The sequence below is a fragment of the Myodes glareolus genome, chromosome 25 (genome assembly GCF_982192425.1).
Source record: "Myodes glareolus chromosome 25, mMyoGla1.1, whole genome shotgun sequence".
Classification (NCBI taxonomy): Eukaryota; Metazoa; Chordata; class Mammalia; order Rodentia; family Cricetidae; genus Myodes; species Myodes glareolus.
This window is the reverse complement of record NC_142050.1, coordinates 29,606,953-29,679,041: the sequence shown is the minus strand read 5'-3', so window position 1 is coordinate 29,679,041 and position 72,089 is coordinate 29,606,953. Positions and strand designations below refer to the sequence as shown.

Here is a 72,089-nt window from a genome sequence, read left to right as displayed (position 1 = left end):
CCTCTAGACGGCTCACCTGTAACTTCTTTGTCCTCTACACTCTGTTCTGCTTCTAGTCTTCCCCCAACCCTGACCATTGTCCCCACCTACTCGCCAGCCTTGCTGTCACTCACAAGGCCTGCTGTCACTCACAAGGCCTGCTGTCACTCACAAGGCCTGGCTTTACCAAAGTCCACCCCGGAAATCCATGGCTTGTTTTGTTCTTTGACACAAATCCTGCGGTACCAGAAACTTCCACGGGTGGCGCTCTGGCTTATGGTCTAGGAGTTAGGAGGCACAGGATTTGTAATTAGGTCGATTTTCACCTGTTTCATTTTTGTGACGACATTGAGCTCCTTGCTTTATAATTAACAATGCAGAATTACCTACTAGGCTTAGAGCAAAGTTGAAAGACTTATACGTCAAGATACATGTGATTTGCATCATAAACAATCTTGAGGGAAGCAATCACAGCTTACCCTTCCTCTGGCTCCTTTTGAAATATGCATTAGCCTTGGTAAATGCCAGGCTTCCCCATTCGATCTGCTGTCCAAAGTGCCTGTGTAAGGCCGCCACCAGCAGTAGCTCCTCCGCTTGCAGGATCACCAGGACTCACTGGAAGATGCCATCAACACTGGGAATCACTGGCTTCCTGTAATTATCTTAGCATTTCTCTCCATTCCTGCTTGGAAGCCTGTCTTTATCAACTGTACAGAAAGGGCCATGTCACGAATCCCAGACTGCCCAGGAATCGGCTGCCCACCCTACTCTGTTCTCCAGCCTCCCCTTTGCCAACTTCCAGTTGCCTCCCAGCTTTGCAGTCTCTCACCCCTGGAGCTCCAGCAGCAAACTTAACTTGTTCATCACTGCTTGGTGCAATTTGTTTGGAAATCCCGGTCCTAGACCATAGGCTCGTATCAACACAATTGTCCACCTGACCTAGATGCAGTCCTTCGGGATGCTAAGGCCCTAGAGACAGTCCGGGGAATGGGGATCGCTACCTTACCATTGCTGCATTGTGTCCCAGGCTCCTTTGCCATTTCCTGGGGCTCTTCACTGATGCTAGGGATTTCATATTATGTAAACATTTTTAAAGATGCCCTTAGGATATTATCCAGGCTCACAAAGGAAGGAAATTCCTAACCACAGTACAGAGTAGATGAACCTTGGGAACATACGGAGTGAAAACAGAAAGACAGATGCTGCATGATTTCACTTCCACGAGGCCCTTAGCATCTCCATAGAGACGGCGTGGAGTGATGGTCACCAGAGGCTGCGGAGGGAGAAGGGAAGAGTTGTTTAATGGGCGTAGTTTCTGTTTTATAATGTGAAGAGGTTCTCAAGATTTGAGGATGGCTGCACAGCAACGTGAATGCAGCTAATGCCTCTGAACTGTTCGATTAAAAGAGGTTATGATGCTAAGTTTTTATGTAATGTATATTTTACCATGTTTTTATACTCCATTTCTTTTGTAGATGCCAGGCAGTGCTCCAGGTCCCCGAGACATTTTCACCTGTCGTTTCATTCCTATAGGATTCCCACACGATTATTTCATTCCTTCTTCACCATGAACTTGTGAGCTATGCATTTTCTAAACCCAATGACTAGGTAAGGCACAGCAGCATCGCAGATCTTGACCACGGCAAACTGGAAGTATATTAGGGAGGACTTGGGTCTTCAACACCAGGTGAGTTGTGTGTCCATGATTGTCACCTGCATTTATTGATCATCTTTGGGATCCAGAATCAATCCTGTAGGCTCATATGCAGAGCCAATGCTCCAGGAGTCTCTATAAGAACAAAACAGAGCCTCAAGAATGATCGGTGTAGGGTATATGGTCTGTCTGTCTGTCTGTCTGTCTGTCTGTCTCTCTCTCTCTCTCTCTCTCTCTCTGTGTGTGTGTGTGTGTGTGTGTGTGTGTGGTGAGAGAGAGAATATTGCTAGAAAAAAAACATATCACTTTTTGTTGTGAAGGGAGCGAAACCTATAAACTATCAAGCAACATATAGTAGTTTATGCCTTAAACTCTGTTGATGGAGATGTAAATTAGTACAGCCACTATGGAAAACAGCAGGGAGATTCCCCCAAAACCAAAAATAGAATTGCCCATGATCTAGCAATGCAATATCTGGGTATATATATATTCAAAGGAAATGAAATTGGGATCCAATTGTGGTGTCTGTTCGTTGCAATACTATTCATAATAGATAAGATATGAAATCAATCCAAATGTCCATCAAGGGATGAATAATCAGCCAAACCATGGTACAGGAAATTCACACAATTCACCCTTTAAAATAGAAGGAAATCCTGTCATTTGTGAAAACGTGGCTAAAACGCTAAGACATTATGCTAAATAAAATAAGCCAGACACAGAAAGACAAACCGTGCCTGGGCTCCTTCATGCGTGGAATCTAAAATAGTCGAAGGCACAGAGGCAAGAGTTGGAAGGTCGCTGGCAGAGTCCGGAGGGGAAGGGAAGGAAGCTGAGGTGCTTGTGGAAGGGCACAAATCTTCATTGTGCAGGATGGGCAATTTCTGGAGACCTAATGAATAGGATGGTGACTCCAGTTAACACACGACATTGTGACTTGAAATTCTCTAGGAAGATAGATCTTAATTGTTACACACACACACACACACACACACACACAGAAACACACACAGAGGCTATCTAAATATGATGATGTATATATGGTGGGGATTATTTTAGTATGTGTGTGTGCATGCCTGTGTGTGTGCACCAAAGTATTGTGTTGTGTATTTTAAACATAAACATTTTTATTTTTATGTGTCAGTTATACCTCAAGCTGGGGAGAAAGGTGGGGGCAAAGAAAGCCCCAGTAGTTTTCAAACACAGGTAACCAAGCCAGAGGCAGAACTGTCCTTGAAACTGGTTGCCATAGGCAACACAACTCAATCTAGTCCCCAAGTCCTTGGCCTGTGTGTGGTTTGCTATCCTTGGGCTTCCCAGCCTGAGGCATCCGAGCAAGGACCACAGGCATACAGCAGAGGACAATCTGTTCTCAAAGAGGCTCTCATCCAGCACTGCTAGCTCCAGGACGGGGTGCTCTGGGGCAGAGTCCTTCTCAGAGAAAAGGGAGGGCAGAGTCTGGAAGGCAAAAAGACACTGTAGATGTGAGCCATGCTAGAACTGGGGTAAGGGGCTTTGAAGGAATTCTGATAGCAAGTCAAACTTCTGTTGCTGTAGATCTCTGCCTGGGCCACCACTTGTCCACCTACCCTCTATATAAAGATACGTGGTGGTTGGTGTGAAATTCTGATGGCTACAGTTGATGTTCTTCCTTTTAATAACTTAGTTTTCTATAAATACAGACCAGCACATTCCTGTACCCAGTGCTCTCAGCCTCTTAATCTGCTTTCTTGACCTCTGAACCCTAAGAGAGAACAGGAGGGAGGTGTGTGTGTGTGTGTGTGTGTGTGTGTGTGTGTGTGAGAGAGAGAGAGAGAGAGAGAGAGAGAGAGAGAGAGAGAGAGAGAGAGAGAAAGGTCCCCCATCCCCTACCGCAGTATCACACAGGGAAAGAACCCACCCTGTCTCTTACCCCTAGGTCTTCTCCTGGGCTGTTCTGAGTGGTCCTGGGATGGGCAAGGCACGGCTTCCAAATTTCTAGCTCACCTGCTTTCACATCTCAAAGTATGTCCACTTACGTCTCACTCAACAGCTCAACGTAAAAGTAGAAAAGTTAGGAGATAGTAACTCGAGACTATTCAGACAACTTGCAAATATTCTGCCATCCTTACTAGCTTCTTCCACGAAGTATCACCGAGCTAGAGGAGGGGTGAGGGCAAGACGGACACACAGGAAATAGGTTATCCTGCTAACCAACCATATCAGTAGGGAGCTGCCTCAAGCCAGCCAGCAGCCTCAGGTGGGGTACTTCACCTTTCTGACAAAACTAGGGAGAAGGGGAAGAAGTAACACCACCCCTCCTTCCCAGGGCCTCGTGAGAGCAAAACTCTCTGCAAATCCTGTGGAAGAGGGCATAGGAGGAGTCGGCCCTTGCTTCCCAAGCACCATGCCCTCAGTATCCCACATCATCCTCTCCAGGATGTGTGTATCACAGTTTCCAGGGCCCGATCTATTGGATGGGGCTAGGTCAGGGGCAGAGGGAAAGAAGGAGCCAACGCTAAGGAGTTCTGCACAGATGTGTGGGGTATCATCCTCAAATGCCAGCTTCCGTTGCTGCCTGCATTTGGGGTCTGTTTCCCTCCACTTTTGTGGTGCCCATTGGATAATAACATATGCTGCCTTTGAAGCCAGTTAGAATGTGCCTCATGCCTCAGGGATGCCAGGAGAGGGTGGCTCTGACAAGGGCCAGAAGAAGTCTATGGCAGGCAAGCCTGGGGGCTATAGCTTAGGCCCTGAGGTTCACTGCATTTTATGAAGGGGACTGCCATTGAGCCCTCAAAAGTGGCCTTTGAACTGCTGTTACTTTCTCCAGAGTCCTTGTGCTGTGTCCTAAAGAGTCACCTTCAGCCACACCACACTGCCTGCCATGTGGCAGGGAAGTCTACAGCGAGGTTCACAGGGGCTCATTGTGATTCAGGTCAGCCACGCAGGTTGTTTCTGTCCATCTGTCAGATAAGATTCTCCAGCAAGCCCATGTGACAGAGTCTGTCTCCTTTGCTAGACTAGGATACATCAAAAGTAACCCCACCACCGCTTCGGGACAAAAGGAGGCTCCCCAAGTAACTTAGCCACCCTTCTCCCTGCACCCTCGGCTCTATGCCTGATGGCATCCTTTTCTCCTAGAGAAGCAGGTTCTAGTCTGTGCCAGGAGTGACTCCATTTCCTTTCCTTTCCTGTAATGATGGCAGCAGCAGGCACTCACGGAGCCTCTGGGCTGGGCCATGCTGCTTTCTGACAATTTTTCTGTCCCGTGTTAACTACTTCATCTTTATCCAGACTTCATGAATGTTCTTAAGGCAGAGGTCAGTGTGCAGCCAAGGACTATTTATATTTCACACCAGTGGATCTATGATAAAAACCCATAGTATTCGAGGGTTTCTGCTAGGCACATAGGCTGGTCCATGGAACAAGAACTAGATAGCATGTCAGGGAGAGGCTCCTCCTGAGACCCCCAAGTATAGTACGGCCAGAGTTGGCCATATCCATCATTTCCATACTGCTGCTGTGATGGTGAACTAATCCTGTAGATTGAAACAGTCCTTTGGGGGAAAGGTTAGGTGATCAACCAGCCCTACAGGACTGCTTCTTAAACTTTTGGGGCTATTGCAGAATTCCTTCCACTGGGTTTGTTTAAATGTCCCCTGTCTATCTTCTGTACAATTCAGAAGGTTTGGAGTAGCGCCCACCTGGGCATCCACAGGCTTCTAGACATTACAGGTGACTTCGCTGAAGACAACCCAGGGAGCTCACTTTGAAAGACAGGGCTTGGATGATGGGGGGAGTTCCTTTCTTCCCCCAAGGTGGTGTGGTCCATACATATCTGCATCATCAGTACAGAAGCACAAACCTTTTAGCACTTTTGAATACATGAGCTTGGTTCAACAGCACCTCCAGGTGACTCCTATGCTAACTGAAAGTTGGGAGGTATAGTTTGTTCTCAAAGTGGCATGAATGAACAGCACATGGAGGGCTGCTGAGATGTGTGTACTTGGCGCCCCTCCAGCCTTAGGGTTGAGGTCAGAGATGAGGCAGGAGGTTGGTCAATGCTAAATTCCCAGGGGCTATTGGTTTTGATACTCAGGAACCCACATTGAGAATCACCCCTATTAGTTGAGAGGTTTCTCACAGCCCTGCTGTCCACTGTCACTATCTAAGAATTTTTTTTTACATTTATTTATTATGTGGGTACCAAGCCTCAAATGAAAAGGTCAGAGGACTCATTACATGAGCCAGTTCTCTCCTTCCACCATGCAAATCCCAGGGATCAAACTCACCTTTACCCACTGAGCCATCTCACCAGCCGCATCCAGGGGATGTTTGAAATTACTAATGCGTGAGTTCCTTCTTCAAGATCTGGTCTGGGTGGATCCTAAATGCACATCTTGATTGGGATCTAGAAACTCCCTGGGTAAGTTTAATGTACAGATAAGATTGAAGATCATTTTTTCTAGAACCAACAACTGATGTAGATTCCAGCTGGTGACCTGAGAAAGGTCACTTCACCTCTTCAAGTTTAAATTCCATGAAGTGAATAGTGAATGAAAATTCCTAATTAATTAATGATACAATGAGAGTAAAACACATATCCGATTCTTGTTCCCCTACCATGCCTGAACATTGTGTTCATTGAATGCTCCCAATTCCTTCCTGACTCCAGATTGCCTGCTCTACTTCTCTCTCTCTCTCTCTCTCTCTCTCTCTCTCTCTCTCTCTCTCTTTCTCTCTCTTTCTCCATAGCCTCATGTGTCCTTGCATCTAACTCTATATAATTAAGACAGACCTTGGACTTCCAATCATCTCCTCCAACTCCCATATGAGGGATGGTGTGGACCATCACACACAGTTTTATGTAGTTCTGGGGATGGAATCCAGAACTGCACACTCCGGAGGCTGCAACCCTCCACAGTTGTTGCTTATTTGGGTTGCTGCATTCCTGGACCTCTTCCAGATATTGAGGGTACAAAGGTGGGAAACTAGCCCTGGTCCTTCCAGTCCTTAAGCTGAGCAAGAAGCTTAAACCAAACAAGAAAAGCCGGGACAAAATAGTTAGAATTAAAGTTTTAAATGTGAAAAGTTCTAGGAAAGAAGCAAGAAGCCAAAATCTAGTGACATCGAAGATAATGCATTCAATGTGTATGGCCTCATTAATGAAGGCCTTTCTTTGACCTGAAAGAGGGGGTTCTTATCATCCCGGTGGCACCTCTGAGGGCAGGCCTTCTTAGTGAAGGACACAGGTTATACCCAAGGCTGCATCCTCCAAACTGGCTGCAGGTAAGTGTCCCATTTGGTGAGTGTAGAAGAGGTGAGTGGGAAACTATGACTCCATAAGGCACTGGCATGGGCTGCAAACCTGAACCAGACCAGAATGGGGAAATCCGCTGAATGCACTGTCCCAAGGCACCTCACATGGCCCTCAGCACAGCCACATTAGGGCACAGGGTTGTGGTGGTTTAAATAAAAATGCCCCCTACAGGCTCAGATCTTTGACTGTTTAGTTATCAGGAGTGACAGTGCTTGAGTAGGATTAGGAAGTGTTGTTGACAGAGGTTTCTGTCCTGCCTGGTACCACCGTTCAGTCCCAAAGAAACACATAGAGGTCTACACTAATTATAAACTAGTTGGCCTATTAGCTCAGGTTTATCAACTAATTCTTGCACCTTAAATGAACCCATAATTCTTGTCTGTATTAGCCACGTGGCTTGGTACCTTTTGTCAATGAAGCATTCTCTCTTTTTCTGTTGTTGTTTTGTTTTATTTTTTTTTTTCGAGACAGGGTTTCTCTGTAGCTTTGGAGCCTGTCCTGGAAACTAGCTCTTGTAGACCAGGCTGACCTCTAACAAGACTGAGCCTTCCCTCTTCCCAGAATTCTCCTGTTCTGGTCACCCCGCCTATACTTCCTGCCTGTCTACTGGCCAATCAGCATTTTATTAAACCAATAAAAGTGACAAATTTTTACAGGGTACAAGAGCATTATTCTGCAGCATTTTTCCTTTTTATTTTTTCTTTTCAAAACAAGAACTCTGAATAGAATCTCCTTTGTTGAGCTTTCTTCCTGACTATTATCCATAATAACTTGTAACCAACACTCTAAACAAAGACAAACATCCATAATTTGGTTTGTTTTTTGGAATGTGGGCGTAGTTTTCTAGGCTGCTTTCTGCTGATTGTGGCACTGATAATCTTATAGTGACCTAAAGAAAATTTAGGATTATAGTCAAGTCCTGACTGGAGTATTCTGTGAGTCTTGATTGTTTTAGCCAACAGTCTTGAAGCTGTTCTGGATGTAGAACTCAGAGGAAACTCCAACAGAGGTACTCTGAAATTCTGGATCATCTGGACCATCCACTCCTATTGGAGATTTTTTTCAGGGGGGTTTTCCTTGATCAAACCTGATTTTTCTTAACACAAAATGAATCCACAGTCCCTCATTTCCTGTGGAAACAAAAGAAAAGCCTCTTCTCCAAAGTAACTTATCTTTTGACTTAAATTTTAAAGTCAGGGCATTTTTAAAATATATATGTTGGATTAATCCAGTAGCATTTATAATCAAATGTCTTTTAGCAGTTGTTGCTCCTTCCTCAGCCATCAAACAATTCAAAGACAACACAACAACAAAAAGTATCCAGATTCGCTGTGTATTTTCCATCTTTACTTGGCTTTATTTTAAATTCTATTTCTTTTATTTTTATTTTTAATTTTTGTGGGTTTTTTTTTGAGACAGGGTTTCTCTGTGTATCTTTGGCTGTCCTTGAGCTCACTCTGTAGGCCAGGCTGTTCTTAAACTCACAGAGGTCTGTCTGCCTTTGCCTCCCAAGTGCTGGAATTAAAGGTGTGTGCCACCACACCCAACTACTCTCTTTCTTATTTTTTTAAAGGACTTTATCCTTTTTCTTTGCTCTCCCAAGCCTACACATATTTTTAAACACACTGTAAACTAGAGGTTTGGGTTGGTTTTTTTTTGTCTGAATCTATCTTTACTATATATATCTATCTTTTTCTGACCACATGAGTCTTTAATTTGCTAAGTGATATGACTAGGATTAAAGCCGTGGCTTTGATGGCTGGATCCACCCCATTTCTTAGCTTTCTGAGAGCCTAACTTCATGGCAGAGGTACTGGCAGGAGACATTTTTATTGTCAAAACTCTATGGAATTTCAAGGTCCCTGCCACCATCAAAAAGCATGTTGGCTACTCATAAATATCACTTAAATGTTTCATGATAGGGGCTCTTAAAAGAGATGCAAGGTTTTTGGAGTTAAAGCTCAGTCAGTAAGCACAGAGGATGCCCTGCAGGACGTGCCGGATCAGGTACAGCAGGTGGAGAAGCTGGTGGAGGCTCTTGGGGGCTGCTCAGACAGGGCTCTGACCATCAGCGATTCCAGTTCTGCCAATGGTATCCACCAGCCAGACAAGGCTCAGTAGCAGGAAGTGATCGAGCCCAGTGACCTTTCTGAGGAGAAGATTCGGATGAAGGAGACTGTGGAGGGCCTGCAGGACACACTAAACAAGAGAGACATAGAGGTGACAGCCTTGACATCCCAGATGGACATGCTCAGAGCCCAAGTAAATGCCAAGGAGAAGAGTGCGAATCAGGAGAGAAGAAGATGGACTCAGTCCCAAAGGAAGAATTGGAGGCCATGTCTCAGAAGACCCATGATGCCTCGGGCCATCTGGTACTCGATAACCAAGAATTGCTACAGAATGAGCAGAGGCTGAGGGTGTTGCTGTTAGGAACCAATCGTCGCTCCCCAGGGCCCGAGAGAGACCCGTGAGTCGTGAGGTGCACAAGGCAGAATGGCAGATAAAGGAACAAAAAACTGAAGGATGACATTCGGGGCCTACATGAAAAGCTGACAGGGCTAGACAAGGAGAAGTCCCTGTCAGAGAAAAGACGCTACTCCCTCATTGACGCAGAGCTGCCCCAACTGCAGCGCCAAGGTGTGGTCTTGTTGGAGGCAGTGCATCAATGGGGGCGAAAGCTCTGAGGTTTCAAAAGTCCAAGGCTGTCCCAGTGTCTTTCTCTTGCTGTCTGCAGATCTGGATGTAGAACTCTCAGCTCTTTTCTTCAGCACCATGTCTGCCTGCATGCCACCAAGCTCCCCACCATGATGATGATGGACTAAACCTCTGAAACTGAAAGCAAGCCCCAGTTAAATGCTTCCTCTTATAAAAAGCATTTAATTGGTCATGGTGTCTCTTCACAGCAACAGAACAGTGACTAAGGCAACACAGGCTAAGAACATAGCAAGGAGCGTGTAGGGAGTAAGTCACCCTATTCAAGGCCTGAGAGTGAGCAGCGAGCTGAGAGGAAGGGGGAGGTAAAAGAAAGAGTCAAAGTCTTGCTTCTCCAACTTGACATCAGCCACGTCCAGGTCAGCTCGATCCTGACGCTTGGTTCTGTATCCATCCGCCTATCCTATTTCAACATATCTATCCTAAGCTTCAAGTCCAATAATGGCCAGACACTGTGAAACAAAGACCCAGGACCCAGAAAGGAGACACTATGTGATCTACAGAAATTTTTTAGAGGCCCAAGAACTTGGAACATTGAGAAGATAAATAGCAAACTCTATCAATAAACAAAAATGCAAGGGTAAAAGCAAACATTGCATCCTGCCTGCCTGAAACCTCCACGCGCATCCAGAAACCCCTCTCCCTGGAGTCCCGAGCCCCCCAAAAGCAGAGCCTGTTGAGCAGGGGAGGAACCCAACACGTTGAACAACTTGGCAGAAGCTTCCCTCAATTGTGTTGAAGCCCCTTAAGCCGTTGTGTTCTTCCCAACACCTGCTGAGGGCGGAGCACCCAAGCCCATGCTCTAGGGCACGCCTACTTTCCCCAGCCGCTCTAGAAGACATCTTCTGTTCATCCCTCCACCTACTTAGCTGGATGGGAGCCTCATCTGTCCATGAATTGTGGCTATGGAGATGGTGTGTAAATGGAATGCGCTCTACTGACTCCACAGAGTCAGCAGGCTAGCCTTTCCTGGGGTCAGTTTCTTGCAGCTCTGCTGCCCTGCTTTCTACGTGTTTCTCCACCTGCCTGTCCACCACATCCTAATTCTATGTACTAAGATAAGAGAAGTGGTTGGTTTGAGCGTCCCTCACCTGCCAAGTGTCTTAAATAGACCATCTCATTTAATCAAACCATTGCAATGTTATAGGGTAGATATAAATATGCCAGTTTCCCCAGTGAAGAAACTGAGGCATGGAGGGGCCAAGGGAGTCACCCAAGCTAGTCCATCTGGAAGCAAAGTCAGCATTTGAGCTTCAGAGACACACTCAAGTTGTCACTGGACCTGCCACACGCCCTCCCCTCCAGAGCCGTCCTGCCAATCCCCACCTCAAGCCTTCTGCAGCACATTGGGCCAGGGTCATCCCAAGAACACCTCCCACCCTTTCAGGTGAGCGTGATCTTTTGAGGTCTCTCCATCCTGCTTGAGACACAAATTGACTCAGCACCATTCTTGACCCTGAGATGTAGCCACAGATTCAAATAAGGCTACATTTCCTGATGGTTCCAGATAAACTTTTGTCAAGGCATCATCAGAACAAAGCTGTCCTGCTAAGCCCTCCGCGAAGGTGCAAATTGCTAACCTGATTTGAATACGTCTCCAGTTTGCTTGGGTCCCATCAAAAGGGTTTTGATACAAGAGCTGAAGAATAATGAATAACAGATTCTGAGATGAGCTCTACTCATATTTGAGCTTGAAATGAATTCCGAGTTGTCTGTTGTGGGAGCCAATTTCAGTGTTTTCAAATGGAGTTGGCAAGCAAGACAAGGGCAAGACAGAAATGAACTAATAAAATCAAGAGCAGATTAATTAAGGTCCCAGAGTTTGCTGCAGAAAGCGACAAAGGGGGATGGAAACAGTGCTTTCTCCAAGAAGGACAAGTTGGGGTATTTTTATATAAGTTCCTAGAAAAATAATTTAATTTTGACATCATCTCTACAAATCAAGTAGGCTTATCTTTCTCCCTTGGAGAGTTAAGATTGCCCTTTTTCTGGCCAGAGGGGAATCTCATTTCCCCTCTCCTTATCATTTATTAGAAATCAAAATATTGTTTCAAATGGATGTGTTTAATATTTCAGCCTCGGTAATGTGTCCAGCATAAAAGGGCAACCATGGGAAGCAGAGAACAGAGGTTAGAGGGATGAGAAATGGCCAAAGACTTTTTCCAATCCACAACTCCTGTCCTCTGAGGCCTGGCTGGTTGGCTTGTCACTCAGTTTTGAATTTGATCCACTCTAAGAATGAGGAAAATAAACTGAGACTCCTTTCTCTGCTCAAAGGGTAGACACACCCAATAATACCAACTCTAACATCCGCCACACAGTAAGGTGGATGGGAAAAAAAAATACTAGTTGGTTCATATTAATTAACAATGTGGCCCAAATTAATAACTTATTTTTCCTTTGGGGTATTTTTGTCTTTATTTTGTGTGTACGTATTTGCACGTGTGGCTGTGTGAGGGTGCACAAGCGTGTATATATGTGTGAAAGCCGGATGTCAACATCAAGTCTTCCCCGCCATGTTTCTTTGAGACAGGGTCTCTCACTGAATCTGGAATTCACCAACTGGCTTGAATAGCTGGTCAGCAAGCCTGAAGGACCTCCTCCCCGTCTCCCACTTCTCCAGCGGTAGGACTGACAGCTAGAACCACTGTGCTCAGCTGTTTATGTGGGCTTCAGGGTCCTGAACTCCCACCATCTTCTCCACCGTTCCTCGTGACATTTCTCTCTCGGGGTTCCCTTCACCAACCAGCTTGTCCCTTCTCTCTCCTCCTCTCAGACGCACACCTCAAGTGTTCCTTGGCTGTTTAAAAATGCCTGGCAGAGCCACCCCTGCCACACTATGCCTCAAAAAGATCTATTCTCTATATGGAATAGCTGATGAAAAATCCAAGCCCCATGCACCCTCTACTCTAGGCTGCAGTGGGACAAGAAGATGAAATTCCCCCGCTGTATCAATTTGGCAAGTTTGAAATTCAGAGTGTCAAGTTTACCTATAATGAGAGACACCTCTACTGACCCAGATGACAGGATCAGCCTGAGGGATGGTGACAATACAGCTAACTCAATTACCGAGTGTTTGGGACGTGTGAAGCGCGGCGCGAATGCTAAGCAATAACATTATGGCTTCGTCTGAAAGGTGTGCGCACCGCCCAGGAGCACCAGTAAGTCGGGAACATAATTTGCAATAAGTCATCATTAATTAACGCTAAATTACTGGGCCCTTCCTGGGGAAGCGGCGTATTAAACTGACACCAGTACGTGAAGAGTTCATTACGGTTAATGCCGTGAGAACACAAACCGGAGGACTTAATCGTGGATTAGGAGGTGTCTGTGTCCAAACACCTCCATGCCAACTCCACAGCTGCCACACTCCAGCGAAGGCACTCGCTTGTTGCCAAGGAGGATCATGGGAGAACTTAGAAACTGAGGAGGAGGCTCTCACAATGAGGAATAACGAGATGCATGGGAGTTGGTGCCAGAGAGCCAGCACTCAGGCAAAATGAGAAAGGAGGTGGCGGTGGCAGTGGCAGTGGTCACCTAGGGCAGGGGGGAGGGGAGCTTACCTCAGGTGAGTCTATTTTCCATCTCCTTCCCTACCTGCACCTTGTCTACTGTTATAAAGCAATTTGCAATATGAGAAGTCACGGCTTCTGATTTAAGGTCATGTGATCCTAACATAAATTCATTAAGCTCGTGGCCATCAACCTAGATCTAAGTAATATAACCACTAATCAACGTATACTAATATATTCATATATTTACATATATACCTCGTTATTAAAATCCAAAGAAAGTTGCCTCCAGCACACATGCTGATCCCCCAACACTCGTCGCAATAAAGGAACAAAGGCCCCTGAACCGTAGGTGTTGGGATACTACACTGTGACTCACCCCAGCCTTTATTTCCCCAAGGTGGAAGGGCTGGTAGCAAGTACATTGTTTTCAAAATCTCTTTATTAGGTCATGAGTGCTGATGAAAAAGGAGAAACTTTTCCTCCAGTACTAATAAAACACTGGCATAAAGGCAAAGAGTGTGAAGGCTGTGTGAGAGGTGATGGGTTGGTTCGCATGGGTTCCTTCACTCGGTGAGCGCCGTGATAACTATCTTAGCATCCGTGACAGAAAAATGAGCAAGAGAGAAAGGTACCCACACCATGACCCTTGTGCTAGCTACAGCAGCAGCAGAATACACAAACAAGCAAACAGATGTTAACTGTGGAGAGGAGGGAGCTTCAGGGTTATGCAGAGCAAGTGGGTTAGACAGGCGAGGGTGGTGGCTGGACTTGCCTCTTGGAAAAAGGCACATGGAAGCTGGGGGTCACCTGGGAATCAAAGCCAAGGCTTTCCCAAGCAAGAAGAAACTGAAGCAGAGACGGGAAGGCACAGGTCTATCTATACGTTGGACAAGGAAAGCAAGCAGGAAGCCCTCCCAACCCACAGCCAAGAGTGGCAAAAGTAACATTGGATCAGAGATAATCACTCTGCTTCCTCTCTCATGGGATAGCTTTAAGAACGTGTCCTGAAACTGAAAACTCAAATCTCAGGCCAGCCATTTGGAGGTTAGCTAATGCTACGGGAAAGGGGACCTGGGGAAGGAGTGGCAGAAGGTGACAAACATGGCAGACAGCGGCACTTAGGAAGCTGTGCAATTTCAAAGTAAGGCAGGCAGAGAAGACGGCTTCGGGCGCCGACCTTGTGGGTCTCGAGTTCTGTGCAAAACTTTCCTTTGAATAAATTCCCTTCAGTTCCAGACAGCTGGCTAGCTTAGCACGTTAGCTAGTTCCTATAATCTCAGCACTGGGGAGACTGAGGCAGTGGAATTACCATGAGTTCAAAGGAGCTAGAGCTACACAGTGAGTTCCAAGACTGGTCTACAAGAGTGAGAGCTGTGTCTCTCTCACATAGTGACACACAGACTCACAGTCACACAGACAGACAGACACACACACACACATACACATACGCCCATGCAAAGACAGCTAAGAGGACTCATAGGCAGTGTCGCTGAAGGATCCTGGGTGGAAGCAGGTGACATCACACCCCAACACAGGGTGCCCACTCCAGTGGCAATTTTAGATCCATCCTGTTAATCAACTGAAAGAAGTCAGCAGTCTGCAGACAACTGATTGGATTAGGGACAAAGGGGCTGGGTTCACCATGAGGTCTCCTCACCTCCTCATCAGCCGCTCCTAGAGATAACATCTCAGAAGCTTGTGCATGCTTCTCTGGAGGGAGATGTGAGATAAATACAAGGCATTGTTAAGGGAAAAAAAAATGTCTTTCTTCTTTATTAGAAAGCTATCAGAAAGGAATTGCTTCTCCAGGCCACAGGGAGCTGCGCTCCTGTCTCTACAGGTAACCTTGAAAACCAGACACAATGGCTGTCCCTTCTCAATTCTCTTTCTCCCTTTACACATCAGCCCTCCATAGGCACGCTTAACCATTCAGTCACCTCCCGCAAGGGATGAAACCACCACAGCCTTCCTCTGCTCCTGTCCTAGAGGGCTGGCAGGCTGAACTCTGCCCTGTCTTGTCAGCCGAGTGTCTCCTGTTCTTCCAGCGCCCCCAGTCCAAAGGTTCTGGAAGTCAGCCTAAGGAATTCTGTTTTTAAAAGAACAAAGGGAAAGAGACTGCTATGTTGTAGAATTTCCTCACAGTTCTGTGGTGATGACTCACTCGTATATCAACAAAAGCAGGGCTTAAATATTCAAATGTGTATTGTCCTTGGCATGCAATTTACACACCTGCAGAAGGACCCTGAAGAACAGAAATGCCTGGCAGGAGGGAGATGAGGCTGCCGAAAAGGGAGGCGTGAGAGCCATGGATCGTTTGTGGAGACAGAGGCAAAGACTCCAGGGGCAAAAATCAAGAAATAAGCATTTTCATAGTAAATGTTCAAATATTGTTTTTTTAATTTCAACATTTACTTTTTAATAATTAGTTTTTATTTGTTTTTTATACACCAGTCCAAGTTCCCCCTCACTCCTCTCTTCCTGCTCCCCATCCTTCCCTCACCCTACTCCTCATCGGCTCCTCAGAGAGGTTGAGGCCTCCCCTGGGAGTCACCAAGCCTAAACACACACACACACACACACACACACACACACACCATGCCTAGGCTGAGCAAGGTATCTCTCTATAGAGACTAGGCTCCACCGAGTCAGTTCATGCATTAGAGCTAGATCCTGGCCCCACTGCCAGTGGCCCCATGTATTGCTACTGCCCAAGCCACACCATTGTCACCTGCCTTCAGGGGACCTAGTGCAGTCCTGTGCAGGTTCCCCAGCTGTCAGTCTGGAGTCCGTGAGCTCTCACTAGCTCGGGTCACCTGATTCTGTGGCCCCCACCATGGTTCTGACCCCTTTGTTCATATTATCACTCCTCCCTCTCTTGGATAGTAGTCCGGGAGCTCGACCCAGTGGTTAACTGTGGATCTCTGCATCTGCTTCCATCTGATTCTGGAAGATGGTTGTAGCTTCTCTGGGGTTGTGAACTGTAGGCTAGCTATCCTTTGCTTTATGTGTGGTATCCATTTATGAGTGCATGCATACTATATTTGTCTCTCTGGGTCTGGATTACCTCATTCTGGATATTTTTTTTCCGTTCTGTCTATTTTCCTTCAGATTTAAAGATGTCATTGTTTTTGTTTGTTTGTTTGTTTTGTTTTTCTTTTCCTGCTAAGTAGTACTCCACTGTGTAAATGTACCACATTTTCTTTATCCATTCTTCAGTTGAAGGGCATTTAGGTTGTTTCCAGGTTCTGGCTATTACAAATAATGTTTCTCTTAAACGTTTATAGGAAGATTCTGTTCTAGGGACAAAAGCAAGAAGCTACACTACACTGTGTGCGTTCTGGCTGTGCCCCCCGCCCGCCCAGTCCCTCCACTGCTACTGTGCTATATGCTGTGTGGTCTATCTACTGTAGGACGTACTATGGAATCTACTGTGGACACAGGCCTTTGAGAAGGGCTTAGTAAGGGCTCTTGACCTTGAGCTGTGACCAAAGGTCCTCCAGACTCAGGGTCCTACCGATGCTCACATGTGACAGTCTTCTGTGTCTAACTTTACATCCCAGGGATATCCCCAAAGCCTTCTCTACAGTCCCCACGAGCTCTCTGGGGGCCCTGAGGGGCTCAGAGCCTCATGGCCTATGTTCAGAGTCATTGTCTTTTGGAGTTAAAAGGGACAATCACCAGACACGTGATCTCCACACTCTCTCCCCTCAGGTAGCACAGCATGAGTGGGTGCTTGCCGTCCTCTTGGTTCTCTAGAATGAGGGGTCTCATTTGCATTTTTTTTTGTTCTCTGACAGTGAGCACCGACCCTCCTGCCCAATTGGTCACACAGGAGAAACAGCAGCTCCTCTCTAACTCATCCTGTATGCAGAAGGAGACTAGTGCCCAGGACTAAGCAAGTTCTGCTAAACAGTGTCTCGATTCACCTGGTCTCATAAGCCCTATGGCGACCCTGGGTCTGAGCTTCGACATCGGTGTTACCCAGATGCCCGTGCAGCTGACAGCTACCTATTGCTGTGTACTAAGTTACCCTGTAGCTTAGATACTCTTTGAACGTCACATGCATTCAGTAGCCCACAGTTTCCATGAGTCAGGAATCTAGTGTGGCTTAGCTAGTCGTTTTTGCTTCAGTGGGGATCATAAGCTATATTCACAGTGTCTACAGAATGACAGCCGACCCCAGACTCAGCTGGGGAACGCACACTCCTCAAGCTGATACAGTTGGTTAATAGCATGACTCATTTCCTCACCGATTTCAGGTTGCAGCGTCTGTTCTCTCCAGACTGTTGGCTAGAAGCCTCCCTCAGCTCCTCGCCTCAGGTCTGTCCATAGAACAGCCCACAACATACTATTTTCCACTATTATCAGTGAGGGTGGAAAGAAGGGGATGTGGAGGAGGAAGAGACTACAAAGAAGAGGAGGAGAGAGAAGCAGAAGGGTAGGGGAGAGGTCACTAGGTTTTGCCCTCTCTCACAGGAGGTGATCACACAGACCTGGAACCCCAGGAGGTGAATCCTTATGAAGTCATTTTAAAGCCTGCCTCTCACTTGCTACTGTTTGGCCCATATTTGGGTAGGGTCTCACTCCACATCCCAGGCTGTCCTGGAGCTCACTATGTAGCCCAGGTTGACCTTGCATACGCAGCAATTCTCCGGCCTCAGTCTTCCAAGTGCTGGGTTTCTAGGAATGAGTCACCACATCCAGTTGCTAACATCGGCTGCATGTTGAGAATTCTGTGGGTCATTCTTTCAGATTTGGGAGTTTTTTCTGATCTGGGGATCTTTTCATAGACTTTTCTAGTTAACCATTCTGAAGCTCCACATTCCAAATCTGAAACATCTTAAGTGAACATGTTAGAACTCAGAAAGTTTCCAATTTAGAGCATTTGGTGTTTGAGGGCAAAGGATGCCCTAACCTCTCTACTTTCTTCATTTGCAAAACCTCAAATAAAACCACTACCAGCACCACACAGTGACCTGGTTTTCTATCAGTGCAGATGACTGCTGGCCCCACAGCATCTGCTGAAAGGTGATACCAGGAAGTCTTCTCATATGTGACCTCCTTGGATGCCACTTCTGTTAAAGGTCAGTCCAATTCCTGGGTTGGGGAATAGATGGGCCCTTAACATGTACAACCAGTTACACATGGCTGTTCATTTTAACAGCCATGTGAGACTGGAGGTTTCTCTCCTGCTCGTCAATTCCTGAATAACCACTCTGAGGCTTAAAATTAAGTACAAACTGTTTGACCTATTAGCTCAGGCTTATTATCAACTAGCTCTTAGCAACTTAAATTAACCCATTTCTATTATTCTATATCTTACCATGAGGCTTGTGGCTTATTACCTCACATTTTGCTTCTCTGGCAGCTGCTGGCCTCTCCCTGACTCTGTCTTTTTTCTCCCTGTATTCAGCTTGACTTTCCCACCTAGCTAAATTCTGCCCTGTCATAGGCCAAAGCTTATTCATCAGCCAGTAAAAGCAACATCTATTCCCAGCCTACAGAAGGACACCCCACAGCAATCATGAAGAGGTATGGTAAAGTGAACGTTATATTCTAAGGAAGGCAGTCCTGAGACAGTAGGAATAAGTTGTCGGTAGAAGTAGCCCATCTTGTGAAGCTGTGTTCAGAGAGATGCTAGGGCACAGATCTGAAGGCCTGGGGCAGACACAGACTCACAGAGGAACACACAGCCTCATCTGCCTTCATTTCCCTGCCTATTCGCTCTTGGCAGTCACCGATCCATCCCCTGCTTGCACTAGCCTCTTTGAGTTTATCCATCCCTGGCTCAGGCCCTCCCCAGTCTGCTGCTTCGGGCAAACAGTGAATGCAAATTCAATTTCACCCCAGAATGTGACCTTTGGAGACAGGAAGTGAAGTGTGGATTCTAAGCAATGCACGCTTGTGTGCAAAGCCCAGATGGAATAAGATTCCTTCCCACAGGCCTGGATTGAGAAATTCATGAGAGCAGTGGGAACTTGACTCACCCTAACTCAAACTGTGCAGTGGTCATTAACTGGAACACGGAGGCTAACATACTTAGCCTTCCCCACCCAAAGATACTTACAAAGTGAAACGTGGGTTATTTTAGTCACTGCTTCTCCCATCACTGCAACAGAAGAGCCTAGAGAAGGAACCTAAGAAAAGAAAATTTTATCTTGGCTCATGATCTGAAGGGGTCCAGGTCGTTGTGGAAGTACAAGCATAGTACAGAGAGCTTGCTGACATCTGGAGAAAATCAGGAAACAGAGAAAGGCTAAAAAGTAGGGTTGGGTTATCAATATCAAAGCCCACAACATAGCAATTCACTTCCTCTCTCTATGCCCTACGGCCTACAGGCTCCACAACCTCCGCCTGAGAACCAGATGTTCAAACACATAAGCTGATGGAGGACATTCTACAGTCAAATGGTAACAGTCACACATTCGTGTGAACGTGTGCACACATGTACACAAAACTGCATGGACCAGAAACGTGTCTCCCGAACCAGGAGATCAAGCCCCAGCCTACAGCCACCTCCTCCTTGCTCTTAATCCCTCACAACACAAGATGTACCCAGTGAGTCGACGTTCATATGGATCCGTGCTCCGGAGCACCTTTTCTGAGCTCTCGACAGTCTGTCAATGGAGCACGCAGCTCTGAGAGTAGTTTACAAGACTCCCCCAGGCAGTTCACGTAAATATTGCAAACAGCGAGTTCACACTGCCAACTCACTGCCGAAACCCAGAAGAATAAGGTTTCACAGGCTCACTTCCCAAAGGAAATCAGGCAGCAAATACAGAGTGATCATACCTGGGAAGGTGCTGCCCCCATCACAGGTGTAACCCGGAGGAACCGTGGGCCTTTTCCATGTAAACAATGATTTTTAAACTACAAAGGTAAAATGTGCTCAGTGTGAGATTTCGAAAGACTCAAGAAAGAAAATAAAAATGCCAACCAGCAAAAGACAATTAAGGTCTGCATGTGGCACATTTCTTTCGAGTCTTTTTTCATATATATGTATCCATATATACATATTGCATATTCACATAAAAATAAATGTAGTATTTATATGTATATATAATGCGCAAATTTTTTTTACAACATCTTAGTAACAGCTTTGCTTTGCTTGCGTTTTGGACTTGACACTATAGTACACAGAAGGTATGCTATTTTTTTTCCTCTTATTATGACAAAATGACTGACAGAAGCAATCTAAGAGACCAAACCGTTTTGATCTATGGTTTCAGAGGGTCCAACGTGGCCAGGAAGGTACGGGGACCCAAATGACTCCATCCATACTGACAGGAACATCAAGTATCAACTCACATAACTCAAGATCCAAACAATTCAGGAGCAGGGACCTGGGTACAACAACTCCCCAAACAGCACCTCCAGCTGAGGACCAATGCTCAAGCCCATGTGCTGGTGGGGGTATTTCACATTCAAACCATGACGGGGGCATAAGTCTAAATATATGAACTATAGAACACGTCAGAAAGAAGAACTCTATGTTGGTAAACTACATGTTGATACAACTGATTTTAAGAACACCTTAGTGAGGGCTGGAGAGATGGCTCAGAGGTTAAGAGCATTGCCTGCTCTTCCAAAGGTCCTGAGTTCAATTCCTGGCAACCACATGGTGGCTCACAACCATCTGTAATGAGGTCTGGTGTCCTCTTCTGGCCTGCAGGCATACACGCAGAAAGAATATTATATACATAATAAATAAATAAATAAATATTTTTTAAAGAAAGAACATCTTAGTGAAATATTTATGTATAGAGATGGCTAATAAGTATATAGTAATATGGTTAGTGTGTTTTAAATCTTGTTTTTAAAAAAAAAACTTCAGGACCAGCCCTCGGAGATCCCGTGGATCTGTGTCTTGCTTCAACAGTGTTTGGACGGAACAGACCCGGGGCCTCCCTTTGTTAGCTTCCACCGCTCCTCATCTGCAGTCGCAGCCTCCGGGACCATCTCCTCGCCGCCTTCAGCTCCCAGGACCAGCCAGCACCATCTCTTTGCGGGTAGCTCCAGACTGCGTCTCAGCCATGACTTCCCAGGTTCGTCAGAATTATACCACCGAAGTGGAGGCTGCCGTGAACCGCCTGGTCAACCTGCACCTGCGGGCCTCCTACACCTACCTCTCGCTGGGCTACTATTTTGATCGGGATGACGTGGCTCTGGAGGGTGTAGGCCACTTCTTCCGTGAATTGGCCAAGGAGAAGCGCGAGGGTGCCGAGCGTCTCCTCAAGTTGCAGAACGATCGCGGAGGCCGTGCGCTCTTTCAGGATGTGCAGAAGCCATCTCAAGATGAGTGGGGTAAAACCCAGGAGGCCATGGAAGCTGCCCTGGCCTTGGAGAAGAACTAGAACCAGGCCCTCTTGGATCTTCATTCCCTGGGCTCTGCTCGCACAGATCCTCATCTCTGTGACTTCCTTGAAAACCATTTCCTGGATGAGGAGGTCAAGGTCATCAAGAAGATGGGCAACCACCTGACCAACCTCCGCAGGTTGACTTCTGGGCCCCAGGCGTCTCTGGGCGAGTACTTCTTTGAGCGGCTCACTCTGAAGCATGACTAGGGGGCCTCTCCTTCCGAGGGGCTCCCACCTCTGCTCTGCACCAGCCAGCCTCAGGACCTTCACCCCAACCTCTCAAGAAGCCACTCGGCAGCTTTGTAACGCCCGGGAGCCCCTCTCAAGTCTTGGACCAAGTGAAAATAAAGCCTTTTGAAACAGCAAAAAAAAAAAAAAAAAAAAAAAAAAACTTCAGGGCTGGGGCGATGGTTCAGTGGGTTGTGGCTGAGTAAGCATGAGGACCTGAATTCAGGTCCCCAGCACCCACATAAAAAGCCAGACATAGCTACACATGCCTTAACCCCAGCACTGTGGATGACAGAGCCAGGGGCCTCACTGAGATTGCTGGCCATTCATCTAGCCTAGCAACATACAGCAGTGTGCAGATTCAGTGAGAGGCCCTGTCTCGGGGGAATAAGCGGGACAGTAAGAGAGCAGGACACCCATGCCCTCCCCTGTATCCGTGAGCACGAAAACGTGCACACCCACACACGCGTGTACATACACCACACATACACACACAAACATGCAATAAATAACCTGACAGTTTTAAATACTAGTAAGGAAATGAGGGTAACTGGTAGATGGATCCATAAAGTGATGTAGATGCCTTGAAGCAGTTTGACAATGTCTTACAAAGTGAAACATACACCTGCCAGACTAGAAAATAACTCCCCTTTTGGGTATTTACTCAAAGGAATGAATGCATATATCCACATCGAAACCTATATGAGAACGTCCGTAGCCACTTTGTTCATGTGAACCCTGAACGTTCAGCAACAGGAGAATAGCTGACACCGTTGACATATTTCTTCAATGGAATAGTATGCAGTAATAAAAAGGAATTACTAACATAAGCAATAACATAGATGAACCACAAAACTCTTATGCCGAGCGAAGGAAGCTATATAGAAAAGATAAATGCTGTTATTTTCCACTTGTATGAACTTCTAAAGGGGGAGATTGTAATTTATCACAATAGAAAGAGGTTCATTGGTCTCCTGGGCCTGAGAGGAAGGCAAAACAAATGCATACAAAGGTGCATGAGAGGATATGGGAGCAAGATGGAGATGTCTGTCACAATGGGCATAGTGGTTATGTGGCTGGGCATAATTTTCTAAACTTATCTAGCTGTACACATAAAAATATTAGTTTATTATACGCAAGCTGAGCCTCGGTGGAGTTTAAAAACAGAAGGGAAGTCATCGCTCTATCCCCTTAAAGAGGAAATATGTTTGCATGTAAATTGCTTCTCAAGGGATTTGACCTTTTTATTACTTTTATTTATTTACTTAGTGCCTGCACATGCATTCATGTATGCCAGGGGACACACATAATGCAGAGTACATACGGAGGCCAATTCTCTTTACCAGGTGGGTTCCAGGAATCAAACTCAGGTCATCAGATGTAGCAACAAGCACTCTACCCTCTTAGCCATCTCAAGGCCCTGGTGTTGAGTTTCGTAATGGAAAAAAAAAAATACGTTACATTGTATTCCTTTTCATAGGTCATTGAATGTTTTCCAAATTTTATGAACTTTATGCAGCAATACTATCCAGTGTCATGCATGACCCATACTTTAAGCGGCCTGCTCATTGTTGTTGAACTCTCATTTTCTCCTTCAGTTCTTCCTTTATTTACTTCCTTCTACATTTTAAAAAGAACAACATCGCAGTGACCATCTGCACAGGCAAAACGTTTGTGTCTCTCTAGGTTCTGAGAGATGAGCCAGAGACCCTCTGAAACCTCTCATGGCATTCACTGTAACTGTTGAAGTTGGTGCCTCCACTCTCAACACTTCAGCGTTCTTTAACCCCATGTCTGCTGAAGCATCGCTTCTCCAACTGTGGCTCATGAATGCTGCCCCGGATACCTCAGCCCAGATGCTAGAGGACTTCATGTTAGGAGCTACAGCGACTTCACTGTACATCCCGGTTTGTGCCCTTGCAGAAACATAACAGGGCCCCAGACCTTAGCACAACTGACTCCATAATGGAAGTACTACTGAGGCCTTGAAACCCAGCACCGAGACAGCAGTGCATGCCAGAATGAGAACAAAGGCCTCATCCATCAAAGTCCGTAGTTCTGGGGAAGTCTCTACAGGTATTAACCCTTTTGGCTTCTATAGTTCTGCTTCTGACTAACTAAAGCGTGTCAACCCAGGGTATGGCTTTTATGCTAACAAACTCACCCTGAGAAGGGCTGAGGACTGCACTCGGGTCCCGAACACCCAGTGCACTAATCAGCTGCCTAAAAGACTTTCCATTGGCTTGAGCCCCTATCCAGGTGGTCTTCTCTAATGGGTACCTCACAAGGAAAACAGTGGCTTCACCACGGAAACAGGAACACTTGCCATTTTCCCACCACCACGCCTCAGAATCAACTTAGTGCATGTTTGGATTGTCTTGTGGGAATATATTGGATGCTTCTCGATGGCTGTTTGAATTGCTGAGCAGAATTTCGTTTAAAGAAAGAATTAATAAATCCTGACTTGGCACTGGAATTTCTGAAGTATTCTTGAGCCTACTGCTGCTGTTTTACACCGCATGCTTATGCAAGCGGCCTGTGTGACGTTGACAATTGGGAAATGCAAGTGTTGGGGAACTCTGGAGAATGTTGAAGGCATTCTACACACACATTCAATCAAGACTGAACTCTTTTGTAATGGTCTGAGTTGACACGTTCCATCCTGTAGAGATTTTTCAGACCAAAACCTTGTTCAGGGCAGCTCTGTTAAGACTCAGGAAGCACAGAGGGACAGGAGAACTACATGCCTTTAATCCCAGCATTCAGAAGACAGAAGTAGATGGATCCAGGTAAGCCAGAATGAGTTCGAGGACAGCCAGGGCTGTTACACAGAGAAACCCTATCTCAAATAAAATAAAGCTGGAAATAGTGGCACACGCCTTTAATAATCCCAGCACACGGAAGGCAGAGACAGGCAGATCTCTGAGTTGGATGCCAGCCTGGTCTATAGAACGAGTTCTAGCGCAGACTCCAAAGCTGCAGAGAAACCTGGTCTCAAATAAACCTAAGTAAATAAACAAATAAACAGACAAACAGCTCACAAGTCTCCTGGAAATAATAAGTTCCTGGAAATTACCAGATTCACAAGGTTTTTCCCTCTCCAAAGACGGCCAAGGGAAGAGACAACAGAACTGAGCTGTCTAGAGGTGACTCTGGCCTGTTCCGCAGTTATGCAGAGTTCAGGGCCCTCGCTTTTGTGAGTGGTCACTGATGTTAGGCTGAGCCTTTGATATTGCAGCTGCCCTCCAGTCATCCATACTCCCATGTCACCTAAACAAGCTCACTGGCTTGGCAATTTGGACATCAGTAGCAGTGTTACCTGAATCTACCACTGGTCTCCTATCTGAGATGAGTAGACATTTGTTCGTGTCTCCCAGGAATAGAGCCACACAATACTAGCTCATAGGATGCACATTCATTTACCTCTTTAATAAGTGGTAAAATTATATGTATACCAAAAAATCGTTAGTGGCTTTAGATTTTTAAATTTTATTATTTGTATGCAAGCATTTTGTCTGCAGGTACGTATGTATACTACATGCATGTCTGGTCTCTTCAAGGTCAGAAAAAGTGTTGGGTTTCCTGTTACCGACAGTTGTAGACCAACAAGTGCTCTTAACTGCTAAGCCATCTCTACAGCATGCCCCAAAATTGTTTTAAAATGATTTTTTATTTACTATCAGTAAATGTTTGATTGGCAAACCTATTGTAGATATCTGTATCAAATAGAATTAGACTCACAAGCAGACATCCCGTGTATGAGTTTGGAGTACGAACCAGGAGCCACTGGGGGAGGACGGTCTTGGCTCTGTTGCTGTCATCTCCACCTCTCCAGAGAGAGGGAGCTTCCAAACCCCCAGTTTTCACCATTGCAGACTAAGTTCACAACCTCTACTGGCTCCCCACAGTGTCACCTCCTAGTGTGGCAATCGAGCCCTCCCCAGTGACCTAACTGGTCTGCACTTGGCTTTGACCCTCCTATTTCTCCTGAGCCACAAGCAACATATCCTCCAAGTCACACTGATGATGGGTGAGTCCCCACCTCTGGGCCTTCAGTAAAGCTTTTACCAGCTTAAATACCCTTCCCTGCCCCGCTGCCCTGCTGCCCTGTTGCCCTCTGTCTGCGGGAACTTCACCCATTACTCAGGGTCTAGCTTGTCTGTCTTGTCAGACCCCATCATCAAAACCCTTCCTTAGTCGGTCAGGGTGGTGCATGACCATAAAACCAGCTCTTAAGAGGCTGAAGCAGGAGGATGATGAGTTTGAGACCATTTGAAAACAGAACCCCGCTGAATTATACATCTGTTACAGTTCACCAATCCTAGTCTGAGTCCACGTGTCTCTGTCAGAGATCTCAGCATGATCTCATGTCCTGCCATCCAACTCTCCCCGTCCATGTTCCTGGCATGTAGTTAGTGCCACGTGACTTGTGTGGAGCTGAATTTTCAGAACCTGCTGTGGAAACGGAGGAGAAATGATATGACCAGAGGCCTGAAGCCATAGCAACCTGAGAGCGCAGAGGAAGAAAATTCTTAGGAAATGGACCCTCTCCCCTGGGCTGGTGTGATTATCAAAAGGCAGGAATGCTGGCCAGTGTATCCTTGGCAATGCTGTTCTTGAGAAAATATAGACAAGAAAGCGCACATGCCAACAGTAAAACAAGAACATGGAAGAAAGGCACGCATGCCCAGCCCTGAGCCAGGCTCCTGGGCATCCAGCAGTCAGCAGCCTGCTACCATTCTAAGGAATTGTCATGATCCCTTGTACACAGTGGCGTAGCAACCAGCCAAGCTAAGCATCAGTAGACTAAAGCAGCAAGACAAATCCTTCCATGGTGCTGCCCTGCTCTAGCAGGGAAACGGTGAGCTAGAAGAATGGACAGCGAAGCTGATCTGGATCCCTCCAAATACCCACGAGGCCAAACTTCAGGTGATGGAGAATGACCAACCTCTGCCCCGGTGTCCCTGGGAAGCAGACTACAGAGTGAGAATTAAAAGGGGAGGGGTTTGAAGGGCTCTTTATAGTCCTTAATATTGCTTCTGACATCAGCCTACGCAGCCTCCCTGGGCTAAGACGCCAGGAAGATGGATGGATTTGTCTTTTTGTTAAACACCATTAGCCCGAGCACTGGGGAGAATGAAAAATGGGTTGCAGACTCACATTTAAAGTTCCATCTCTTTTCTCCTAATTAAGAAAAAAACGCTACAGAACTAACTTCCACGTGCCCTCCTCCACTCAGCCCCTTCAACCTCAGGGAAAGATGGGAGGGCCACTACATTACAAAGATGACCCCCTCAGCACCCACCAGACCCAGGAGCCATGTCCAGCCCATCAGCACCATCAGGTCCTTACTGTGTCAATAACCTACTTCAAGATCCATTAAGTCACTTGAAGGAGCCGATCATCTTTAAACCCCAACAGCCACTTCCATTAAGACAAATCACAAGGGGCTGTTGTTGGCCACAGGTACAAATCACTCTGCCTGCTGATGGGACTCCCGTCTGCCTTCGTGATCCAAACCATCCGTAAACGTCACAACAGAGGGAGAAAAGCAAAGAAAACTCAGTGCCTCTACTTCCAGCAAGGGATAAATGCAGGAGCAGGTACAACATCTGTGTACAAAATGGCTGGGGAAGACGTAGACGTCATTTGCCTCAGGGACTAGAAGAACGACTATGGGTTTAGCAAGGTCACAAAGCTACAACGCAAAAGTCAATTGTACCTCGCTATATGCCAGCAGGAAATACGAGGAAAATGAAATTTTCCAATTTTTATTTCAATCAAGCTATTTTAAATAGTTTCATTGATAGTGGTACCCAAGTGGAGAAAAGTTGTTAAACACTATAAAATGCAACTGAAATTAAGTAAGACCTAAATAGATGGGGTTAACCCACATTCAGTGTTGGAAGAGCAGGAGGTCCTTCCTAAACCAATCCACAGAGTCAATGCAAGCCCAGTCAAATCTCCCATCAGGCTTCCGCTGGATTTGAAAGGTCATCCAAAAGGCCAGTGCATGCTAGAGTACTGGAGACCAGGGTGACTCTGCTAGGGAGTGAAGGAACCTTCTAAGAGGTAGGGTCTGGTTGGAAAAAAATAGGTCATTGGGGGGTGTGAACTTGGAGGGGATAATGAGATGCTGGCCCCGCTTCTCTCTGCTGGTTTCTAGTCATCTAGGCTCCTGCTGTGTCATGGGCTGGCTTGCCCCTGGTGCAAGACAATGGGCCAATTGATCATGGACTGAAACCTCTCTCTCTCTCTCTCTCTCTTTCTCTCTCTCTCTCTTTCTCTCTCTCTCTCTTTCTCTCTCAGAGATAAATGGAGTTATCTCTGGTATTTGTCACACTAACAGAAAGATAATGTACTGATAAACTGACTGATTCAAAATTCATATGAAAAGTCCAAAGATCTAAAATGTCCCAAATTTGGGGGAGAGGGGTAATTAGGGAATTTATGGGAACTGATTTAAATACTTCCCATCATGCCCCAGTTTTTAATGCGGTCTTATCAGTGTGAGGTTAGCTATGAAGATCAATGAATCACAATAACAGTTATAGAGACAGGCATGTGGCCAACTAAGTTTTTGCAACGGTGACAATGGAATTAGAGAAAAAGACAGTCATTTCGTAAATGGACTGTGGACGTTAGATGCTAAGATAAGGGGACACGAGGAACCAGAACCCGTCCCTCAAACAATGCCCGACTTCAACCTCAATTTCTAAATTTTATTTTGTTTTCTTTATTATCCTTGTTGTTGTGATACAGTCTCACTATGTCACCCTGGCTGGCTGGTACTTACCGTGTAGACCAGGCTGTCCTGGTCACTCACAAAAACCTGCCTGCCTCTGCCTCCCGAGGGCTAGAAGTAGAGGCGTACGCCACCATAGCTGGCCTGAGATTGGTCATAACACACAACTAGACTCTGAAGCTTTGAGAGGGGGCAAGCAGGATCTTCGTAATTGGGGATAGGTGGAGACATCTTAGGACACAAAGAACAGGAACCACAAAAGAAGAAAACTCATAAGCTGGACCATCATCCAAAAGTTGAACTGCTTTTAAAAGTCATTACTAAAACTATGAAAATGCTAGCAGCAGACTGGGAGGAAACATTTGCAGTGTTCATATGACCAAACCAAATATGGAACTATAAATTCATACCAGAACACGATTTATTAAGAAGATATACTATGTATGTATTTATGTATACACATATATACAATCACACTGTGTGCCGTAAACAATTTTTGCTTGTCAATTCTAAAACAATTCAAATATAAGAAACCCTTATAATGTAATGGTGACAGAGAATGCAACCAAAATTGTACTCAGAGTGCAGCCATGATATAACCAGCCGCCTTCTTGTCTCTTCTCCATCATGCTGAGGTGAAGCCCAAGGAACCCCTAGCCTCTGAAGTGTCCCCAGCCCTCCCCTCGCAGCTTTACCTAGAACACTGAACCTTTTCTGCTGTGGTCTGTGTTCCTCCCATCCAACCATCCAACTCCCTCACCCACTCCAGAGCCTGCTGCCTCTTTGAGGGCAATGGCGGGGCCTTCTATCCATGCACCATTGAGTATAGACAGCCATGTGCCAAGAACTGTCCAACACTCTGGTGACAGAGTGGTACCAAGTGCCTGCTTCTTCTTGTTGCAGAGTAGATATAGATAGAAGACTTCCTAACTAAATCAACGTTTTCCAAGGCCAAGTTCTGAGCACTGTGTAGGTAATTTATAAGCAAGGGGACCAGGAGGGCAGCATGTATGACCACTACAGAGTAGGGAGCTAGGGACAGCCTCTCTGGCAGTTTAGCAGAGGTGTGAGGACATACAGGTAGGTGACAAGGCACTGCTTCACCGCGAATTCACATGTTGAAACCCTAACTCCAGAATGCCCCACTCTGGCTAAATAAGGTCCTGAAGATGAGCCTTGGTCTAGTAAGGCCAGTGTTCTTATGGGAGGAGACAGGGACCTCTCGACTCCACTCTCTCTACTCCCCTCCTTCCCTCCTGGCACCAGGTGAGGACCCAGTAAGAAGGTGTCCATGTATACGTTCACAGAACCATGATCTTCCTGAGAGGTCTCCAGCTCAACTGAGACAGCAAAGGTCTGAGGTGTAACTCTCCCTCTCTGGTAACTTTACAGCAGTCCTCGCTAACCCAACACGCCTGAAGATGAACTGAGTTCAGTCAACAAGAGTAGGGTACCTATGGCAGAGCATAGGAAGTCACTGTAGTCACAGGTCTCACCCTGTAGCCCCAGTTTGACCCACTCTTTTCATTCTGCAGCTGTGGGGCTGAGGAGAGACACGGCTCAGGTCCGAGTGACAGGAGGCCAAGCCTGAGATGAGTTCTGAGCTAGACTCTACTCACGGGTGTCTGGGTGATGGAGTGGGAGTAAACCCTGGGAAGCTGGAACTGGTCTCCCGTGAGACCACCAGGTCTCTCCTGTTGCCTGGGAAGCGTCTGCCAGCAGAGTAAACACCAGGTCAGGATTAGCTTTTCAGGTAGCACAGGACCAAAAGGCTCCGATAGACACGGAGCAGCCACCAAGCAGGCAAAAACAGATGGGAGGGGCTGGAGAGATGGTTCAGAGGTTAAGAACACTGATTGTTCTTCCAGAGGTCTTGAGTTCAATTCCCAGCAACCACATGGTGCCTCACAACCATCTGTAATGGGGTCTGGTGCCCTCTTCTGGCCTACAGGCATACACACAGACAGAATATTGTATACATAATAAATAAATAAATATTTTTTTTAAAAAAAGAAAGAAATCTGGTGCCCTCTTCTGGCCTGCAGGCACACATGCAGACAGAACATTGTAAAATATATATATATATATATTTAAAAAAAACAGATGTAAGGAATCACTCTGAAACTAGAGTTACAGTATCATCAGAAAAATCAAGAGACAGAAGAGCCAGAGCTGGGCAAGACCCAAATCGGGAGGTTTTTGTTTTGTGGTGTTTGTTATCGTTGTTGTTTATTTGTTGTTTCTGTTTCTGTTTTTTTGTTTTGTTTTGTTTTGTTCTTTGATTGGTTTTCGTTTTGTTTTGTTTTGGGTCTTCTTTTTCTTTTTGTTTGTTTGTTTGTTTGTTTCTGGTTTTGGACTACCACCAAAACACTCAGACCCAGAGCACAGGCATGGAGCAGCACGGACGTGAGGGCCGGCAGCAAGCCTGAAATCCAACTGACCGAAGCACTAGCTTTTCCCTACAGATAGCGTGGACCCATGCTGGAGGTAAGACTGGCCCCGGAAAGCTCCTGAGTAGGAAATGGGGCTGTGAGAAAAAGGGCCAGCCAAAGCCCTGACGGGAGCTAATCAGTGTTGCTCTAACCCCTGATTCCTGGGCATTGCTGGGGGCAAGTTAGAGACGGGGCGTCCCAGCGATCACCCAGCCCACCAAATACATTCTGTTAGTGTTCCTGGTCGACCCAGTGAGACTGAACAGCACTGTCCTCTGGCTTGCCGATTACCTGGGGTGTGGGTGGAATCCAGAACATTTTAGGAGAAGAATGGGATCATTGAGAGAAGGGAAGGAGAGAAGGAAGAGAGTCCTTTGTGGGGAGGACATTATGAGCAAATTACAATGGTATATGTATGCGGGAAATGCTATGGCAAAGCCCATTATTTTGTATGCTAACTAAAAAGATTAATTTCAAAATATGAATTAAACAAATAGGCACAGTGGCATGTGACTGTGATCCCAGCACTTAGCCCTCAGAATGTGAAATCAGAATGAGTACAAATCCAAGGTCACTGGCAGTTACTAGTGAGTCTAGGCTGGCCTGGACTGCATGAGACCACATCTCAAACAAACAAAAGCCTTTAAAATAATAACATCAATACCATATGTGCTTTGTCTAAGATATTGTCATATTAGTATCCCATTTGGACTTCTCAGAACCCTAATATAGCTGTAGCAGTGGCCTAGAGAACACACTCAAACACAAGGTGAGAAGAGTCTTGGGGTCGTGGTGGATTTGTGAAGCCACTGCTAAGACAACCTGATTCAGAGATGTCTGCAATGGCTGCTGAATGACAGCCTTCATGTCACACATGTGCCCTCCTCTCACCATAATTGGAAAATGTGACCCAATGACAGCCTATCCATTGGCTATACGCTGGTCCCTACAGCAGCCGAGAAGAAAAGCCTTTGCTCAATGGAGTTGCGGCAGGTGTCCCAAAATCTTAAATTACAGAAAGTTGAGATTGGAGAAAAAAGTTCTGAGGTGATAAATAAACACAGTCACTCTGGGAGCAATACAGAAAATGTCTATTCAAATTTTAAAATGCACCGAATTTATTGCTCGGTAATATTCTCCTTGACATTTTATATCATAAAAATTATCCAATTTTTGCAGCATGGCCTATAAACAAAACTTTGATTTGGAAATAACTTAAACACCAAATAAAAATGTAATCTACGACACAATAGAATGCTAACCAGCGGTTTAAAACAATAAATTAGAAATAGTGGATTGCTGTGGCTAGGTTTGAAACATACATACTACAGATAAAAAAATACAGGTTCCAGAATCACTCATAAAGAATATTAACATTGAAGCCAGGCAGGGATGGCGCACACCTTTAATCCCAGCACTTAGGAGGCAGAGGCAGGTGGATCTCTGGATTCGAGGCCAGCCTGGTCTACAGAGTGAGTTCCAGGACAGCCAGGGCAGATCAGAGAAACCCTGTCTCGAGAAACAGAATGCTCATATTCAATATGGAGCTTGCCTGTCTAGCAGTGTGGTGATTTCGAAGCCCGGTCAACCATCCCACTGGAAAAGAAACAAACATGCTAGGTGATATTTTCCAAATGTGCGCAAGTTCATCAAAGAACTGAGAGGACCAGGCAGTTCCTCTGGAGGTGGAAGGCAGAAGCCCAGAGGTTTTTGGAGCTGGAAACTTGCTTCTGTCTGGGTATGTTTGTCTAACCATGTAGATGTGACCTTCCATGGTCACAACTTCACAGGCCGGGAGATGACACAAACAAAGCTGAGGTCCTTAGTTTACCAAACAGAAGTTGTTGCTGTACGTGACATATTCCCGCGAGCGCTCCCGCCACCCCAATGTGCGTATGTCACACTTTTCATTCAAAAGTAAGCTGCTGAACCAGCTGTACAGTAAGCTTCCAAGTTAGACATCACAGCTCCTTCAACTAGGTTCCTTTGGCTTCAGTTATTTTAGCAACTTTAGATTCTGTGCTTTCACGTGAATCTTAGAGTCAGTACACCATTTTCTACTGGGGAAATTTTATTAGGGCTACATTGAATCTATTGACAATGAATCGATTAAAGGACAAATGCCATTTGCACAAAACTGAGTCCTGCTATATCACTTGGGATGGTGGTCTCTATTAGTTATAGATAACCAGTCACACTCGTTCAAAAGGGGAGAGGCTCATAACAGAAACCCAGAGACAAACAGAAATAGACCCATAGAATTACAGGGAAGGAGACAGAAAACAATTGGGTTTGGAAATTTCTTTGATAAGGAAGAGTGAACTAGTTTTCATGCGAATTGCTTCTTTTATCACTGTAATAAAATGCTTAGAAAAATCAACTTATGGAAGGAAGAGGTTTGATAGAGCAGGGTCATCTCTCTATTTGTCACTTTCATTGGTTAATTAATAAAGAAAACTGCCTGGCCTGATAGGTCAGAACATAGGTAGGCGGGGAAGACAGAACTGAATGCTGGGAAGAAGGCAATGAGGCAGACGCCATAGCTCTCCTCTCCGAGATGGACGCCAGTTAGACTTGTCCCGGTAAGCCACAGTCAAGTGGCAATACACATTAATAGAAATGGGTTGAATCAATATGTAAGAGCTAGCCAATAAGAGGTTATAACTAAGGGGCCAGGCAGTGTTTAAATGAATACAGTTTCCATGTAATTATTTCGGGTAAAGCTAACCGGGAGTCAGGTGGCAGGACACAGCCTGCCGCCCCTGTAACAGGGGTTGTTTATGTTCACAATTTGAGGGTATACTGAGTCCATCGTGTACCAGTAGGCTTGGTAACAGGAACTAGAGGTAGTTGGTCATGTTGCATCTGCAGTTAGGAAACAGAGATGAATTCTGGTGCCCGGCTCACTTTCTCCTTTCTTATTCAGTCCAAAACTCTAGCCTAGGGGATAGTGTCACCACACTTGGGTGGGTTGTCCTATCTCAACCCAAACTAGAATTGTCTTCATAGAGATGCTCAGATCTTTGTTTCTTAGGTGATTCTAGATCCTACAGACAATGCATATTAACCATCACACTCAACTTGAATGCAATGTCCTTCCTGATAGCCATATCTCTTATCTTTTTCTCCCCCATTTTTTTAAATCTGTTAGCATTTGACCTGAGGGTAGTCACCATTGTAGAACTTCATATGGATAAAAGAATGAAAAAATACAAAAATTCTCTCTTTCTGCCCACAGAAACAGAAAACTAGTTATTGTTAGAGGGAATCTCCAGTGCTTTTCCCATTTTTTTCTCTCTTTTGAGGATGTCCTAAGAAGTAACTTAATTTTAGGACTGTGAAAACAAAGGCAGGTAGTTATACAAATAGTATGTGTGTTTCTGGAAAGAGATAGCAAGAAAAGAACACCTTGGTCAAACAGAATAAGCCCACATCACTCCCCTGGCCCCCATTTTTTCTCTTAGGATTTCCCAGAGATTATGTCATCTTTGGAACTACGTGGTGGTACTGTAGGAAGTCAAGTGAGAGTGGGACATTGTGAATTCCCATAGGATAGGAAAGGAGGCCTCTGGAACCAGACAGTCTTGTTCATCTGAGAGAAGAAAAATGCAAAAAGATAACCCTTACTCTATGTGTGACTAGTACATTGTGAGCTACACATGAGAGGGGCAGCCCCAAACAGCAATGGGAGACCTAAGAAGACCTAGCATTAAAACTACAAAATGCAAAAACTGAGATGAAACTTATATTCTGAGTCTGACTGAATTGATCACCTACATTAACAAAAATCAATATTTACATCATAGTTTTAGTGGGACCCATAAGCTAATGCAACATCCAAAGTGCTCAAGAAACAATTCAAAAGTTCTCAGCTCTCAAAGAACCAGAAACATACAGCCAACACCCGAGAATGAGCAGGTGCTGAGATCAAAGGGACACATGTAAAACAGTTCTTATAACTATGCTTCAAGAAGTTAGGATGATTCCTCCTGGATTTAAAAACAAATGAATTTTAAATCTCAGCAGAGACTAAAGATGAATAAAAGAAACAAAGGTAAATTTCATAGTTAAAAACTGCAATGTCTGATATAAAACACGCTTGGATTGGCTCAAAAGGATAATGGAGATGGCAGAGAAAGGATCAGTGAACTTTAAGACAGATCAATAAAATCACCCAGTCTGAGGAACAGATAGATCAAAAGAAAAAAGGGCTTCAAGGACCCATAGGAGAAATCAAAGGTTGCACCATTCATGTATTTAGAGTCTCAGAAGGGAAGAGAGATTGGTACAGAACGAAATAATTGCACAGATGATGACTGGATTTTTCCCAGGTTTGATGAAAGACGTAATTTTATAACTCGGGGAATTCAGCAAATCTAAAATAGGATAAACTCAAAGAAAGACCCACCTAGATATACAACCAAACAGCTAAAAGATAAAGACATAGACAATGTCTGGATATCACCCACAGGGGAAGAAACAGCATCAGGGAACCAAACTTCAGAATGTGGATCTCTCACTAGAAGCATGGAGGCGGGAGACTGTGATTGGAATCTTTAAAGTGCTGAGACAAAGGAGCTGTTGGCAGAATTGTGCATTCAGAAAGGACACTCGGGGGATTGCACTGAGACGAAGGCATGCACAGATGAAGGGAGATGAAGACAGTTTCTCATCAGCGGATCTGCTCTAAAGAAAACGCTAACAGAGGAGCTGCAGGGTGAAGGGCAAGAACAGCATAGAGAAACAGAAAACACCAGGAAAAGAACACTGATGACCTAAAACTCTTAGAACACAATAGACTTGGGTTTTTTTCTCCTTTTAAGTTCTTTAATTTTGTTGAAAAAATAATATTATATTATTGGATGGAGTTTTTGATACAGGTAGATGAAGTACATTCAAAGGTAGATATAATATGTATAATAGAGGTTATGAAATGGGCAAGGAATTTATATTGTTTCCACATTTTACTTGATGTGGTAAAAATCTTAATTCTAATTAGATTGCCAAAGCTTATTTGTGTGCATATACCTCCTAGAGCAGCCACTGAAAACAGTATAAAGAAATATAAATCAAAGGTCAATAAATAAATCAAAAGAGGATAGCAAAATAAATATCCAAGTAATGCTAAGAAAAAATAGGAAAGAAAACAATGAATAAAAAAGAAATGTTAGGTTCTATTGTTTCAATGATGCATTAAATGCAAATGGTATAAATATACACATTAAAAGGCAGAGGTGGACAAAATTGCTAAGAAAAATAAGTTCAAACCACATGCTCCCTATAAAGAAACCTATTTCTTAAAATAACTTCATGGATAGGTCTAAAGTGAAAGTGATGCCATGGTAGCATTAACAAAAAGACAGTGAGAGCCAGTGAGAGGGCTCACTGGGTAAAGGAACTTGCCATCAAGACTGACAACCTGGATTTGAGCCCCATATTTCAAATGGTGAAAAAAGAGAACCAACTCCTGCAAGTTTTCCCCTGACCTCCACATAAGCACCATGGCACACGTATGCACATATATACTACAAAATAATTAAATAAATGTAGAAACAAAATAAAGATGGTATGTCTGTGTAAGCATCTGACAAAGCAGATTTTAGAAAAATAAAACACCATCCTGCATAATGAGTGGGATTTATGACTTTTAAATGAGAGTGGCTAATTTCCAAGGGTCTAGAGGAATGAGAATGGATGAATGAGAGCCTGGGAGTCACTCAGGTGATTTCAGAAACAGGATGAGGTCAGATTGTCAATGGAGGAGTGATATAAGAGCTGGATATAGAAGGTGAGTGGTAAGGTGGGAGACAATGTATTCTGATACAGTCATCTCATATCTAATGTCCAGTGTTGCATGGACTGCGTCACTTAAAACAGAGCAGAAAGTAGAGCAGGGAGCTGGCCTAGAAAAGGCAATGTGAGTTAACCATGTACAAGAAAGTGATAGCACAGTAGTATGGGCTATGGGCTATTTCATGGACAACTATGCACATGGCTCTCCTTGCACCCAATGATCTGCACGCCAAGTGCAATATTTTATACAGTACATGGCCTGAGATATCAGCCCAACCCTTTCCTCTAGGTGCTAGCATCCCAAGGTTCAGGTATGGTTAAAAGTGAAATCTGTACTAGAAAACATGACTCTATTACTGCTTCACTAGGACACAGGCAAGGGCAGTCGGAAACTAATACAAGGTGCTCACTGTTGCCTGGGCACACAGTGCTGTAATTCTTCCAACATAGGAGCCAAGGAAAGAGAAACTAGCACCATGGACAGCTCCCAAAGAATTCCTAAAGCCATGTCACGCCAAACCTTTTCAGAAATGAGTATCTGACAAATTCTTATTCTATACAAAACTCTGAATTATGCAAGTGGCATCACTCAGAGTCTCCGCCGTTAAGAATATCATGGTCATGTGGAGAAGGCAGGAAATGGAGTAGCAAGGTCAGGATATGGAGAGAACTGGGTAGTATAAATGCTGTTGAACTCCTCAAGTGTACAACGAGACTATCAAGTTGATCTGAGAAATACCTCAAGTAGGACTCACTGAGGAGGAGAGAGGAAGGTATGAGATAAAAAAGGGGGTGTCGTGGTGGTAACAACTCAATGAGAGACCAACAGAAGTTTTAAGAGCTCACACTTTCTCAAGGGCACGGCAAGGAGGAACTAAAAGACACTGATATGGCTTCATAAAGGAATGAAGACAAGTGTAGCAGGAGAATGCTCACGGTTCTGGACCAGTTTGTCTACTAGTTCCCACAAACCAAGGCAAAGGGTGCAGAAAGTTGAGTTGATATGAAAGACAGTAAGCTTGCTCTCAGCTAGCATCTATAGTGCTGTGATGGCTGGCCCCATCGGTCAGCCCGATGAGATCTAGAATCAGCTGGAACATGGGCACACCCATGGGTCATTATCTTGATTAGACGAAGTGAGGTGGAGAACCTCAATGTAGAGAAAGCAAGCTGGGCATAAGCATTCACTGTGCTGCCTCAAGTTCCTGGCATCTCTTAGATTCCTTACAGCAGCAGGAAAAGTAGTTAAAAACAGGCGCCTGGGTGACGTGTGGGTGATATGGGTAATCCCATACTCATAAGGGCAGTCCCAAGTTAAAGGTGGGCTAGAGAAAAGATGCAAGAAGAGCCTTGCTCACCCAAGGAGGCTGGCATACATGAGAAGGGAGAAGAGCTCAGAGTGGGTGGAGCGGAGTCCTCATTAAGGGATACTTGAATGCTCAGTGGTATCCAGCACTGAGTCAGTGTGATCAATCAGACAATTGGGACAAAGAGGTCAAGGCTTTCAGAGCACTGAACTAAACCCTGCTTGTTGGTGCCTATAAAGGTAGAAAATGCAGAAGCTCCAACCTCCAAAATACTAGAGGATTTTGTGAGCGTAATTGACTCTCTCACAAAGCATTGTGCAGAAAGGTCAATACGAGATGAATATGGGTGATCCCAGGAGGTACAAGCCCAGAGGACCCCCCAACTGTCTACATTTGAGTACAAGACACAGGAGACTTCTTAAACACCGAAGAAATTTCTCTCCTTCAATTTAGGATCAATACACACTTTCCGCTATGGGCCAAATTTCAGAGTACTTTTATTTAAAAGGACAAGAATTCAGTCTTGAAAGCTGGGGTCCACTTAAGCATAAGCTCTGGAGTTCCAGAACCATGGACAGCAACCCCGAGCCTCCTGTGTATGCTTATTCTAGTCTGGGTCAGGTCATTTCTGGAAGACAGCTGACAGCCTTTAATGGCCTTTAAAGGGTCGTATGAATTGAAGTGCTTCCTCCATCAGTCCATCTTCTCTTCAGAACCAGGGTAAATCTGCTTAGAGTTTTTAGGAAGCCATCTTTTGAATGCCTCTTCAGGCCTCTTTTCCAAACAGCTCAATTAAGAAAAGGAAATAGGAAGGACAGTGAGCATGAAACTCACATTGAATATAGGCCATTGTGAATAACAAGAAACTCCTCCCCATCACCAATGATGGGGTTTCCAGAAATCCTATCCCCTGGCATGAGGCAGAACAGACATGCAATTAGGCATATGAAGACAAAGATGCATAATAAAATATCCTTGCCTACTGCAGATTGGAAAGTGTGTTTTCAAGGAGTTATGTATAGAGATGATTTGTTCGCTGAATAAAAATGCCTATGGCAGATGACTGGCCAGACAGGCATTGACATGGATGTGCTGTAGGCTTAGAAATGTATTTGCAAATCGTGATATAATGGAAATGGACATCATACTTTGCATTTATATAGCAACTATTTCTCCAAGGACCTCAAAGGTTTCTGCAGCCATTACCTGACTCATCCCTGTTACAGGCTTGTAAGATGAAAGACACAGGGATTACTCATCTCATCTCATTAAAGAGGAAGTAGACGCCCTGAGGGGATGCAATGGTGGGCCAAGGGCATAATATGAATCATTTGTTTGCTCTAAACCATGGACAGGCTGAAATTCAGTCGCAAATTGTCCTCGGACTTACCAGCTCTGACCTCTAGGCTTCTAAGAAGGAAATGACTCAGACGCTTAAACGCACAGGGTGGAAGGAAGATGTTGATTGGAAGGGCAGAGGGAGCAGTGCCAGAAGTTCCTTTGTCCTTCACTGGACTGCCGCTGGTGGCATCCTTCCAAACAAGAGAGTGCTCCTCCCTGCTCTTTCTGTACTGGACACAGCTTCATGTTAATCACATCCACAAATGTCCATGATGCATCTTTGTAACGCACACTCAACATATTCATTGTGTTATCTTATAATGGCTATGTCTACTTGACTTCCTCGTAAAAGTAAGAGAGAGGCTCAGGAAAGACCTGACGGCCTGCCTGTGGTCATGTGCCTGGCATGTTTAGGCACAGAACTGAGTGCATTTTGACTAATTTGAACATGTTTATTTCTGCCACGCTCCCCGCTATGGGTTCATACACATACTGTGAAGCCCCCAGCGCCAGAGCTTCTCACCAAAACTATGTCAGCTAATTCACAAGTAAGCCCCTGAATTCAGTCACTCCACGGTGTTTATAAGCCTGGAAACATCATGTTGTATGTGATAAGTACACAAGATTTATCTATTTTTTAAAAATTAGCTGAAAAGCTGGAGCCAATCGGTTCCCCAGCCACTAACATTTCCAGAACATTTACAGTTCCTTGGCCAGATGGGCCCATAAAGCACAGACCCACCTTGGTCACTTTCATCACCAAGATGCTTTGGCTTTCCTGGGGCCAGGTTCCCACTTTTGGAGCCAACTCTAGCCTGAGTTGGTGGCAGAGCTCTACAAGCAGGGTTTGGGGGAGACTGACTGACCCAGTGGGCCCTTCTCCTGTTTACCCAACACCACCAGTTAGGATCTGGGGTTCCACCATCTACCACCACTGGGCAGAATGGGCAGAGCTGCCTCACAACAGTGGCATCCTTCACGGAGGAGGAAACTGAGGCTCAGGCCCCTCCAAAGTTACCAAAGAGCAATGGATGTGCACAAGTATCAGGAAGTTGCTCTCTCAAGGTTTTTTTCCAGTTTGGCATTCGGTCACCACCACGTGGTACCTCATTTAGCAGAGACTAGAAACTGGGAAGTAGAAAAGCAATGACCACATCTACATGGGACTTCCTCTTTTCTGCATTCTTTAGAAGGGCATGTCAGTGCCACAGCTCTGGGGTAGAAGTATTACAAACCACCCACACACCGCCATCTCTAACTACATAAAGTCCAGGGTATAAACAGCAAAGCTGGCATGGAATAAAGCCAGGATTTCAACACGGATGTGTGGGCTTTGTGCCCTTCCCATTAAGTGTCAATAGCCCCAGAGGGTCTGATGCTGTGCTTTGCTCCTGATGCTGTGATCCTGAGGTGGTAGGGGGTGTTTGCTCATCTTCAAACAAGAATGTGAGTCATAGAGGCAGCCCAGCAAGCATGTGTGGGATGCCTTTGCACCAGTCACTGTATCCCCTGGGGCTGGGACTAAGCTATGACCTCAGTCATGCTGTGGCTGCACTTAGCAACCCATTGTATGCAACAGTGCCATCCAAAGACACAAGCCACAGATGCCACGTGCACTTTCACAGGAGCCCCAGATGCAAGCCATGCGTGTAACCTAAAAGCTTTTAGTAGTTATGAAAAATTAGGGAAAAGAAAGAAGAGGCATAAATCATAGTAATATTTTACTTAAACCAATAATATTCAGTTGATTATCATTTCAACACATAACCAATGTGAAAATAATTAGATATTTTACATCTTTTTTCTTTATTCTTTTTCCATAGGTCTTTGGAAACTGAGACTATTCTTTTTATTTATGATATATTTTCATTTGGACGAGTTGCAGCTGAAGAGCTGAGGAGCCACGGGAGGCTGATGGCTAGAGTATTGGGAAGTGTGGGTCAAGAAGGATATATGAAGCTTGGAGGATGCTTCCTGAGTCAGCCAGCTACCAGGGTAATAGCATAGCCATTGGACAGCAGGACCATGCTTTCTTGGTGAGTCCATTTGCAGTGTGGGTCATCTGCACATCTTCGGGCAGGTTCCTCAGCCTGTGTTGTCTTGGATGCTACATCTATAAAATCAAGATGTTAACAGTGCCCTCTTGAAGGGTTTTGTGAGGATGAAACGAGGAAGGGTTTGAAATACTTTAAGACACATAATCACTAATATAAAGGTACTTGCGGATGCCACCATTGCTACCCATTCCACTGTGACTCAGTTTCCTTTTCTATAAAAATAAGTTTGTTGAGAACAGATGCTATCTGAGATCCCTTCTTGCTGTGTTGTTTGGTGAAAAACAAAGAAAGTAAGATAGAATCTTACTTTGGGCTTCTATTGCTGCAATGCAACACCATGACCAAACAATAGGTTGGGAAGGAAAGGGCTTATTTGGCTTACATTTCCACATTGCTGTTCATCATCAGAGGAAGTCAAGACATAAACCCAAACAGGGTAGGAATCTGGAGGCAGGAGCTGAAGCAGAGGCCATGGAAGAGTGTTGTTTACGGACTTGCTCTTCGTGGCTTGCTCAGTCTGCTTTCTCATAGAACGCAGGACCACCAGCCCAGAAGTGACCCCACCCACAATGGGCTGGGCCCTCCCTTATCAATCACTAAGAAATGCCTTACAACCTGATCTTGTGGAAGCATGCTCTGGCTTGAGGTTCCCTCCTTTCAGATACCTCGAGTTTGTGTGTCAGATTGACCCAGTCTCACCAGCACAGAATCCAAGTCAGGTGCTGTACAATATCTCTGAGACTTAGTGCTAAAGTATGCACCGGGCCAGGTCCAAGATTCATCCCAGCCCCACAGCAGGGGCTTCCAATACACTAAATGCTTAAGTGGAGCAGGAAGAAGGCCTTGTGCAGGTAGAGCTCACATCTCCATCCTGGGCTCAAATGGACGGACTCTCTCAATAGTCTCTCACTTGTCACCCAGAGAGACTTAGGAGGTTCCTGGCTATAACTCCTCCCTGAAATGAATTCGGAAGAAAGTCACCCAAGCTGGGCTTCCACTGCAGACAACCCCTCCTTTACCACATACATCAGTACAGGTTAAAAAAGAAAAAAATTTCCATGGACCTGGGGCTGGGAAGACGGCTCAGCAGTTGGGAGGGGAGGTGGGGGGAGGCTTGTTTTGTGAGCACAAAAACCTGGGTTCAGAAATCCAAGTAAAAGTCTGGGTATTTTCATAAATGTGCAAACATTATTAGCTCCAAATTCAGGGGGGACGAGAGAGACAGAGAGAGAGACAGAGAGAGATAGAAGAGGGTATCTGACAGCCTCTTCTGGCCTTGAAATACACACACACATGAACACACACACACATGCACGCACATACGCACACATGCACACACACACTGAATCTTCCACGGCAGACGACCCTGTACCTGGACTACTTGTCTGAGAGATGAACGGAAGAGGAAAGTCAGAACTAAAGGCCACATGTCTGAAAACCGCAAATAAAGACACCCAAATCCCCACCACAGTGTTATTTTGCTGCTCAAGGACACCCAGAGATCTAGCCTTATTCACTTACTTGCCAAACAGAAATCACAGAGATTCAAGGAGGAGGCAGCCAAGTGGGCCAGGTACCTCATCTCCAGGGAGGCTGGCAGGGGTGATGGAGCCTGCAGTCCATCTCTGGGCATGGCTCTCCTCCTCCCTCCAGTAGTGACGCGGGAACTAGAGACTCTGCTGTTTCTTGTGGATGGTGGGTTTCTGCTGGCTTGGCATCGAATTCTCCCTCCCAGGGACTCTGAAAGAAAGATAACAGCGCTGCTCATCTTGATAGAAAAGAAGAAAGCAAGACCAGTGCCGAGTCCCCGCCTGCTATTTGTGAGAGCCATAATCAATCACCTGGATGAGCTCTTCTCGGGCACTCACCTGAAGGAAAAGCTGCTTCAGCTGGTGTCCTCTTAGACACGGAAGCCCAGGCCCATCCATGAGGAAGGCTCTGAGACTCAACACTGGGCAGTGAAGACCAAAAGCACCATTCTTAGCTCCAAGCAGGCCGGAGTAAAAGACAGCAATTCTACAGTTCAGACGCCAGGGCGCAGCCATGCCTTGCGCTCCTCTGACTGAACTAGACAGTGGTCCTTGTGGCTCCCAGACACCATGCCTGCAGCACTTTAACATCCTCACCCGGTTAAAGGACTGGATGTCTGAGGCCTTCCAACATCCATGTTGAAACCCCAGCAATGATGGGTATAAGAGGTGGGCCTCTGAGATTGTGTTAAGACTCACTGCTGGCTGCTCTCTGGCAAGTGAGGATTTGGGAAATCAGTCACCTGTTCATAAGGACCTCTACTATGCCAGCATCCTGGCCTCAACTTCCAGCTTCAGAACAGCGAGGAATGCCTTTCTGAGACTTAAAAGCCGTCTGACTTCTGGTACAGCGAAGAGACTGAATAAGATCTATACCTCAAAGCCATTGCTAAACGCTAAGTCCTCCCTTGGTGGCTTGCTGAGGACGCTCACCGAGTCCCAGAATCGCCCCCCTATCTTCATGAGTAGTTAATCATAAGCTAATAAAGTGGAATTCTTTCCCTGAACACTTCACCCAGTTAGCGCCAGCAGCTGGCACCCATCACTCCATTCCAACCACTCCTGAGAAGACAGGGAGACAGGGCATCATGAGGGGAGCTCTTCTTCCTGCAGATGCCAATCAGTCTCGCCACACAACCTGAGCGACTCCCCCAGAGGAGTCTTACTGCCCTTACTTGCCCTTACTCGTCCAGGGCAGCGGACAGTGGAGCATGCGGCTGAGTATGTTCACACGCTTTGAAACCACCTGAGGTCCCTGGTCCCACAGCCTCTGCAGGCTGCTCCTTCAGCTTCTTCAGTTAAAAGCAGCTCCACACGGAGAGAAATCACCGTCTGCTTAGCTTTCCCCACGGCTCTGCCAATCATGCGGTGAAGACAGTTCTTGCCACAAAGCCCGGGAAATGGGCCCCCGAGGGCCACACACAGCTGCAATGTGTTTACACAACGCATGCTCTCATTCCTCAGCAGCCTGGGCAGACCAGATAGGTGGCACAGCGCCCTGGAGATATCTAATCACCCTGCAAGGCCCTTTGCATCACTCCATCGCACCTGCGGTGTCCAGGAGCAACAAAGGCTGTACAGCATTCAGGCGTGGCTGGAACAGGCAGTGGCAGCCTGGCCTAAAACACCTGCCAGACTCCCAACCGCTCCTCTCTGCCTGGTGGAGCTGAGACCAGGAACTCCCTGAACAGTGCCTGGGACAAGGTCCTCACACGGAAAGGTAGGCAGGGAGCAGCTGGGTAAGTAAGGTCAAGCTCAGGGCTGATTGTACCCAAAGGACTAGCAACCAGAGTTCCCAAACAGCAAAGGAAGTTGAGAGAGCATCCAGTCCTCTTACCTACTTAGAGAGAGGGGACTGGGGCCCAGAGAAAAGAACTAGAAAAATGTCGGGGTTTGGAAATAGATCTGCAATGCCTGCATTATGGAGACTGAGGTGGGAGAATTGCTGTGAGTTTGAGGCCAGTCTAGGTACTTAGTGAGATTCTGTCTCAAAAATGAGAAAGAGAAAGGAGATGGGAAAGGGGGAAAGGGGAGGGCGGGAAGAGAAGAAATTAAAGCATGATACGTAAGAGCTTTGGCTAAGTCTAAACTCGACAGAACTACGCTTGCCTGCTCCACTGACTCCTCTATCACCTTTATCTACATGGGTCTCATTTCTCTCATCACTGAGATAGGACAATAAATGTGTCCTAAATGATGGAGTGTGAAACCCGCGTGAGAAAATGAATAAATAAAGCACAGGACACTTAACCTGTGCCTAGGAAGGGAGGAGGGAGGGGAGGGCAGAGAGAGGATCGAAGACAGGTGCAGGATCCAGGGGACAGGAGGAATAACTCCTAGTGTTGGCGTTCAGTAGGGTCACCATGGTGATTAACTATTTCAAAAGAGCAGGTAGAGAGGGCTGGGGCAGATCTCGGTGATGGAGCAGTGGTTGGCCCTCAGTTGGATCCCAACCAGGGATGGAGAGAAGGGGAGAGGGATTATTGCACCCACTCTGTGGATGGGGAACCTGAGTCCCTGTTCAATATCTCTTCTGGTCCTATTAAATAGCATTTCAGGCCCAAGGCCTAGAAGGAAGCAGACCACACACTGAACTAACTGCCTCCACTGCCCTCCGCTTCACCTTCTTATTGACCACCACCCCTCCTGAGACCCTCTTTGTCTGTGCTGCTTCCCCCAAGACCCATTCACCTGGGAGCTCTTTTCAAAGTCACACTGCCTGGCAAAAAAAGGAAGGAAGTAACGTGAAAGTGAACAGCCAGGTCCAAGTAATGCCTCCTCCCTGACATGGGCCTCAACATCGGAAGTCAAGAAGCACCTAGATGGGGAATCGGCTCTCTTCTCAGTCCTCCATCCACGGATCAGCTAGGACTGCTTTTTACTCTCCTGCGGGGTAATTAGAATGCAATTCCGAGAAGGCCACTTAAGAAGAGTGTTCTCGTCTCTCTTCCAGCGGTGAACGCGCACACGCCCGGAGCCTGATGAATGGTAAATATGACCTTTTGCAAAGTTTCTCAGCAGGTTGATTTATGACAGCTCCTAACCCAAATGTCTCAGGCAGTGGCTGTTTGTGTGTTTGATGAAGTATTCTTTGTCTGGACTTGATAGTTTACCAGAACTTCTGTAGCTGGCTTCCACGTTTCGTCTCTCTCTCTCTCTCTCTTTCTCTCTCTCTCTCTCTCTCTCTCTCTCTCTCTCTCTCTCCTAGTCAGTCTCTCTCTGACTTTAACTTTTTGCTTGTGTATTTAATCAATCTTGCTGGAAAGAAAACATGAATATATTTATGACTCTCGGTCCCCAAGTTGTCAGGCACACAGAATTAGCTTATTACTGTATCTCCCAGATAATTCTCCCTTCTCATCTCCCTACACCTGCACTTTTGAGTTCAGGGAGCTCTCAGCTCAACCCAAATTACTTTTAATGCTTGGTTTGCCAAAGGGGCTGCTTTGAGGGTTTCTGTCTTGAGCAGGTGTATCTTCTCCGTGAATCCTGGTCGCCTCTGCCTTTGTTCTTCCCTGTCTCCAAAAGAGAAATCTAGTGAATTAGACTTCAACCCCAAGAGGTTGCTTCCGCCCAAGAATATAACTAAACTTAATGAGCAAGCAGAACTGCATACAGAGGGAAGACCAAGACATGTATGCCAGGGATATAAGCGGTTCATGAGCCGCTGCCCGCTCCCCCAAGTGATGTATCACAGAAGTCAGCCATTGCTTACATGGTAGCAGAGATCTGAACCTTTCTTTGTGGTATTTGCTATAGAGTGGGTGTTTCTATCCATGGAAAATGGAAAATGGGAGGAGAAATGACCCCTAAGATCCTTTTTCAGAAGTATGGGGATGAGAGTCTAAGTTTGTGGGAGTCTAAGTTTGTGGGGGTCGTGCTTAGATTTTTAGTGTAGAGGCTCCTGGTAGCCACTCCTCCGGGAGCTGTTCTGAGTGCTGAGGTCCCCCCTTTTCCCAGACCTACAGACCCCCACCACGCTGTAAGCCCTGGCTGTGCACTTGCTCTGGCAGCTTCGAATGCATCTGGAATGGTTTTGCCAGCAAGAGAGGACAGGAAGAGCTGGAAGCGAGACCACAGCTGGGCAGGAGACCGTGGAACTGGGAAAGAAGCCACTCAGAGAAGCACAGCACATCCCAAGGAATAGTCTGCGGTGCGGAGGAGGGATGGCTGAGTTTGTCCAAGGATCAGAGTCAGCCAGATAGCTGCACTGTGAGCTCAGAAGAACAAAGGAAGGGTGGTGCCAGAATGAACAGGAATCCAAGCTGCAGACAGAGGAGACGAAACCAAGGGCTGAGGGGTTTGGTACCATTTGGTCTTGGAGTCTCGTGGTCTTTGGTGGGATATAGCGATCACTTAATGGGATGCTTTGTTTTCCAGTCACTTGGGAAGTCATTACAGACGCCCACCTTCGCCAGTCCTAGCATCAGAAAGTTGAGCGGAGCTGAGTGGGGTTTTCATTCAGATGGAACACCTTTCAGGGCCTCTTACACCATGTGATAGTTGCACTCCAGGACCCTAGAGCAGTGAGCTCCACTTGTGAGGCAGGGACAGATGTCACCTCCTTACTGCCATCTGAAGGACAAAAGGAAAGCTGTGTAACCATCCTACCCCATACCTGCTGCCAGCCTACCATAGCGCCTAAAATCCCCTTTACCTGCTTCTTAGGCTTTCTGTGCAGACACACTAGTAAAGACCAGTGGTACCCAGAAAGAGTCAGGCTGCTGATGCAGAGCAAAGATCTAGAAAGTCAGAGCAAACTGGTTTCCCTTCCTTCTTCCCTCCCTCTTCCCTCCCTCCTTCCCTTTTTTCTCCCTCCCTCCCTCTCTCATACACAGAGAGAGAGAGACAGACAGAGACAGAGACAGAGACAAAGAGATACCTGGCAATCCTAAAGGCTCTGTGTCCTTGTTTAGGAAAACATAAACTCTGCCAATTTAGTAATTTTGCTGGCTAGTCTTATATCAACTTGACAGGCAAGCCAGAGTTAAATGAAAGGAGAGAACCTCAGTTGAGAAAATGCCTCTATAAGATCCAGCTGTAGGGCTGAGTGATTGACAGGGAGGGCCCAGCCCATTATGGGTAGCACCATCACTGTACTGGTGGTCCTGAGTTCTATCAGAAAGCATGCTGAGCAACCCATAGGGAGCAAGCCAGTAAGCAGCCCCCTCCAGGGCCTCTGTTCCAGCCCCTGCCTCCAGGTTCCTGCCCTGACTTTCTTCAATGATGAACAGCATTGTGGAAGTGTAAGCCAAATGAACCCTTTCCTCCCCAACTTACTTTTTGATCATGGTTTTTGTTGAGCAATAAAAACCCTAACTAGGACAGTAGTTATGATTGATAGCCACAAACAGCCAACGTGGAGACATACTGAGTTGTCCATTTTATCACTGTCACTAGGAAAACTGGCATGGTAGGAAAAGCCTAGACAAGACTCAAGAGCCATGAGTTCTCCTTGTGCTCCTCCACTGATGAGCTGTGTGACCTCGCAAAGGTCACTTATCCCTTCTGGCCTTCAGCTGGATTCATTCACTTAACAGACATTACTGGGTGCAGAGGAGATGGTTCAGTAGGTAAAGCGTGTGCGCGCTGTGCAAACATGAGGACTGGAGTTCAAATCCCCAGCACCTGCGTTAAAAGCCAGGCAGGCATGGTGACCTGTCTATCATCCCAGAGTTTGAAAGGAGGAGAGCGGATTCCCCAAGATGAACTCATTAGCTAGACTAGCCTAGGTGACCTCCAAGTTCAACAAGAGACCCTGCATCAATAAAATGCATTATGAGTGAGCTAGAAGACACCACATTTCTGGCTTCTACGTGCACACACATGAACAAGTGAATGTGCACACCACACACACATTATTAAGTTTCTAACATGTGCCATGCACTATTCATCTGCCTGTTTGCTGGATAAATGAATAACTGCATGTATGAACTAGTGGTGAACAACAACCCGATCCCTACAGTAGCACAGTCTTCGGATGGAAAGGCCCTGGGTGGCTACTTTAACTGGAGTCCTCATGGCAGATCTATATGAAAAGGTGGATTTTGTACTGAAGCCTGAGACCTGTACTGTAGCAAGAGACCAGACATCAGACGATCAAGGGGAGACTTTAGGCAGGTAGGAGGGCAGTAAGCCCAAAGTCTACTTCAGAAGAAGCAAGAGCAGATGACTTCTGAAGTCCTGTCTAGGTCCCACAGGCTTTCTCTGCAGTCTCTGTGGCTGTCACAGTCTCTGTGACATCGGGATTGGTCAGAGGAGAGTTCTTTAATGGGCTGATTACCATCCCTCAAAGGTAGAGGCGGATAGTCTACATCTGCTGAGATCCAACTGAGCAGGGAAAACGCAGAACCAAGACAGGAGAGAGAAGTGTAGCGAACACAGACAAGCAACAGCTGGGCTGAAAGGGCTGTTCTAGGGACCAGAACTGCGTTCTTTTCCAAGAACACAGCAGGAGCCCACCACGACACCCAGAGAAGCCAGGATGGAAGGAAGCTGCATGGACAGCTGGGCACTTTTGAACCCCCTGCAGTGAAGCTGAAAAAAAGTAAAACCAAGTCACTAAGTCAGAAAGAAACTCCCTGGGTGAGTATAGACATAGGGTCTAGGCTGGGAAGAACAGCACAATGATTCTCATTCCCTCGCCTGCCCATTCACTTATTCAACAAACATCGAGGGAGGAGCCAGTCTTCTGAGCCTGTTCTCACTGTGGGGCTTCATCATACAAAACAGATGAAAGTCCCTAGGTAAAGCCTAATGCTGTGGTAGAGGAGATAGACAGGTATTGAAGGGCCAAGGTCTTGAACCTGAAGTTTAAGGCTTCTGAACATGATTTGCCCAATCTATGCCTGGCGCAGGGATGTTGCTGGGTACTACACTGACCATGCCAGGCTGGAGAATGCTCCAACCCTCAGATCTCGGATCTCCTTTCACCATTGTGCCGTTCCAGAAGCTCACAGAGTTCAACCGAGTGCGCAGGCTCACCCTGCTGAGAGTCTAGGCTCCCTCGCTGCATCATCTCAAAGTGGAGCACTCTCCCGCTTAGAGCACTTTGCTTCTTAGCATAGCAGATACTGTTGAGCTGTGAAAATCACCCATTGGGATCCTCTAAGACTGCCCTACGGAGAGGTAAGGCACCAACAGTTCTCCGTGCTGTGTGAGGTAACCACTGCTTCCAACTACCTGGACAAAGTCCAGAACTGGAGGTGTCAATGCCTGGTAACAACACAGTGGATGGAGTCTTCGTTAACTTGGGATTTGTTTTTTGTCTTGTTTCTTTGTTGGTTGTTTGTTTTATGTTGTTGGTTTTTTAATCAGTGCTGGGGATAAAACTCTGCATGTATACACATACGCACACACACTCACTTACACACACACACTCATTCACATACACACACACACTCACTCACATACACACACTCACACACACTCTCACACACACTCTTTAACTGGATCTCAGCCCTGTTGTAGGATTTGAAAGTTTGTTGTTGCTAGATATTCAGCAACATATCTGGATCTGGCAGGTTTCCTAAAAATACTCGGAGCAGCCCCATATTAATAACAACAAATTCACCTTTGCTTAAAGGTAACAAGATTTGGTTTCTGTTAAGACTGAGAACCATGGCCACTGTTCTTCTAAGTTCTTTGTCTCCCCTTTATCAATGGGATAAACTGAATTTCTACAGCTAGAAATATAAGTCTCTAATGACTTAAAACAATAGGGGTGGTCTTTCCTGTTGCAGCGGCCAAAGGAGAAGAGCAACCATGGCCCTGCCCAACTCCATGGTCTTGGGCCTCAACAAGAGTCACGTGACGATGAAGAATGTCAGCAAACCGAGACTCAACAAACATGCCGAATTTGTGGGACATGATCTAGAAGTTATGTGGCTTTGCACTCTGAGAGTAGTACCCCGCTGGGCAGTGGTGGTGCACACTTTTAATCCCAGCACTCAGGAGGCAGGCAGATCTCTGTGAGTTGGAGGCCAGCCTGGAGGGAGTTCACGGACAGGGTCCAAATCTACACAGAGAAACCCTGTCTTGAAAAACTAATAATAATAATAATAAAGAGTAGTGTCTCATAAAGATGCTACAAAAGACAAACAAGCCCTCGAGTTCATTGTGAAGAGGGTGTGGTCACACCTCAGACCAAGAGGAAGCAAGCAATTACTGGGGAGCTGAGCAATTGCTGGAATCCTTGAGGAAAGCAACCAATGGTCTCTATCCTGCTTGTCCCCTCTCTCAACAAACCTGTACTGGAAACAAACCTTTGCACTTTCTGTGCCTCTCCAATTGCCTAAATTTTTCCCCAATATGAATTTTTAAATACTTTGAACTAGATAAAGATGGAAATATAATGCATTGTAAATTGCAGATGCATCAACATGCGGGGTTCTCAGGAAACTGACAACGTCTGCCAGGCATGGCAGTGCTGAAGGAGAAAGGAAAAATAACAAGCTTTAACATTAATTAAATATGATCAACAAGTTTGCTTAGGATGTACTCGGTTACATAGTAAGAAGAAACAAGGAATAAGATCTGACTCTAATCCGAGACAACAGGAGCCAAAACTGAACTACTGTCTGCTTCTATATACCTACTTGCCACTTCTTTTCTGGAAGAGCGTAGACAGTGAGTTCTGTTTGCTAAAGATAAAATTGTCTTAACTAGAAACCTGCAATTTCAGCTTCTATAAAACTTAGGTCCATGGAATATCTCCCTCAGGCTGAGGGCAGAAAGACTACCGCAGAATGGTCAATGGTCGCATAGAAAAGATTATGAAAATGCCTATGTCTATATAAGCTATGAAATTACTCTGATTGTGGCTGGGTCTCGCAAAGCAATAGCTGGAGGCTGTATCTGTGCACTAATTAAGAGTTTTTTCTTTTGTCTCTGCGTGCTGAGAATTTCTTGTTGGAGAAAGGTAAGCCTCCTTAATAACACAAGCCTGTAATCCCTTCCACTTGGGAAGTGGAGACAGGAGGAACCAGAGTTCAAGGTCAACCTTGAGTGCATAGCAAGTTTGAAGCAAGCCAGAGTTATATGAGACCCTGTCTCAAAACAAACAACACACACACACACACACACACACACACACACATACACGTATATGAGTGTGTGTGTGTGTGTGTGTGTGTGTGTGTGTGTGTTAGAAAAGAAAGATGTAAATCCAATCATCTGAGTTCTCATCTCAGGAAAACTAAAGAAAAAAGAACAGTATACACAGTATAAAGGAAGCTAATCAAAGAAATAGTTTAATCAGAGCAGGAATCAATAAAATGGAAACAGGAAATCAATATGAGAAATCAAAAAAAGCAAAAGTTCAGTCTTTAGAAAACTATATTAGAGAGCTGGAGAGGTGTCTCAGTGGTTGGGAGCACTGGCTGCTCTCACAGAGGATCCGGATTTGATTCCCAGCACCCACAGGCAGGGGGCAGGGAGTGGGCACCATGCATGCAAATGTTGCACAGGTTCTGCAGGCAAGATACCTGTGCACAAAAATAAGATAAAATAATTTCTGAAGAGCAGGCGTTAGTCAGGCTACGGATTACTAACAGGGCAAATGACGCCGAGTCTGAACCTACTGGTCCCGGGGCTGTTAAAGCTCAATGATGGGCGATTACAAACAACTGCATGCCTGCATATCTATTACCTTAAATGAAACAAACTAATTCTTCGACAGATACAAACTATTAAAGTGTACACATAGAGAAAGCAGATCATATGAACAGAAAAAATAGATCTAATGATGACTAGCCTTCCAAAAAGGAAGTACCAAGTCCAGATGGTTTCATTAGAATCCTACTAAACAGTGAAGAAGAAAAAAATAATGATGTTACGTGTCTATCGTTTCTTGTAGGAAACAGAAGAGGACAAGCATCGCTTGATATTCTGTGAGCTCATCCTAGCCCTGACACCAGAACCAGATTGCGACATTACCAGAAAAGAAAACTACGGACTATTTCACTCGTGAACACAGATGCAAAATATCGCAAGTACAATTCACCTGCGCAGAAAAGGAATTGACGTCTCGCAGTGGGTTTATAGCGGATAAGCAGCACTGACTCAAAACTCAAAAGTCCCCGGGGGTGGTGGCACACACCTTTAATCCCGGCAGTAGAGGCAAGTGGATCTCTAAATTTCAAGGCCAGCCTGTTCTATAGAGAGAGTTCCAGGACAGCCAGGGCTGCACAGAGAAACCGTGTCTCAAAATAAATAAATAAATACATACATACATACATACATACAAAAAATATCTCAAAAGTCAGTTTACATAATCCATGATATCAACAGGCTAACAAGAAAACAAATCCATGTTCACACCAATAGATAGAGAAATATCTGATGGAATCCAACCCATTCATGATGAGACGATGCCCCACAAAGCTCAAGAACATGAAAGGAGGTCTCTCATCCCTCTACACATCCCAGGTATAAGACAAGTTCAAAGCCAGCCTGGGCTACACGAGACTATATCTCAAAAACCCAAAGCACACAACATTGAATGTGTGTGTTTGAAAAGAAGAAAGGGTTTCAAATCAATAATCTGGAAAAGCTAATGGAATAAGATAAGGACGTGAAACTTAAATCAGTGGATAAATGCAGTACAATTGTCTTGTTTTTGAAGATGCTATGATTATGTGGAAAATCTTAAGAAATCCTCCCCACGCAGGAGCTGGAGGAATAGCTACGCAGATAAAAGGACTTGCTGTCCAGCCTGAAGACCTGAGTCCTATTACCTAGAACCCACATCATAAAGGGAGAAAAGTGACTCTAAAAAACTGTCCTCATACCTCCAATGTGCACTGTAGCTTAGGTAGATAGATGATAGATAGATAGATAGATAGATAGATAGATAGATAGATAGATAGATAGATCAATTGATAGATAGATATTAGAAAGATAGATATTTGATAGATAGATATTAGATAGATAGATATAGATAGATCAATTGATAGATAGATATTAGATAGATAGATAGATAGATATTAGATAGATAGATAGATAGATAGATAGATAGATAGATAGATAGATAGATAGAAATTTTTAAAAAGAAATTAACTTCAAAAAGTTTCCCAAGAATTAACAAACAATTACAAGGTAGCCTGGTACAGGATTACCATACAAAATATTTGTTTTCAGGTATACTCCTCAATGAGCAATTAGAATACAAAATTTAAAACATAATTGCTGTAGGAAAATCCTACAGCCGGTAGCCTTCAAGTTACCCGCCCACTGGGGCGTGGCCTCTTGTACTATTTATGCCGACATAAAGCGCGCATCTGCTCTCTTTTTGGGCTGCGGGATTCAGTTTCTGTTTTCCATTCCAGCAGAGGATTCTGATTTGTGAGTCTACCCCTAAAGAAATAACCATTTATTTCTCAATTCTGAGTTAGTGTGTGGTTTCTTTTAAGTGTCCTTCTTCATATAATATTATCCACATGAGTAGCAACTAAACACTTAGGTAGATCCAACAAAATACATACAGACTGTAAGAGGAAACCATAAAATTCTGATGAGAAATGTCAGCGATAAGAATAGAAGCACACTGTATTTTCGTGCATAGGAAGGCCACTGCTCCCAGACTCAACCTACAGGTCCATAGATTACATGAGATCCTATTCAAAATCCTAGTGAGATGTTTGGGAATAGCATTAAAAAAAAATCAAAGAAAATCACAACAACTAGAAACGCACACAACGGGCAACACAATATTGAAGAAGAACAAAGTCAAAACAGATGCTAGCTGATTTCGAGAGGACAACGAAGGATCACTAATCAAGACAGAGTAGCTCTTGAGGGGAGGGATAGACAGACCAAGGGAACAAAGCAGTCTAAAATAGACCCAGATTATACATGCAACGTATCACTAAGAAAATAGCAAAGGAAATTCAATGGAGAAATGCGGGTCATTTCAACTAGGCATAGCGAAACACTGAGATGCCTTGCCAAAACAGATCATGGAAATACGGAGTTCTGCTTTCCATTAAAAAATGGATTCAGAATGTACCGATAGCGTAAGTATAAAACCAAAATCTTCTAAGGCTGGAGAGATGGTACAGTGGGTGAACTTACTCTGTAACCTGAGTTTGATCCCTGGAGCCCAAGAAAAAAGCTGGGTATAGTTATACATTCTTGTAGTTTCTACACTGGGGAGGCAGGGACAGGTGGGTCCTTAAGGCTTGTCAGCCAATCAGCTTAGCCAAAAGGGTGAGCGACAGTGAAAGAGAGCCTCTCTCAACTATGAGGTAGAAAGCAACTAAGGAAGACACCTGAGGTGTACTATTGGCTTTGTCACGTATACACACACGCACATACACACACACACATGCATTTGCATGCATACAAGCCCATGACCATGAACACATATATATAAATTCAGGAAGTTCCTGAAACTGACCAGATTCACTGGACCCCTCTCGCAGGCTGCACAGTGTGCTTCAGGTTTGCAGCTTTGTGAGCTGCCACCAATTCTTAGGTGGGCTTTGGTGATGCAACTGTCTTTGGGTCATTTGGGTCCTGTAAATAATCTCTCACCTATATTACTGTAAGTAACCTCAATAAAACTCATTGGTTCACCAAATCGGACTTTGGTGGTATCCGTCCTTTGGTCTGTTGTGGGATCTCTATCTGGGGTGAGTAGATGTGTGTGTTGCACTTTCCAAGGAAAAGTTTTGTCATACAACATATGAACAAATTTGTATGCATGTGAATAATACACATGCATACACACTTGAATATTTGAGCATGTATATAAACATGCATGCACATGTGTATACACACATAAAAATAAACATACTATAGAAGAAAATCTTTATGACTTTGGTTTTGGAGATGACTTTTGAGATACAAAACAGAAAGTATAATAATTAAAGGAAAAATTGTCAACCTGGACTTAGTTAAAATTAAAAATTGCTGTTCTGCAAGAGATTAATAAAAGAATGAAAAAGTAAGCTGTAGTTGGGTAGAATATGTTGATAAAATACATATTTGATTAAAGCCTTGTGTTCCAGAATATAAAAATTCTTCAAATTCAATATTAAGAAAATAAACAACCCAGATAAAGAAATGACAAAACATGTAAAAAATATTTCACCAAAAAGGGCACCCAGATACAGCTTGAAAGACATCCAATTTCACATCGCACCAGAGAATCCGAAATGAAAACAAGGAACTGCCTCTGCATGCCTAAAACTAAGAGAGAAGGCACCCAGCAATACCAAATACTGGCAGGAATGCAGCCCAGCAGGAGTGTCCTCCAGTCTCGGGAAGAAATCTTAAATGGTACAACCCATTTTGGGTGCCAGCCTGACAGCGTCTTACCAAGTTCAGGACAGTCTCAGATTCTAGGGAGCAGTCACACTCCTAAGTATTTACTCTACTGAGTTGAAAACTTTTGCTCACACCAAGTTTCAAACTCTGGGACAAAAGGCTGAAGCACTTATTTAACTTATCAAAGTAGACCTAGCTCAGGTTCTCCCAGCATCCCTCAGTCCCTACCTGTTACTGGGTATGGTTGGCATATCCTGCCCCCTACCTTAAACTCACAAGCCCAGGGGCTGGGCTGCCCTTCCCCCAGAGATCCTTCCCTATATAGTCCAGACATTTTTGTTACCTACCCTTCTTTTACCTTTTGCCCTCTTGTCTGCTTTACCTGGTCCCTCTCTCTCCCCTCTCCCTCTGGTCAGGTTGACTCTAGACTCTCCCAGATGTCGGCCTCTGCTAGGCTCTCCCTTTCATCTACATTAAACTTTCTCCTCCACCATAGCTGGGAGCCGTCACATTCTTTCCTTCTTATTTCTGTTTTTCATTCCCACACAAAACCTGGACTCCATGTTTACAGCAGCTCCGCTCACGATCCCTAAAGACTAGGAGCAGCCACGATGTCCTTCAGTAGGTGTCTGGATGTGTAAACTATACTCCACACCACGAAGCTGCTGTCCGAAAGATGAATTCAGAAGTCATGAAAAGATGGCAAAACTTAAATGCATCTTATTTGTTCCCGTTACTTTTCTATTACTGTGATAAGCTCCATGAGCCAAAGCAACTTGGGGAGGAAAGGGTTTGTTTCACCATGATTACAGCTTACAGTGCATCATTCAGGGAAGTCAGGGCAGGAACTCAAAGCAGGAACCCGGGGGCAGGAACTGAATCAAAGGCCATGGAGGAGTGCTGATCACAGGCATGCTCTCCGTGGGTGAGAAAGCTCAGCCTGCTTTCTCGAACCACCTACAACCACCAGCCTAGGAGTGGCACTGGCTACTCACACATCAATCATTAACCAATGATAGGGGAGTTCAGCCAATCATATTCTGTTTTTGGGGCGTGCCACTCTCAGGCAAAAGCCTGCCTATAAACCTAGCAAGCGCGCTCCACTAGCTCTCTTTTCCACCTGGCTCCTGCGTCCTGACGGATCCTTTGGATTCTGGTGTAATCTGTTGTAAATCTTACTTCTGTTTATTAAAGCTGTATATTTTGTATCAAGATAGTCTGGGGACTTCTCATTACCAATTGCCCTGCCGCTACAAACCAGGAAACACCCTGCAGACTTGCTGACATGCCAGTCTTACAAAGTCATTTTCTCAGTTAAGATTCCTTCGTGCCAGAAATGTCTACGTTTGTATCAAGTTGACAGAAACTGACCAGCACGTTACTAAATGAAAGAAGACTGTGTGTGTGTGTGTGTATGCACGAATCCAACAAGGTGACATTCTGAGAAAGAAAAGATAGAGACCCTAACAAGATCAGGAGACGTCAAGGCTCTTGGTGAGGTGACAGAAGGATAAAGAGGAAGCGCAGGAGACGAGGAGCAGTAGGACTCTTCCGTGTGACCCTGGACTAATTCATGCAATTCCTGCATTAATAAAATCCAAGAGAGCTGTATGTACACTACATTCATTATAGTGTTTCACCATTGATTCATTAATTGCAAATATACATATATATACATATACACAAATATATTTGCAATCAATACATATATATGCCACACTAATGCATGATGGTAATAGGTAGGTGAGCGGTAAATGGAAATCGTAAACTCTGATGATTAAAAACATTGGTTTCTGTCTTGCTCACACTTGACACCCACATCAGGTTAACTCCTTTTTCCTCCTTCTGAGGCGGTCTGATGAGCAAAAGCTCCCTCTTTGAATATCACCAGCCCCCATCCAAAATCATGCAGAAAAGCTCTTTAAGGAGAAGCATGGATGATCTATGCGGTTCCAGCTCACTTTTCATTAACAGCGAGTCATCCAGCCACACCCACCTTTAAAGGAATGGGAATGTAATTGTATCAAGTGCCCAGGGAAAGAAAGAAAAATCTGGAGCCCAGTCATTAGCCCTAATGACTCTCGCTTCCTGTACCTGGGCCAACATTGCCACCAAGAGACGTGTGCTCAGTAACACACAGAGGACCCCATGCAGGCTGTGAAGAAACATGGCGGCTGCTCAGAAGCCAGGCTGGGCGAGCCCTGCAAACCCAGTTATTGATATGGCTATGCCTCAAGCAAGCCTCGCCCGCGTAATTGCTTCTCTACTCTGAAATCCCTCCTGAAAACCTTAGCTCTTTATGAAATTCTCCCTTGGCTTCAGACTCTCACTATCAATTTACAGGAGGGAACACGTCCAAAGAGCGACAGAAGGAAGGAAGGCTGAGAAAAGTGTTTTCAAAAAGCCTTTGTAGGTAAGATCAAGGACCTCTGTACCAGCTTTCCCTCCACTGAGCTGTGCTCAGCGGGCTGCTTGACCCGTCTCCTCGCCCGCGTCACAAAAGCAGATGGCACGCTACAAAAGGACATGGTAGTTGTAGAGAATTATAAAGTCATGTTCTGTTGATGACGGCCAAGAATGCCTTAAGCATTCTGAAGCTCAGACGAGTGGAAGGAACAGTGTTACCAAGAACGACTTGATTTGCATGTGACAAAAAAAAAAAAATTGAGCTCAAAGCAGCATATGCATAGTAAGAATGAGTCGTTCTGTAGAACCAAGAAGCCCAAAAGATGAGCTTACGGAATTGACTTACTGAGAGAAATCCGCACCAGAGACTTCCAGGAGGGCAGAAACACTGAGGCACAAAATACCTCAGTTACCAGTTCCAGCAAGTGCCCGAGAATACTAGGGAGGTGCCTGGATCAGAGTCACATGACCACCCTTGAGCCAATCACTCACTGTCACTGTAGTCACTGGATTGACAGGGAATCCATTTCTTTTGTTGTTGTTATTTTAAGTATTTGTTTATTGTAGAGTTGAGGACCAGTTCCACAGCCTCAGCCTGGTATCCACGAAGCAAGGAGTCCATCACCAAGCTACACCTCATCCCTCAGAAGAGGTTTGCCAGAAAGGATATTGCTGTTTCCCGGGTGAGGAAAAGATGGGAAAAGATGATCACAGCTACCAGAACCTGCTATGCTAGCAGCAGAGTACAGTAATGTATGTGCACGCACGCACACACGCACGCACTCATATTCAGGCAAGACTTCCAGCCTCTGACTGCCCATCTTAGAGATAGACTATGTCTCTAATGTATGATTGTTCAAGGCTAGCAAAGACAGAACCAGCCCCCAGAGGAGCTGCTCTGTTTCCATCCTCCCCAAACATGAGACATGCCGACCCTCCCCAGACTCTTTGTCCTTCACTGAAAACCTCCTCTGTAATGTGCCGCTTACTGCATGTCTCCCAGAAAAAAGACTAGAATGTCTTGTGAGAAATGCTGGTCTTTGTGTCCACGTGACCCAGGAAGAGCCACCCAGCTAATATTGTGTGCATGCCTGGCTCTGTGAACCCACAGTTGGAGAGACTGAAGGACTTCTAAGAAAAGTGAGAGCATCTGGACTACAGGGTCTTTTCTTTTGTGACTTTGTCTAGGACAATTAAGAGTGTCTTTTAGGAAAGGAGAACAGATTCACAACAAAAGCAAGCACAAGAGTAAATTAACTGTGTGTGACCTAAATCAGAGAGCCATAAGACGACGCCAGGTGACGAAGTAAACACAGACAGGTCTGGGCTGTCAGGAGGAACGCTTGGATACAGCTTTTGCCTCTTGTTGTTTGTACTCAAGTCTTATTCATGGCCAGCCACGTGATCCACAGGCAGATCAGACACACGGTAGATGCAGATCAGACACACGGTAGATGCAGGGAGCAGCCTGGGTTGGAAGGGCCTGCGGGGCTTTGATGAACGCAAAGGAACGAAAGCTAGAGCTTTCATTTCTGTGCAGGTCTAGAAAAGTCTGTGACGTCCCCCTTCCTTTGCCACTGGTACCCTACTCAGCTCACCCGTCCTCCATCTGGGAGTGTGGGATTTCTCCATTTGCCCAGAGTCAAAGTCCCTCCCACCCTTCCTCCTCGACATATGCAGGCGACACATTAGTATGGTAATGTCTCGTGCCATTAGTGAGTAACGTGCTGAATAATTAGGCTATGAAAATCTAACGGCAGGGATTTTTGTTTTATTAGCAATTTTCCATCCTATTGTGTTAATTTCAGCTCATGTCAGCCAGCTTTCTAAGTAAACAATGATCACAGGCAGACATCATTTCCCAGCGCATTGTGCTGCCAGGGTGACTTAGCAGACCAGAAAATGGCTTAAGTTGTCTTTTGTCTTCCAGTCTCTGCCTTCTGATAATGTCACCGTGTATCTCATCTCTGGTTTCTTGTGACTGTGGGATATTCATTTCCTTTTTGCGTCTTCGGCTCCGGCTTTCTTCCCAGTCCACCCATCCTTCTTGCCCATTCTCATTTCCTCCCTCCCTGCCTCACTTGCTCCATCGCTTTGCCATGTGCCAGCCTGCCATGGTATTCATTCCCCTGCCAAACTGTACTCCCTTCACACGTCCATGCTTCCATTCACTGGCCCTGTTCTTTCACCCATACACTTCCTAATCTCTTTCATTTTCCTTCCCAGTTGTTTTGCTTTTCTTCCCAATGGGTTATCTAACGACCATTCCTTCCTCCCCAGTCCTTCCACATTTCATTCTTGCTAGCTCTTGGGGTGATCTCTAAAACTCACAGCGATCACTTTGTGTAACACTACACACACACACACACACACACACAGAGAGAGACAGACAGACAGACAGACACAGACACAGACACAGACACAAACAGACAGAGGTAGAGAAACAGAGTGCCATGTCGAAGCAGGACGGGAAGAATTCATTTTCTCTTTCCCGCTTGTGGAGATTGTTAGCTAGCAGATGATCAACCCTGGGCCCAGCCTTACCAAAAAGTTGAAAGCTTTCTCTATGGCGTCCCTCTGGTCGTCATACATCTGCAAGTTTCTCCCAGAGCTGAGAACAAACTCTATACTTAGTGCATTACCAGTGTCCAGGTTACAAAAGCAGTTGCCGAATTCCCAAGAAACAGAATGGAGAAAGGCAGCCATGGGGTTTACGTGGGACATATCTGATTGCTGAAGGGTGGGAGTGATAGGGCTTGTGATTGATCAGAGGTCTCCCTTTGTCCTTCTCCTTCCTCTTAGCCTCCAGAAAGTACCAGGCCTCCAATGAAGGATCAAATTTATCCACCTTACTCAAATATCAAGGCCAAAGAACTAGAATAATGAGGCAATACAGTCAATAACTCAGACACATAATCTTTGTATCCATGAAAGACCAAGAGCCTGACAAGCTGCCATCTGGAGCATCCATTTAGGACAAGCCAAGGTAATCCATACTTTTCATAATTAACTTGCAAAATGTAATATAATCACCGTCCCTGCAAAGGACCATAAATATATTGTTTTCCTTGATTTCACCAACCCTTGTTGCCTCACTCACTTCTCCCCTGCTTCTCTGTAATACTTAACACATATAGGATGATTCAACAGCTTTTAAAACCTCAACTGGCTTAACACGTAAGATGGTTTTTAACACGACAAGGACAGTTGTGGCTCTGGTGAAAAAGAAACCCAAGAAAGAGTAAAATAAACTCATGGAAGCACAAAAATGCAAAAGGAGGCAAGCAAGTTTTGTTGTTGTTGTTGTTGTTGTTGTTTGCAGATCTATCACACACCTAGAACTGTACATTTGCAAGGACTGCAGATGAAATAGGACAATGGAATGGGAAGAGAAAACAATCGGATCACGCGAGATAAGCTACACACACACCTAGACTTCAAAAGGGAAATAGTAGAGTTTGCTGAAGGCGCAGAAATTGAAGGCCTGTTTTAAGCACCGCAGACAAGAAAACCACAACAGAAAAGAATCACTGTAGGTGAGTGAGCTAGAATCACAGGACACGTAGCCTACTGTAATCACTACTCAGAAACAGGAGGCTAGTGGGCATGTCCAGCTTCCGCCATGGCAAAGCCACCAAGCCAGCATCTTTCAAGCCTAGGCCCCTAAGACCATTATGCCTTCTTTGCCCTGGCCCAATGCTAGAACCAGGGCTGGGCTGAGTGACCTCACTTCTGCCTTCTCCCATTCTGCCTTCCTCAGGTGCCCAGACTGACATCCTGTATCAGACACTCTAGCGGCCCCCATGCCGACTGGTGCACTAGCAAACATCACCCACCATGGCCAACTTCATCCTGCACTTGGCACATCAGTATTCAGCACCACAGTCGGTGCCCGAGACAGCAGGAAGGAGGCAGGCCTGGTAGCGGCTTCCAGGAAAATCTAATCTCCCTCCGCTATCAGTCATTTCTTTTCTCTTGTTTCTGATGCCTCTTCCCTTTGGTTTCATGCACAGCCACTGTAGCTGGGTGTCCGGAAAGATACACTGGGTTTACTAACTTAGTCGCTGCGAAGGGAAAGCGTCTTTTCTTCTGCAGGTGAGCCTGCCTCTAAGAAGGTGACTTGAAAATTCTGCAAACTCCTTTCTGCATCCTTCCATTTGCTGATGAAGAGGACAGGCCTGCTGCCATCCAACTGGCCGGGCCAAGCTTTGCCACATAGCAGCTGCAGCACCTTGGCCTAGTCATCCGCCAAATGTAACACTATTGTCCCTGTTCATTTTGTTGCCACTGTCATTAATGCCATTATCTGGCCATACTGCCCTGCCCCTGCCCCCACTTTTGTTTGAGTAGACTCTAGTCTCAAACCCTGCATTTGCTGTTTCCTCTCTCTCTCTCTCTCTCTCTCTCTCTCTCTCTCTCTCTCTCTCCCTGTGTGTGTGTGTGTGTGTGTGTGTGTGCACGCGCATATGTGTGCCCACACACAGTTGTGCATGCATACATGTTGAAGTTGACTCTGGATGTCTTCCTCTATCACTTCTCTGCTTTAGTTTTTGAAACAGTCTTTCACTGAACCTGGAATTCACTGATTGGCTGTGCCGGCTGGCCAATGAGCTCTAGGAATCCATTTATTTCTGCCATAGGCACTGGTGGGGTTGCAGGCGTGCGCCATCATACCCAGCTTTTCCATGAGTGCTGGGAATTCAAACTCAGGTCTTAATACTTACTCATAAAGCCCTTTGCCAAGTGAGTAAATCTCTCCCACATTTCTCCTCAACCCCACCGTACTTATATTTAGAAACTCGTGCCCAAATAGCTGTGTGGTCGGCTCCCACTCTGCCTCAGGTCCGCTTAGGTCCTCCACACCTGCCACGTCCCTTTCCCACTTCCTCCCGTTCTTGCTTCCTTGTTCTTCCTGCCGTTCATCGCATCCAGTGTGCTCAATGCTCGTCGTTTTGCACTTTCAGCTGCCATTTTCCTTCCTCGAAGATTAGTTTCACGAGGGAGGAAAGCTGAGAACAGAAGCCCAGCTGGAAACCCTGTCAAACTGGTATCGCGCTGGCCTGCCCAGTAAAGCTGCCCGGGAAGCTGCAATCGAAATCGCAAGGGAAGTGTTTCTCCGTTTCTACTCTGAACCTGCGGGGCCCGAAGAGGCTACAGTGCAGAAGACCAAGGAACAACCACAAAAGGACTTACAGCCTCCCCTGCCCCAAAGGCTGCAAGCCCACAAACACGGAGACTGCAGGGGCCAGTGATGCCCACTCTCCCCTCCACCACACACTGCTGTGTAAAACCTACTACAGCCCAGGAGGGCTGCAAATGTCACCTTCCAACCCAGCACGCCTAGGCCAGCGGCCCGCTCCCTAGGCATCTTCTTTATTTAACTTCAGCTCTTGCACGTGCATCTCCGATGGTTTTCCTTTGGTTTGTCTGTTATTCGGTTAGGTTCCGGGACTGCTGTTTGTGTTTCTCCACCCAGCGAACTATAGGATATTCTTTACAGTACTCTTGAGCCAGATCTCATTTGCTCCCGCCCCTTATTCCTACATCTTGTCTTCTTTCTCTCCTAATGCTCTTCTCTCTTTACTAGTAACTGAAGAGGCTTAACATTAGTGCAACCATGACAGGCTGCAAACTAACAATACTGAGACTCGGCCTCACCATTATAATAATCAGGAAAAGCCACAGCTGTACCCTACAGGGGACCAATCAGAATTGAGACAAACAAGTACGGGATACTCCAGAACATTAAGAATAGCTTATCTAACTTGTACATAGGTTGCCAATTTCCTTGCAGCAGTACCAGCACCAATCCCTGCTTGACAAGACCTCTGCTGCCCTACTCCTGTCCAGTCAGGAGTTCAACCCCCATCTAAACCCAGAGTTCCCCTACCCGCCCCTCCACCGTCCTTTACTTCCCATAACTGAGCTCAACGCTCTTTCTAATCCAACTGCTGTGTGGGAAGGGATGAAGAGACCAAGTGTGAGCTTGCAGTAAAGGCTCTTTGCTTTTGCATATGAACTCTGTCTCTGGGGGGTTCATGATGCAGGCGTAACAGTAACCTTCCATACATTTAACTATCTCTAAAATCCGTGGACCCTAGTCCTATCCCAGCCCCCTTCTCCAACCCCCCACCCCCACAAGCTGCTTCACTCACCTGTTTTGTTTTTTAGTGGATCTAGGATTTATTTCCTATCCTTACCCACCCTACTTCCTTCTCTCTTTCTCTCTCTCTCTCTCTCTCTCTCTCTCTCTCTTTCTTTCTTTCTTAAACTCACAGAGATCTGCCTACCTCTGCCTCCTAAGTGCTAGGATTAAAAGCCTGTATCACAGGCTCTCACTCCTAATCTTATTAACTAAAATCTGAATTCTTGTGTTTTTGTCTTTAATCCTCCAACAGTCATTGAAGGAGTCACTTTTCCTGATTAGCTGGTATGACAGATGCACACTGGGATCATCAAACAGCCTTGCTTCCTCTCCCAGTCAGCCTCTTACTCAGGGACTGGTACAGAACGAACAAAAGACTCCCTGAGACTCTGAATTAATTTCTGAACTAAATGCTAAGTTCTACAGCGTTCAAGTCCCTCTTGAATATGGCAAATACTTTAACTAAAAGAATACATAGCTGATTTTTTAAAACTAACAAACCAGGTCATAAAATAACACCAGATGTGTAAATCCCAAAACTAAGAAATGAAGAAACATGAAAAAACAAAATAAACCAACTCTGGCGAATGTCATTACATTGGTGGTGTAGTGAGTCAGATCCTGGACAGAGAACTAGGAAGAATGAGTATATGTTCAAAGACACAAATTGTAGGACCCAGCCATGACAAGAGCAATAGAGGCCTGGGTCTCAATAGTTTTCCCTAAGGCAATGCCTGGTTGCAAGAGAGACCAGGAACTGAGACTTCCCAGGCACCACCCAGGAGTAGACCATCCAAAGAAAATTCCTAACCTTCCAACCATTGCAGATAGGATCACCTGCCAGCACACACTCTCTAATGTAACTTTTCTGGGTTTTTCCTTTAAACAATGCCCTCTGGAAGGGCGGGGTACCTCCTCTCACTGCTGCACTGATGAGATCCCTGCCGGCTTGGAGTGCACACACATAAACCTTGCTTTTTACATTTCAGTGAGTCAATCTCCCTGGTGGTCTTTTGGGGTCCCCACGACTGGGTATAACATTCGGGGGCTCATCTGGAATCCCCAGAGACGCCCCCCCATCAGGACCTGTGACCCAAAGGTTTATTCTGATTGACCACAGTAAGTCTATCTGTGTTTGAAGTCTTGTCTGTCTGTCTTCTGTTTTTGTCAGAGCTAATGTCAGAATCTGAAGCTGAACAGGTCAGTTTGCCCTGGCAGACACACTAGAGGGCTGACCTTGTGGAATCAGGAGACATCCTCTTTCCTCATCTGAACGGGGGTCTCTCATCTGAGACCATCCTGTCAGGGATCCAGCTGGGCCCCATCTGTAACTCTGAATCTGAGGAATCTGGGGAACAGGTAGTCTCACTGAATGGCTCCCATCCCATCTGTGTGGTTTTTGGTCTTATGGAGGCTGAATCTCCAGGCTCTCAACAAACCAGACCGTCTGGTACCCATGGGAGTCTGTTTTTGGGTGCTTTGTTTAACTGTTGTGTTTGTCTGTCTTGTGTGTTCTGTCTTTGTATCTCTGTTGACGACTGACTCAACTGGACAACTTTTCCTTCCACCTAATCCGACTGCACCCCATTTGCTTTGCAGGTTTTCCCCTTAAAACCCCATGCTGCATACCACACTGCCCCCTCCCATGCTGGTGGATGGGTTCCCTCGGCCTCCCCCTGGGGACTGTGTGCCTTGACTTCTGGCCAAACTTGGCCAAGGTTTGGCTCTGTGGGCCAAGGGCACTGGCTATGGGTGTTAAGCTGTAGTGGCTAAGTTGTAACACTATAGTCAAACTTCCCTCCACCAGAACCGCTTTAGTCATTGAGATCTAATGGGTTATTAATAACTGTCATCATTTAGAGGGGCTGGTTACAAATTACTATTGGTCAGGGTATGGAAAAAAAACTATTGTTAGTCTCAAATGGTTCACGCTGGTACAGGATTTTCTGTGATATAAATTTATTTAAAGTTATTTTTGTTACAGTATATGAAAGCTTATATTCTTGTTTAAAATATTGTAGCCATATAATATATTATATACTACTGAGGAAAACCACAAGAAAGATTTTGGTAAGAGTTTTTATGTTGTCTGAAAAGTGAGAAAGACTTTAGTAAAAAGCAAGAAAGATTTGGTATGTTGTCTGGAAAGCAAGGAAGAAAGCAGGAGACTGAAAGAATGAAGAGAAGAATAAATGGATTGAAGGTATATAAAAAGTTATGAAAAAGTCAGAAGGGGATGTGAACTATGCTTGCTGTGGTTTCTCATACCTCCAATACTGAATGTGCTTGTTTTGTTGAAAAGTTTGTCTATGTAAGTTTTCTTGCAAGCATGTACCTCAATGTTTTTATAATCAAAACTGTACCTTGCTCTGCCAGCTAGACTTCGTTAATTTAAGAGTTACCCAAGTGATAATGGTTATAAAGACATAAAGGGATCATAGAAAACAGCTGAGGCTTACAAGTGTATGGCAGGACTAGAGTCCTGGCAAAGGGCTTGAAACAGTTTCTCAGCAGCCCATTGAGTCTTAACTCTTGGATGAAAAAGAAAACCTTCTTACAGGGGTAGCCTAGGAGCACCTGCATGTCATATGTTTGCATTGAGATTCATAACAGTGACAAAACTGCAGTTGCAAAATAACAATGGAAAAATTGTAAAGGGAGGATCATCACAACATAAAAAACTACATTAAAAGATCAAAGCATTAAAAACACTAATTTTTAACTAATGGTTTAAAAATATCTCTCCTTGCTCAAGGTCTATTCAGGCTTAAAAATGTATGTTTAGCCTCCTTTGCTAACTTTGTTGGGTTTAAGCTATTTGGATAAACTGAGTCATAAATTTTTTGTATTGATACTAAGAGGAACTTCAACTGAAAAATTGTTGTTTTCTAAGGCTCATACTTAACAGAGATAAAACTACAAAGTCCTTTCCCAAGGTCAGGCATTCCGGTAAAGTTCCCCATTCCCTCAGGTTGCTTGGAGAAAGTTCTTACTCCCTAAAAAGGGTGTTGCCCTCCTTATCTCTGGCAAAAAGGACCTTGTGGCTCTTCCCTAACTGTGGTTGTAGAGCCTTAGAACTTGTCAAGGGCAATCCTAGCCCCTAGGCTCCATCCTGTTCCCATTTTGCCCTGGGTCCTATTCCTTGCCTTTGCAGGAGCCAGCATTAACAGCTGGATACAAACTTGTTCTATTTTTACTCTCAGAATGACTTTATTCAAAATCATTTCTTTTTAAGGCTAAACCTGACAGAAAGCAAAGTTTTAGTCTTATGAAAGCGGCTAACTTATTGTAGACTGTTAGGACATACAAGTTAGTCAGTCATCCTTAAAGTACTGATACAATTAATTACTGGGATAAGCCTTATTTAGGTCCCTGTATATGTTTTCAAAGTCAAACTTAAACCAAGTAACTAGAAACAAAGTTAGTGTAATCATGCATACCTAGAGAGCCCTCATACATCAGAGATCTGCAGAATGTGGCTTTTAAAATAATGATTAAAAAGCATATTATATTAGACAGAGACTCCAACCAAGATCCTAGCAGTGACCCAAGGTCTCCAAAGATGATTATGGGACACCATGATGTCTCCACTTGGATTATGACGACTCTAACCACTGGGTGAGATGTCCCAGTGCAACACCTGCTGCCAGGATCCGGTCCAGACTGTGATATTGGAGAATTGATTGCACCATTTTACCTAGACAAAACAAGGTCAGTCTTTTCTATGTCGCTCTATCACAGGGGGGAAAGAATCACTTTATGAGCCTGGCTAAGACTGTAAGACTGCTGTTCTGGATACTTCTGCCTCTAATGCTATGGAGACCTGGGTATGACTAACTATATACAGACTCTGGTTCCTGTCATTTTTAATAGATTCGGAAGCCACTTGGTCTGTGCTCGGGTATAATTTATTTATCCTGCTGGGATCTCTGATAGTATTGATAGCTAGGTCAGCTATAATGTTGTCAGTTTAGCAGCAACAGGTATCCAGATACTTCCACAAAGCTTTAGCCAGCTTGTTATATAGGTAGGTAGGTAGGTAGATAGATAGATAGATAGATAGATAGATAGATAGATAGATAGATGATAGATTAGATAGATAGATAGATAGATAGATAGATAGATAGATAGATAGATAGATAGATAGATATGTTTTAAGGTATATAAGGGTCTGAGGATACAAAGATTCATAAGCTTTGAGGGTCTAAAAAGTGATTTAAGATGTAAATATAGGTTAAGGTATGGAAAATGTTTCTGATTTCTTTCCCCTTCTATGGTATAGTTCTGATAAGTTGATAGAGCAATGAGTACTTATTGTTTGAGTCACAAGCTCAAGATTTTAGATTTATTCTGGTTGCTATTTAAATATAAACTTAAAGGTGTTTCTCATCATTGGACTGATGCCAAAGGCATCTCTGTCTAATCCATACATGATTCTGTGGACAGCAGAAAAATATACATGCTTCTAACCAAAATCTGTAGTTTTGGCTAGGATTCAAAAATATGCGTCTATTCCTTCTGTTTACAGATACCTATTATCTGTTCTTTTTTCTACAACATGGATTTCAATATGGGCCATAAAAATTTCAAGTGAATTATTTTTCTTTAAGTACATAAATTTTAACTTCTGTTTCTAGTTTAAACTTATCTCAATAGGTTTCCACTTGGCTGGCAGACACATCTGAGCATCAGTTGTTGACTACAACCTGCTCTGAATGACTGTGAGCCCTGGACTTTCTGAAAGCAGATGTGGACCGGTCCAGTTGATGTGAATGCTCCCTGTCTCTTCTACAGAGTCTGAGAACCAGATGCCTCTGAGGAGTGCCCCATTGCCTGAGTTCCCTACTTAACCTTTGGCCATTGGGCCCTGATGACAATGCCCCAATGTCAGCTTGGAGTAGTTGCAGAAAGGAACACGCCATCCCATGCTCCCTGCCTAGAATAGGTTGAAATGCTGAGACAAGGGAGAACTCGCTGGCATGGGAGACAAAATGACTACCTATAGTGCTCATTGAAAAATAGGTTCAGAGTTGTCAATTAATGGATTTATTAACTAAAACTGGTCTTACAGTAGAAAGACACATTGGTTCTTTATGCAGAACCACAGAACCAAAGAGGGCATCCAGGATTATAATTGCAATTTGGTTGTACTCAAAAGATCAGAACTACAGAACCTGGTAGGCTGGTTCCTGCCCTGGAAAAATCTGTTAGCTAATGGTTCTTAGGTCCCAATACCATCTCCTTAAACCCATGGGCAAGCAGGACCCATGATTGGGTCCTATCATTGGTACTTGTGAAGGGGAAAATGTAGGACCCAGTCATGAAAAGCTCAATAGAGGCCTGAGTCTCTGTAGTTTACCCTGAGGCAATACCCGGTTGCAAGAAAGACCATAAACTGAGACTACTCAGGCACCACCCAGGAGCAGACCATCCAAAGGAAATTCCTAACCTTCCAACCATTGCAGATAGGATCACCTGCCAGCACACACCCTCTAATGTAACTTTTCTGGGTTTTGCCTTTAAACAATGCCCTCTGGAAAGGTGGGGTACCTCCTCCCACTGCTGCACTGATGAGGTCCCTGTTGGCTTGGAGTGCACACACATAAACCTTGCCTTTTGCATTTCAGTGAGTCAATCTCCCTGGTGGTCTTTTGGGGTCCCCACGACTGGGCATAACAAAACAAATAGCTGAATGTAATAAGTAAGGTGATGGATGATGTGAAAGAGGAATTCAATGGAGAAATAAATTAACAGAAAATCAATCTGAAATACTGGAAATAAAAAATACATACCCAAATTTTCTTTTGGAAAAAAAAGCTTTTGGAGGAGGTTTAGTGATAGACTGGGTTGAGGAAGGGACAGAATGCCTAAGATTAAAGACAAGGTACAGGAATTGGAACTACTCAGCAAAGACAAAGACAAAATAAAAAGGAATCAGCGGGGATTCCAAGACACACACAGCACTCTGAAAAGATCATATCTACTGATTATACTCAAGGAAGACTCCCATTCTAAAGGCATAAAATACATAATCAAAAGAATTGAAGTGAAAAATTCCCCATGGTTAGGAGAAGAGGTGCCAGTACAGAGACAGCAGGCATTTAGGATGCCAGACAATATCAAGAAAGAACATCTTACAATATTATACTTAAAATAGTAAGTATTCAGAATAAATGAAGTATGTTGAAAGGGGCAAGAGAGAAAAATCAAGTCACATTTAAAGGTAGGTCCATCAGAACAACACCAGATTTTTAATTCAACCTTTAAAAGCCAGAGGGGCTTGGAATTATGTATCATATGCTTTGGAAGATAAAAGCCACCAACTCAGACTACTATACCCAAAAAATCTAGCTGCTATAGTGAGTTCCATGAGACAAATAAACTAAAAGATCTATGACAGCCAAGCACTCCCGCCAAAGATACATGAAGAAATATTTTAGACTGAAGGGAAAAATCAAATTTAGGAACACAGCCATAGAAAATAATAAACCACGCTAGAATAATAAGTAATCAAGAGGGGAAGGGGGTACAAAAAAAAAGAAAAAAACAAACAACAATCAAAAACTTTCAGTAATGACTCTGAATCCTTTTTATTGTTTTTATTGAGTTATACCCTTTTCTCTGCTCCCCTTTCTTCCTTCCCTCTCCTGTTCTATCTTCTCCTATGACCCACTCATCTAATTTATTCTGGAGATCTCGTCTTTTTCTCCTTCCTATGTAGATCCATGTATGTCTCTCTTAGGGTCCTCTTTTGCCGCGCCGGCATGGGCTGGAACCAAGAATCTCGGCAGAGGGTGTCCAGGTTGAAGGAATGCACAGAGCACGAGGTTGAGGTGGAACAGCTTCTTTATTGTTCTGCTGGGGCTAGCTTTTATACCATGGCACCAAATGAGGAGGGGGCTGCGAAGGGACGGTAACCTGACCCCAGCAGGGATCAAGAAATGGTCACTGTGCACTCAAAATTCCTTCCCCAACTCTAGGAGCAGAGGGAATTTATTATGTTTTCTTTGCAGACAAGCACCTCAAATGGGGGCAGGGATATGTAACTCGGGGCTGCTGTTCTCACACTCTTTGATGTCTAGGTTCTCTGGGGTTGTGGGATGTAGGCTGGTTTTTCTTTGCTTTATGTCTAAAAGCCACTAGTGAGTGATTACATATTATATTTGTCTTTCTGGATCTGGATTATCTCACTCAATATTTTTTTTCTAGATTCATCCACATGCCTGCAAATTTTAAGATGTCATTTTTTACCAGTGTGTGGTACTCCACTGTGTAAATGTACCACATTTTTTATCTATTCTTCAGTTGAGGGGCATCT

The 72,089-nt window shown here is 45.0% G+C and overlaps 1 pseudogene; it reads left to right on the top strand.

Annotated features, from left to right (window-relative positions):
- Positions 1-20,998: 20,998 nt before the first annotated feature.
- Positions 20,999-21,844, top strand: LOC148117864 (ferritin light chain 1-like; annotated as a pseudogene).
- Positions 21,845-72,089: the final 50,245 nt, after the last annotated feature.